Source organism: Myotis myotis, unplaced genomic scaffold (genome assembly GCF_014108235.1).
Source record: "Myotis myotis isolate mMyoMyo1 unplaced genomic scaffold, mMyoMyo1.p scaffold_m19_p_2, whole genome shotgun sequence".
Lineage (NCBI taxonomy): Eukaryota > Metazoa > Chordata > Mammalia > Chiroptera > Vespertilionidae > Myotis > Myotis myotis.
The window spans coordinates 62256624-62317571 of NW_023416324.1; the positions used below are offsets into that span (position 1 = coordinate 62256624).

The window sequence follows — 60948 nt, forward strand, 5'->3', positions numbered from 1 at the left end:
GTCCCCCAATGGATCTCCAAAGACTTTGCTCTTCCTGGGACCTTGGAGGTGTTAATTGAATCAAAGGGTTAATCAGCTAATGCCAAGCTATACGTTACTTGGTTCTATCCAAATTTAATTGTGCTTCGAAGGTTTCACAGCCCATGTTTAAAGGCTTCTGTGAGACATCACTAAAGTCGACAATGGTAGTTTATGGAATCTGACTAAGATCTATTGGTGGCTGAAACCGAATATCTGCAAACTCCTAACAAAATGGAAGTGCTTTAAGAGGCTCCGTGGCTCTGTGGGGCTCTGGCTGACTCCCTGGCTCAAACATTTCCTGGCATTTTGCCTTGTGTTTTCCTGCCTGATGAGGCCCATTGCTTGGTGTTGACAGAGCGCAATGGACTCTATACAGACGTTGAATTATAGCGTTGCACACCTGAAACTTATACAATGTCATAAACAAGCGTTACCTCAATAAAAGGGGAAAAAAGTTTCTTTGGCCAGTCGTGGGAGGCCATGTGCACATGTGCACACACAGATGGAGAACTGGGACTATTTAGTGGCCCTCCAGAAAGACATATTTTTTTCAAAAAATGTTTACCGTTAGCACAAAAATGTATTCTGCTTCCACTAAACTGATGGCATGAATGCACATATTCACGGCCCCTGGAGGAGATCTACGTTTAAATTGAGAGCGCTCTCCTCAATTCTGAGAAAGGTTGGAGTTGCCATGCAGGTGGGGTGCCTATACGCAGGCACATCCGCCCCTGGAGCCTCTGAGGAAGAAACACCTACCAGGGCTGGCAGCATGCTGAACTGAGAGAAGGGTTCACAAAGCGACGTTTCCCTTCCCATGCAATGCACCTGCATGATTCCCATTCTATTCTACTCCAGTTTTTAAAATGCTGGCCACATCCACTCTATTGATTACCTGACTCACTAATGAACTGTGATGTTCAGTTGGAAAAATACTGCAGTAGAAAGATCAAGAGTGTCCCCAAACTAAAGACTCCAACTGGCAGCCACAAAGACTGCTCGGGAAAGTTGTGGCCCAGAACAGCCATCCTCAGAACATACTCGTCAGCAGTGGCTGCTGGTCTGGGCACAAGGCTGTCTGCGTGCACTGGGCAGCAGCACCCCGTGCTTGGCTGGGGGGAGGGGGTGTGGCGGGTATGGATAGGGCAGGCTGTACATCCTTCCTCCTTCCACACAGCGTGTTCAGGAACAAGCCACCACTCCTTGCTCTTAGCAGAGGCCCACAGAGCTCTGTCACCCCAGAAGGACACCTCTCCTCCTCTGAGAGTAAACTCAAGTGGCATGTTCATGAAAGCTTCCTTTAACTAGTACAGGTGAAAGTCCTCTTTCCCTCTTCTCAACACGCACAGCCCTTAACCCACACCTCACTCTGTGCACATAACACTTTCTAAACTGTGGACTGGTCATGATTAGGTCTTCTCTCCTTTACCAGCTGTAAGTAGCTTGAGGACTGTTACAATATCTTACTCATTTTGTGCCCCGATTGAGCACAGTGCCTCCACACACAGAGGGTGTTCAACTGATATTTGGTACAAACACAAGGATGCCAGGGAAATGCTTTTCTTATATCTGCAGGTTGAAAATGATTTATATTTGAGAGAGTGCACTAAAATTCTGCCTAAGACTCACTTATCTAGCACCCATCCATTCATTTCATCCATTCACCCATTCATTCATTCATTCATTCATTCATCCATCCATTCTTCCACCCATCTATCATTCATTCACCCCTCTGTCCATCCATCCAACACTTTCTGAGAGTCCACTGTGCTCCTGAGCTAATGATTGTGGTTACTAAGATGGATAAGACAGTCCTTGCCTCTGAGTCTAGTGGTGCAGAAGACCGGGTTGAAAGCAGTGACAATAGAGTGTGAGAAGTGCTGTGAGGTGGGGCAGTTAACCTAATGTCCTGACTCATCATTCTCCAGTGCTGTCTCACCAATAGTCTGTCTGCTTCTCTCCAGCTCCGTAAACTCTGCCCCACCAGCGAAGATTTTATTAAGCTTTAGATCCTATAGTTTGTATTATGAAAACCCATATATGTGTAGGAATGTAAAATTGTTACAATACTGAATGTTTTCTCAAAGTGTTTACACATATCTAAAGGGAAGATGATAAAATGGGAATTACAACACAACATGAAAAACAAACTAAGTCAAATAACCTCACTTGACTGCTAAAACTCTTCAAAGGCTTCCCTTCCCCCTAAAAATAAACCTGTGCTGGTTCTTACCATCACTAAAGGTTTCTGCATGATCTGGCCTCTACGGGCTCATCCCCTCCACACTCTTTTCCCACTGTGCCCTAGCCAAGGTGGCCCCCGACTGTCCCTCTGCTTGGCACACTCTCCCTCCATCCCTTGGTGGTGGTGGTGACTGGAGGGTGTGGGGTGCACTGCTTAAAAATCATCAGGAAGGTCTTCTCTGGCCACCCCATACAAAGGCAGTTGTCCACCATTATTTCCTATTAGAGGAGCCTGATCTTTTCCTTCACAGACCTGTCATAGCACGTATTATTTCATTTGACTACTTGTTTCTCTTGCTAGATTATGAGGTCCACAAAATGTTCTGTTGTTCAGCAGCCTGTCCCCAGAGACCCACGTGGTTTCCGGTTCCTTGTAGATACATTGTAAATATATTTTGAACAAATGCATGTTGCGGCGGTTCACAGAAAGAGCACCTACTCACAAAAGGGAGGCTGTCTTTTTGGGAACAGAAAGGGAAAGGCCTCTGCAGAACCAGAAGTGGTGCAACAGCGCCACCAAGCGATCTGTCTCATTACCCACGGCACCTGTTTCCAGAAATCTCGGCATTTAGAACATTGTTCCAGGTATATAAAAGAGAATCATAATCCACTAAGCTTGTTTCTTTCTTTATTTAAAAAATTACAAATTGCCCTCAAACCTCTCCCCCTTCTCCCCCTTCACAGAGCAGGATATTTGAAGGCCTGTGGAGGCCAGCTAGCTAAGAGGACTTTGGGAGTTGCTATGGTAACTTTTCCTTTCCTTTTTTTTTTTTTTTAACTAATAATTTGGAAACCTTACATTTTCAAATCTGCACGCTTTGAAAAGGCCTGCTTGCTTCTACTTTTTTTTTTAAGCTCTGCTTTGATTTACCGTATTTAATATGCCTCACCTTCTGATTTGTTAAATGACATGTTATTAAAACCCCCGAAGGAGTCAGCAGGAGTCTGCTGCAGCAGAGACAAAACTGCATTCTGGAGGCGTCAGTGATTGCCATCTGAGCACCCCTTACACGGTTTTCAAAGCCCATTAGGGTGTTATTGCTTGGCCGCTGTGGCCAGAGTGAGCGTTGGCCTGGCTGATGCTGGAAAAGCCGGCCTTATCTCTTCATTTCCTGCCCTCTGCACCGTGTTCTCTGCTGCTGCTGGTCCTGAAGCGAGAAGAGTGACCCTGATTACACCTGCTTGCTTCCTCTCATTAGCCATCCCTACAAGACAGGAAACCAGAACGTTCTGTGCTCAAATAGAATGACGCTAACATGCGCCGCTGAGGTCTGTCCCATCTCAGATACGAAATGAATGTAAGCAGCAGAACAGGCCACCCGCGGTAATGAGCGGGGCTGTCCCCGACGGGCTCAGGGCGGTGGGGAATAGGGTAATTCAGGGAGGCTGCACAACGCAGGACTGCTTCCTGGCGGTCGGCCCATGGAAGTGTTAAGTAAAGGTTGCAAAAAACCTGCTCTTGTTGCTAGTGGTACCAGAGCTTCCAGGAGGAAGGCCAGGGTAAAACTGTTTTGCATTGTGAGAAAAATAGATGCCAGCACCCTCTCAACATTACCAAACAGCTTTAGGCCCCATCTTGTCCTTTATGTAGATGGGAGGCAATGTCTGCTACAAACATTGGTGTCCTTTCTGTTAAGTGATATGTGCTTCTACCCCTTCCCTATTGTATTTTTCAATGGTAAAAATGTGTTATTGTTTTACCTGAATGCATGTCCCATATAAGAGGGGGTAGCGTCAAATAACACAAAAACTACATAGAGAAAAACCCAAAGTCCCCTTATCTTAGCCCCTTTCTACTTACCTCACTGGTGCACGAATTCATGCATGGGTGGGGTTCCTTGGCCTGGCTGGCAATTGGGGCTTATCGGGGCCAGAGAGGGGGTGGGGGTGGGCACAGCTGCTAGAGGTTGACTGTGGGAGCACACTGACCACCAGGGGGCAGCTCCTGCATTGAGCGTCTGCCCCCTGGTGGTCAGTGTGCATCATAGCTACCAGCTGGTCGTCTGGTCATCTGGTCGTCTGGTCATTTAGTGGTAATGGTCACTTAGGTATATATATGTGTGTGTGTGTGTGTGTGTGTGTGTGTACAATTTAGGAGTACAATTAAACTTTAGAGCTCAGTGCTCTTGTTGGGATATTTTTATTGAGTGCAGTTTTTATTGTTGCTTAATTTTGGCCCAGTTTGTGTCTCATACGCAGGCCTCCTTGGTCTCCTGACTCCTCCCCCCTTGGTGCTGGACTCTCTACACACCAGGCGCCACTCCTTGCGGGGTGGCTCTGTTTGTCCTGGGCATGTAGTCTGAGTTTTGTTCATGCCCTTCTGCCTCCTTCGGGTTTTCTTCAAAAGCCCAGCTCCCAGGCTGACCACCATGCTTCCAGAGTCACTTCACCTGAGTAAAGCCCACCCCTCCTTTAGCTCCAGGGCTTGAGTTGCCCAGCGCTTCCATGCTGTCTGCTTGTCTCTGGGCGTGACACAGAATTCCAGTGTCTTCCCTAGGGTGTCTGATGGACCCGACACTCACCCGAGGTCTCTTTTCACCAACTTGTTATCTTGCTGCCTTAACATCAGGCTTGCCTCTTTCAACCCTAGGGTTTCCCAGATTCAGATCAATGGAGGGCACTTCCATCCCACATAAAATCTATCTGGTTGGCATTTTGCATAATGACAGCCATTTTTGCTTAAGAATTCTTGGGAATCCCGGCTGGTATGGTCATGGTTAGATTCCCCATCAGGCCATCAGGGCACATGCCCTGGTTATGGGCTCAATCCCCAGTAGGGATTGTGCAGGAGGCAGCTGATCAATGATTCTCATCATTGATGCTTCTATCTCTCTTTTCCCTCCCTTCCTCTCTGGAATTAATAAACTATATTTAAATAAATAAATAAAAATTGTGGGGGAGTAATGTACCTTCAAGGTACATTCAGGTGGTCTGATAATTAAATCTACATGAGACAGATTAACAAGAGAAAATAACCAAACTTAATTACGTAGGTGTATGGGAACCCCACATAGATAATAGAGTCAGAGACCCCACATACATGAGAGGTTCAGGGACAGAAATTAAAATGAAGTGTCTATGCCATTCTGAGATAAGGGTGAGGTAGGTTAATGCCGGTGGTCTTAATCCAGCATCTAGAAGGGTTAAGGAATCTGGAGAAGCGCTGTATGTAAATTAATCAAGAGTCCAGAGACGAAACATAATTTTGGAAGGCATTTTGGGGGCCAGTGAAGACTTAGCTAAAGGAACTAAGTTCTCCTTTGTCTCAGGATCCCTTGTTTTTTATTAACACAAATTGTCCTAATACAAAGTAGATATACATCAAAGGCCAGGGTTTAGTATACAGAATCCATTGTCAGATTGGAAGAATTGCCTACAGCTGCTCAGGTGTTTGGCCAGCAGGAGGCAATAGCATGTAGATTGAAATGCCCTCAGCTGTCTGGCGGCAAACAATCCTTTATGCATGCTTTTCAGGTTTGGGGAAATGCCCTCAGCCATCTCCAGATGATTCAGCCCTGCTGTCAGGCTGGAATTGGCTGCTGGCAGTAGGTGCCTTAGGGCTTCAGAGGAGGGGAAGGGGATTGCAGGACAGTTAGGACAGCAGGTATTCAGTATTTGGTAGTTTGCCCTGTCATGTAGATAATGTCAAAAAGGTTATCTCTAAAAATCTCCTATTCTTGTCGAGGACTCTAATTTAAATTCTTCTAGGTAAATAAGGAGTGGGAAGGCAAAAATTTCTTTTGACCCCAAAGGGTCTCAGTTGCCTTTACCTCAAAATAACCCTCACACCACAGAAGCACGTCTTGGTCGGTTACTCCGTTGGTTGGAGCGTCCTCCTGATGCGCTGGGGTTTGGGTTCAATCCCTGGTGAGGGCGCATGCAAGAGCCCAGCGATGAATGCATTGATGGGTGGAACAAGTTGGTGTTTTCTCTCTCTCTCTCTCTCTCTCTCTCTCTCTCTCTCTCTCTCGTCAATAATACATTTAAGAAAATTTTAATAAAAGAAGAAAAAATGTGTCCTTATGGTAAAGCTTGTCACAGTTACTCCACAATAAAATCATGTTGCATTTTGCTGCTAAGTGGAATTGTGATATCTATTGGCTGGGAGAATCTACCTCCTTTCAGATTCTTTATTTTCACCTATAATTTATTTGACATCGACCAAGAAAGTAGCTATTCAGGGCGTCACCCTGTGCTAGGCACTGCCAGGGATATATAAAAGCCATGGGACCAACTCTTTTACAAAGGTGTTAATTGGGCTTTCCCCATTTAAAACCCCCCATAGCATTTTATTTCCTAATTCTGCTTCTCACAGTCAACTTCATTTCTCTGTTTAATGCAATTTGCTCCTCGTGATAAGATTCTATTAAGTGATTATTAAGACATTCTGAGTTACTTCAGCCAAGCACGTCTATAATCATTGCCTACCTCCTGGGGGTGATGTGAGGTGTAATTACCTCCCAGCATCCGGAACTGCAAACAGAGGTGCTTCTTCACAGCCAGTCTGCCAGCCTGAGCTCGCTCCCCCAGCAGGACCCATGCCACATGCACGCGTGCACACGCTTCCCACACTCGTGTTTGATGACAGCCAGTGTCAGACCCATGCAAACAGACAGCGTGCTGGAAGCTGGCGGTCTCTGTTACCGGAGAATTGAATTTCTCTGCTGCTGGTGGGAGTGGGGTTCTTGGGGCACCGCTGGAATAAGCATTTCCAGAGGCTCCCATGGAAGGATGCGATGTGGTAAAAGGCTTTATCCCGAGTTCCAAAGTCCCATTTCCCTTAACCCAGTCCTGAAAAGGGTGCAGCTGGGGCTTTAGCAGAGCTAGAAGCAAAGCCCACGTCCAGAGTTTTCGTTCCCATTCCATGGTGGAGTTGGGTCAGATGAAGCATCGGCTAGTTAAAGTCCAGTTCCTCATGTTGTGGTGACCCCCAACCATAAAATTATTTTTGTTGCTACTTCATAACTGTAATTTTGCTACTGTCATGAATCGTAATGTAAATATCTGATATGCAGGATGTATTTTCATTGTTACAAATTGAAGATAATTAAAGCATAGTGATTAATCACAAAACAATATGTAATTATATATGTGTTTTCCGATGGTCTTAGGTGACCCCTGGAAAAGGGTCGATCGGACCCCCAAAGGGGTCTCGACCCACAGGTTGAGAACCGCTGCTTTAGTCCTTTCCTGTTAATAATCACCAGGTTATTCATGGTATCATCTGCCTTGATATCAAATTCTGTTCCTAAGGGTTGACTTTTTTGTTTGTTTCTAAACCATATTATATATGGCTCCAATCTTGCTGTTCATAAAGCGAACAGTGGAACCTCCCACTAAAAACGGAACGAGGTTGAAGCGAACCCACCCAGCGCTACCCTCCACCTGTGTTCTCACTGGGAAGCCCTGCCCGACCTCTCACTGAACACCGACCCCTGGGCTGGGCCCGAAGGCGGTGATGCTGCTGAGGAAGTCCCTGCCCTCCAGGAAGTTTCCATCCGCCACCGACAAATGGTGGGAATGATTTTTGGCAAACGTTTACATTTGCTGGCACACCAACCGACCTGGTAATAAAGGAGGGTGGGTGGCTGGGAGGGAGATGAGAAAGAAACAGCCTCTTAAATACTTAAATACTTCACGGATTAAAGAACGTGAGTCAAGTACCGGAGGCCCGGGGGCTAGAGTTCAGGCCGCTGCAAGATCAGACGCCTTTAATTAGAAGAGGGGCCAAGCGCCTCCGCAGGCGGACACCGTGAGGAGAGACAGGCGTGACATCCCCGTAGGAAGAGACCAGGCCGAAAAGCTGAAAAGAGAAGCAGGACTTGGTGGACTCTGAGGGTCCGGAAAATCCAGCCCCGCCCCCCCTCCAGCCCCGCCCCGCTGCTCTGCACCCCAGCACAACGCACTCTGCTCGTTTCCACCACTAACACACCAAGAGAAGGTGGCGCCCAAAGGGTTCCTAGAACTTTAAGTCTGTTCTTAAGTGATTCCTCAGGAATGAAATGCAAAAGGCAAATTCTGGTTCAGTACAGGGCAGTGCTTCTGGCCATGTGACTGGGAGCTGCCCTCGGTGGGGTGGCTACGCGGAGAGGTGGTGAGCGCGCTGGGCTTAGAGGCAGTTAAGCCGAGTCTCAGCAGACACCTTGGAGCGGCTGCCGAGGGGGGTGACTACCCACCTGCCACGCATTCTGTCCAGGCCGAGAACTGCGGATGCGCTTACAGTTGTCAATGTGGATGGTAAAACCCCAAGGTCTGTGGGCTTTGCAGTGAGAACCGGGAGCCCATCTCACCTCTGGCCCCGGCAAGTGTCAAGTGTCTCCTGTCTGGTCCTTTACAGGAAACGGGCCGCCTCCTGGTCTCGGGGGCTGTCGTTTCCCCGACTCCGAGGTGCGGGGTCTGAAGCTCGGCGTCTCCTGACCAGCCTCGGCCTCGGAGCAAGAGGCGCTATAGCAAAGGTGCTGCACGTGGAGCAGAGACGTGGGCCGTCCCCAGAAACAAACCGGGTCGACTTCCAGGGAATGCCTGTGAGGCCATGCAAACGCTGCAGCCCTCCTCCCCTCTTTCTTGCAACTTACATTTTATGCTTTCGGATTTTATGCGCCGACTAGGGATTTCATTCCCAGGCAAACAGCAAGAACAGGGCGTGTGTCAGTCGCCCAGACCTCCTCTCACATCAGTGCCAGTGGGACATTCCCTGGGGCACCCGCAAATAAAGCCCACAGTCCCTGGGCCATCCTAGGGGTCCTTCCAGGGAGGTGGTAGCGGCAAGGGGCAGGGACCACCGTGTTATTTTTACCCGAGAAAAGAAACACCCTTAAGAAAACGAAAGGGTACAGATTTCTCTAAACTTGTTTAACTTTTATTTATGTTATTTTGTTGTTGACAGTATTACAGATGTCTCCCATTTTCTCCCTTTTCGCCCTTCTCCACCTTCCACCCCCACCCCATGCTGTAGTCTTTGTCCATGGGTTATGCATATATGTTCTTTGGTTAATATCTTCCTAACTGCCCCCTCCCCCCCCCCCCCCCCCACACACACTGAGATTTGTTATTCCATGCATTCATACCTTTGGTCCTGCTTTGTTCCTCACTTTATTTTGTTCATTAGATTCCATAAATGAAATCTCATGCTACTTGTCTTTCTCTAACTGGCTTATTTTGCTTAGCATAATAGTCTCCAGGTCCACCCATGCTGTGTGAAAGGGTAGGAGCCCCTTCTTTTTTACAGCTGTATAGTATTCCATGGCGTAAATGTATCACAGCTTTATTACCCACTCATCTAATGATAGGCTGTTTCCAGATCTCAGCTATTCTATATAATAAAGAGGTAGTATGCAAATTGACATCACACCCTCACACAAGATGGCTGCCCCCATGTGGTCAAAGATGGCCTGCAGGGGAGGGCAGTTGGGGGTGACCAGGCCTGCAGGGGAGGGCAGTTGGGGGAAATTGTGCCAGCAGGGGAGCAGTTAGGCATCGATCAGGCTGGCAGGGGAATGGTTAGGGGGTGATCAGGCTGCCAGGCAGAAGCGGTTAGGGGCAATCAGGCAGGCAAGCGATTGATAGCCAGCAGTCCAGGATTGCGAGGGGGATGTCTGACTGCCTATAGGGATCAGGCCTAAACCGGCAGTCGGACATCCCCTGAGGGGTCCCAGATTGGAGAGGGTGCAGGCTGGGCTGAGGGACACCCCTCCCCCGTGCACAAATTTTGTGCACTGGGCCTCTAGTTGTAAATAATGCTGCTATGAAAGGGGTGCATATATTCTTTCTGATTGTTGTTTCGGGATTCTTAGGATACATCCCCAGAAGTGGGATCGCTGGGTCAAATGGCAATTCCATTTTTAATATTTTGAGGAACCTCCATACTGCTTTTCACAGTGGCTGCACCAATATGCATTCCCACCAATAGTGCACACGTGTTCCTTTTTCTCCGTATCCTCACCAGCAGTTGTTTATTGATTTTTTTGATGATAGCCATTCTGACAAGGTGTGAAGTGATATCTCATTGAGGTTTTAATTTGCATTTCTCTGATGGTTAGTGACATTGGGCATCTTTTCATATGTTTATTGGCCATCTGTATGTCCTCTTTGGAGAGTTGTCTATTGAGGTCCTTTGTCCATATATATATATGGACATATATATAATATATATATATATATATATATATATATATATATATTTTATTGACTTCAGAGTGGAAGGGAGAGGGAGAGAGAAATAGAAACAACAGTGATGAGAGAGAATTATTGATTGGCTGCCTTCTGCAGGCCTCCTACTGGGGATTGAACCTGCAACCTGGGTATATGCCCTGACAAGGAATGGAACCGTGACCTCCTGGTTCATAGGTCGACGTTCAAACACTGAGCCACACGGGCCAGGTTGCCCATTTTTTAATTGGATTGTTTGTCTTCCTGGTGTTACGTGTATGAGTTCTTTGTATATTTTGGAAATTAAACCCTTATCAGATGTATTATTGGCGAATATGTTTTCCCATGCAGTAGGTTCCCTTTTCATTTTGTTGATGGTTTATTTTTGTTTTTGCTGTGCAGAAGCTTTTTAGTTTGATGTAGTCCCATTTGTTAATTTTTTCCTTTGTTTCCCTTGCCCTAGTGAAAATTCTGCTATGTGAGATGTCTGAGATTTTACTGCCTATGCCATTATTTCTAAAAGAGAAATACCCTTAAGAAAATGAAAGTGTAGACATTTCTCTAATACGTTTTGTATTGTTTTTCTCCCAGTCTGGGGGGAAATAATCTTAGCTTAGAGACATGCCACCTCTGCCTGCCCTGCCTTTGCTGAGGGATTGGCAGCCCCGGAAAGGCTCTGGTCCCCGGGCAGCTGCGGGCAGGAAGAGGGGGGGTCCTCTGTGACCACCACAGGTGTGAGGCGGTGGTCTCAGTAAGGAGGCATCCCTGAGGTGGAACAAAGGCAGAGAAACCCTGGCAGTGCCCATCTTCACGGGAGGTAGCAGATGCCACCGCTCAGAGTGTGCGCCAAGGAACAACAGTCTTCAGGGGATTTCATAATCTCCAAGGTCATGTTTGATTTTGTAAATGTGCATTTACACGTTTCTTAGCACAAGTCACTCTGAGCACGACAACGTGCCGTGTGTGGCATTAAAAACCACACAGTCTAAGTATTTGTAATTGTTTCCAGGGCTCTTTCTGTCTCTCTCTCTCTCACACACACACCAGCTCCGGTTCTGACTTCGCTCCGCTGTATGTCATCATGAATCCACGTCTTTCATTGTATTATGTTCATGTCACAGGTTTCTACACATTAATTTCATGACCCACGTGCATCCCTCAGAACACAGTGTTCGCCCACGGTGGTTGCTTTCTCTGCGGCTGTTTGCATAAGCATCTGTGAGAGAGGCTATGACGGGGCCAAAGTTCTGCCATGGGAAGCTGCTTTGGGGGATATTGATTTTAAGCTGTTTATTAAGAAACAAAAGGCTCAGAAAGAACCTTTGACCGCCCCCTCCCCCTTTCCTACCCAAGAGATTCAGACAGAGAAACTTGCTTGAGGAAGTAGACCTTCAGATGCTCCAGTGGCCTAATTTGAATTGTGTGGTACACAGAAGGCTTCAGGCGGGTGCCTGGTAGCTACACACTCCCCGTGCCTCACTGTTTCTGAGTCTCCCAACAGGGATTTTCCTACCAAGTGTGTTCAGCTGTTCCTGGGCTCCCTGTAAATTGCCCATTTTCACCTCTGAAATCTGATACCCTGCACCCCACTCTCTCCTTTGTCCAAAATGTCTTGTATACTCAATGTTGCCTCACTGTCTTTGGACTTTTCATGCATTTATCATCTCTATGTGAACTTCCCAGGCTCATGTATTAAACTGATTTTCTCCTGTTAATCCATCTCTGTTAATTTGCTTATTGGCCCAGCTGGAAGAACTTAGACGGTGGGAGGAAACGTATTAATACATTTTAGTCCGCACAACTAGAACTATCACAATTCCTTTTAGAGTTAAATTATGGTCAGGAAGCTACAAGTAGCCTCACTTTGTGTGTCTAAGCTTCCGGTCCCTGCTCAGCCTTCCTCCTTCTCTTTACACCCCTGCCCTTCACCTTCCTTCTTCCTCACACACATAATCTCACACTCCCCCTGGAGAATGGACTTGGGTCACGGGTTCAATGAGTGGCAGCCTGGATGGGCATGTATCCTCCATCACGAAACGGGCACATGCCCCCTCTCCTCCCTGAGGCCCCGTTTCCCAGGGAGAATTCAGCTGGGAGTGAAGAGATGGCTGCAGACCGCACCTACAAGCACACTGAGCGCCCAGCCCACGCCTCCGCAGAAAGCTCTGGAGCACTGCGTGGGAGCTGCTAACGTTGCCCACAGAAGGGAAGGTTTGTTCTTTGTTGAGTTTGTTTTGAATGAAGAACATAAACAATACACACCCACCACTCCTTCCTGGCAACTGTGCGGAGCTTGCTGGCAGTCATGGTGGAAGTTTGGAGTACCCACATTTTTCCTGAACACGGCTGGGTCCAAGTGCTGGCTGTGGCCACCCAATGGATTAAGTCTGGTTGATTGCCAGCAGCAAATAGTACTCCTATGGCTTTGCTCATAGTTAATCAGTGAATGAGAGTGTTTGTTTGTTTTAGCTGAGACAGTTGTGTTTCCCTATTAAAAATTAAGATCTTTGTTTTCACAAAACCCCCCAAATCTCACAAAGTTATTGGAGCCATGGGTGTCCCACCACCTTGGCCAATGTGTGTGCTGGGGAGGGGAGGGATGCAGGAAGGAGTGCATACGGGGAGGAGGGGCAGGGACATCCCTACCCTCAGGTTCCTGAGAAAAGAATTTGCCATGAAGAAGCCGCAGGCCAGCTCTGCCTCCTGCCAGCCAGGGTTGTGTCTCCCCATGCTTCACAGACTCACTCCTTTCAAGCTGTGCAAGCACCTGAGAGCTCTGGGAGGCGGCACGGCTTTGCTCAAGGTCTTATCCAGTCCCAGGCACGGCAAGTTCTCCATCACTTTTACTTGCTAAGTGAGTGAGTGGTTAAATGAATGACTGCTTTCTGGGTTAAATAAATTTTTGATAGCTTCAAATGTGTTTTGGAAACACATTTAGTGTGTGTGTGTGTGTGTGCTTGTATGTATGGGCACATGTATCCAAAAGGAGCTAAAATAATCTAGCTAGCATATTAAATATGTTAAATATTATTTATTGTTGGTCTGTATTTTATGTTTTTCATGTATTACTTCTGTTAACTGAAGAAAATTAGCTTCATTTTGAAAAGGAAACAAAACATGTAACTCTAAATAAACCAAAACAGCATCAATCATCATCACTAGAGCAATTGCAGGGTAAAAGGAAACTCCGAGTGGGTGCTGTGTGGCAGACTTCTGAGTCTTAGGTGCGTTGCCTCATGTCATTCTCATGAGCGCACTATCAAGTAGGAAATGTTGTTAACCTCTTTTATAGAAAGGAAATTCATTACTGCACATGATTTACGTCCTCTAGCAGTGTGCATATTGCAAAGATAAACAAAGGAACACAGCGTGCAATTTACAACCCATTTCTGGCAGTGGTGTGTAACCGACAGCCGGCACTGCTGAAGGTCACCTGAAGGACAACTGCCGGCCTCCTTGGGTTTGAGAGAAATAGAGAGATATCTAAGTGAGATGTCAAAGTTTCTGGCACTGTGCCTGGCTCATTGACATCATTAATAAATGATAGTTCTCCCCTTCCACCCTTAGCCCAGTCCTCCCATGTCATTTCCTCCTCTTCCCCCGCCCCCCAGCTTTCTCAGAGACCCTTCAGGGGTGAGTGGTAACGTCTCAGGCCTGAACTGCAGCATCTGGAAACACAGATAAGCAGTTTGTGACCCAAGAACAGGTCTGCACTAGGTGTTCTATAAACATTACATCATTCAGTCAGTCAGCCCACTGACTGCCCCTCCAGTGACAACCGTATCGACCCCATTTGCCAACACCGGGGCTTTAATCAGTTTCCCTAGTGCACTTTTCCTGGCTTACTCGCCTGTCTCAACAGGAAGGGGTGGCAGCACGCACATTATTTTGCCGTTGTTTCACTAGAAGCTTCCAAAGGGCACATGCGTTCATTGTTGTTGTGAGTGTAATATAGTCTTGGATGTTGATGAGTTTTTGTAATACAATAATATATTTTGGTGTTCTGAGCCAGTTTTTCAGCTGTCCATTGTCCTTCCAATTAACTTCACATTGGACCCATACCGAGCTTGCACTTGTATAAAAGTTCCTATTATTCATAGCTCTGGCTAGATAATGAGAAAAAAAAAAAGTTCTTAAAAACAAAAATGCAGCTGGATTTTTGGAATTATTGAAGCATTATTATGATGTGTAAGCTTAGTTCTCAGTATCTGAGCCTCAAATGCTGATGATTTTCTGCACAACTAATCCTGCCTAATGCTGTCTTCTACATTCAATTAGTACCGTGTTCTGGACGCTTCACAGTGAAGCACAGTCTGATTTTCATCCAGCCATTTGGGAAGCAGATGCTCTTGTAAAAGACCAACTATACCTCTTCCCGTCCTTAATGGATCGGGTGCCCGCCTGCAGCGGGGAAATTTGCAGACGTCTGAAGCGCACACAGGTCCCCTGTCTTTGTTCAGACGTCCCTAATGAGGCTTCTCACCCGAGGGGGCAGTCCACTCCGCGTCTTGTGATCACAGTCAACTCCGGGGAAAACAAGGAAGCCTCCTGAGTTACTGCTAAAAGCAGGTTTTATACTCTCTGGGTGTTTTTTCCAAGTTCTTTATAGCTTTTAAAGGTGATTATCTTTTTCATCAGGGAAGAACCACTGCAAAGGAATGCAATCCTTGTGATGCCCAAGGCCACAGGGTTTCTCTGGCTGGAAGGAAAGTACGGCTCACAAGGCAGAGAGGCAGCCTGGGATTCTTGCTGCCAGGGACAGGGAGGGAAGGAGAACGGAGCCAGGGCTCCAGCGCTGCCCTCAGGGAGGCGGCCGCCATTTGAACTGACGCTTCTGCAGGTCCCCTGCCGGGAAGGAGCAGGAAGTGCTAATGGATGTAATGAACCGAGACTCCCAAGGAAGCCTGATTGAGCAAGCAGTACCACTGCCCAGTCATTTAAAACAGAACAAGGAAAACACTTGGGAAGAGAAACACATTGGGGTCATTTGGGGCCCAGGAGATGGGCTGCAGCCCCTGAAATCAAGGGCTAGTCATCAGCCCTTTGCCCGGAAAGAAGTTGTTTTGTGTATGTCTAGCGCGGAGACTAGATGTGGGCGATGAGCTCCAAACAGGAGTCTTGCACCGGCTTTCGGGAGGGGCCTGGGGTGGTGAGAATAGCTAACAGATGTAGCCTGTAATGGAGGGGAGCACAGAGAGCCTGGGCTGCTGGACGTGTCCTCCCACCTGTGTCCTCCCACCTGGACCACCTCATCCTTGTCTGCACTCACCTGGGCGCCCACGTCCACCACTGTGTATTAGAGTCCTATGGCTGCTGCCCCAGACTGAGGGGCTTCAAACAAAACACATTTATTCTCTGACAGTTCTGGACGTAATGAGTCCAAAACGCGTCTTATTTGGCTAAAATCAGGGCGTCGTCAGGGCTGGGTCCCTTCTGCAGACCGAGGGAGAATCCAGTTCCTTGTGTTTCAGCTGCAAAAAGCTGCCTCCAGACCTGGGCCCATGCTCCTTCCTCCGTCTTCAAAGTCAGCATTAGAGCATCTTCAAACCTGTCTCGGCCCTTGCTGCCCCTGCCTTTTCCCATAAGGACCCTGGTAATTGCATTGGACCCATCAGAGTAACCCAGGACAAGCTCCCCATTTAAAAATCCTTAACCTCGGCCTGGCTGGGTAGCTTTGTTGGTTGTGGGTTTGTTCTCTGGTCAGGGCACATATAAGAAGAAACCAATCCTATATAATAAAGAAGTAATATGCAAGTTAACCCTCACAAGATGGCTGCCTACAACCAGTCCGGCAGAGGGGTTAGTGAGGAACGACCAAATGACTGAACAAACAGGCCAGCTGAGGGGGCAGTTGGGAGCGACCAGGCCGGCAGGGGGAAAGTTAGGGGCGACCAGGCAGGCAGGTAGATGAGCGATTAGGAGCCAGCAGTCCAGGATTGTGAGAGGGATGTCCGACTGCCGGTTTAGGCCCGATCCCAGGGATCAGGCCTAAATCGGCAGTCAGACATCCCTCAAGGGGTCCTGGATTAGAGAGGGTGCAGGCTGGGCTGAGGGGACACCGTCCCCCCCCTCACCCTGTGCACAAATTTCGTGCACCAGGCCTCTAGTGAATATATAAATGAGTGGGACAACAAATTGATGTTTCTCTCTCTCAAACCAATAAAAATAAAAATTTAAAAATAAATAATAGCCTTAATCTCATCTGCCAAGTCCTTTTGCCATGTAAGGCAACATATTTACAGGTTCCTGGGGTTAGGACTGGGTGTTTAAGGAGAGCCATCATTCTGCCTACCACATCCCCTACAGTCTAATCTCAGCATCCAGCGGGGCAGAAATGCCAGGCTGCCTCAGGAGCAAACAGCTCAGGAGTCAGGGTGACGTTGAGCCAGGGCACTGGGAGCTGGCGGTGCTCTTTACCAGTTAGATTGAGTAGCATTTCTTTACTCCACTACTTTATCCCCTGGTCTCATCTGGCTAACTGTCTCCCTGGTTCCTGAGCTGCAGCTCTGGGACAGCCTGGCCCTCTGGGTAGACACATTCACCTGGAGCTTGGACCCTCTCTGCCCACACCCATGAGTCCAGGTCCCCCGAGGCATAATTCTTCTCTGTTATACCTCAAGCTTGGCTCCCTACCTGGGGCTCCACACATGTAGAGTTAAAAAATTATTTCCCCCACCCACGCTTCCTCACTCACTTGCTAGAAGAAGCCCTTGAATCACCATGACAACGAGGAGCATTTGAGTCCTAGCATAACCTGTCAGAAATTAAAATCCATTTTTCAATGAGAACAGCATTTAAAATCATGGAGAGAAATCACTGAAATTGCACCATGCTCAAGGTACATTACAGGTCTGTTGGATGACTGAGAACTGACCTTTCCCTTGAACTTTATTTCCATGGCAAAAATGCTACTGAACAGCAAGCATTCATCAGCCGTCCCTGTCTGACTGATAGCGTTCCAGCTACTCTGCTGAACATTTCACTGCATTGCCTAGTCCACACAAATGCCTCCATCACCACTCCTCCCTAGGAGTTCTATTATCTCAATGGTAGCTTCAGTTCTCTTGCTATGCTGGGCAGACTCTGCACGTGCCTCTTTGCCTGATGGAAAGAATTTACAATATTGAATCTCAATGGAAGGTTAATGGGAAGAGCCAGGAAATACAACGAATGGGCAAGCTGTTAAACTTGATGCAGTCTGTACAGCAGGTGAGGGAGGCATCCAGAGGTGTGTGGAATCTGGGCTCAAGATCAGACCTTCCTGAATTTTTATCTGAATTCTGTCATTTCCAACTGTGTGACTTGGGCAAGTATAACTTTAACCTCCTCACATCTAGCTTCCTTGTCTTTAAGTGGGAGATAAAAATAGTACATTTCCAACCCCATCTTCCTGGCCTGCCTGAAACTAGAAGTTGAGTTTACCAGACACGTGCTTTCCCATTCTCCTTTGCAGATAGAAATGAAGTCTGCCGGGGAAGTTGGGAATGTAATTTCCTCGATCATAAAAGGCATGGGAGGAGCCCTGGCCACTGTGGCTCAGTTGGTTGGATCTTCGTTAGTCCCATGCACCAAAAGGTTGCTGGTTGATTCTTGGTCAGGGCACATGCCCAGGTTGTGGGCTTGATCTCTGGTAGGGGGCGTGCTGGAGACAGCCGATCCATGTTCCACTCTCACATCAATGCTTCTCTTTTTCTCTCCCTTCCACTGTCTCTAAAAATCAATTTTAGAAAAGGCAGAGGATGAGATTCCTCTTTCCGCTTTGGGTGTTGCCATGTGAGAATGCGATGTTTGGGACTGCCATAACCATGTCACCATGACAGGAAGGCCAGAAGAAGGTGGAGGTGCTCCCTGACACCCTGCATCGCTGACTGCCCAACTAACTCTGGGACTGCTCGCCTCTCTGCTGGGTATGTCGAATGAACTCAAAGAGTCTGGCGACCTTGGCTAGAAGTCAATGATAAAGATTTATTTGAGGTTCTTAGAGTTTGCAAACTGGAAACACATCTAGGCAATATCCAGAGTGTTCTGAAGAAGAAAGACAAGCTAAGAGTTCTTGGAGTAAAAAGTACATCCTTGAGAAGAATCAGTCCTGCATTCGTAGCTTCTGGATTGTTCTGAGGTCATCTCTAGATGACTGGTGGTCTGAATACATGAGCATCCTTTCCTCCGTCTTTCAGTGGCTAATCAGAGGGTTGTCTGGAGGTCTGATGTATATGCAGGCATTGATGCAGGCCTGGAAGAGTCAAAGGTTAAGTTCCCAGGCTAGTTAAAACAAGAATAGAATTCTTTCCAATTCTGGGTATTTATCTTGAAGAAATCCAAAATACTAATTTGAAAAGACATATACACCCCTATGTTCATTGCAGCATTATTTACAAGATATGGAAGTAGCCTCAGTTTCCATTGATAGATGAATAGATACAGAAGAAATGGATGATGGGAAACCATAAAAATCTTAGAAAAATCCATAGTCAGCAAAATATCACACATATCTCGTAGTAATATGTTTACCAATGCATCTCCTAGCACAATGGAAACTAAGGAGAAAATAAACAATGGGAATACATCAAAATAAAAAGCTTCCGTACAGCAAAAGAAACCATCAACATAATAACAAGAAAGCCACTGCATGGGAGAAAATGTTTGTCAATGTTACTTATGATAAGGATTTAATTTCCAAAATCTATAGGGAACTCATACAACTTAACAAAAGGAAGATAAACAATCCAATCAAAAAATGGGCTAAGGACCTAAATAGACACTTCTCAAAAGTGGACACACAGAAGGCCAAGAGGCATATGAAAAAATGCTCAAAGTCACTAATCATCCGAGAGATGCAAATCAAAACGACAATGAGATATCACTTCACACCTGTCAGAATGGCTATCATCAGCAAATCAATAAACGACAAGTGTTGGCAAAAATGTGGAGAAAAGGGAACTCTTGGGCACTGCTGGTGGGAATGCAGACTGGTGCAGCCTTTGTGGAAAATAGTATGGAGTTTCCTCAAAAAATTAAAAATGATCCTAACTGGTTTGGCTCAGTGGATAGAGTGTCGGCCTGTGGACTGAAGGGTCCCAGGTTCGATTCTGGTCAAGGGCATGTACCTTGGTTGTGGGCACATCCCTAGTAATGGGTATGCAGGAGGCAGCTGATCAATGTTTTCCTCTCATTGATGTTTTTAACTTTCTATCCCTCTCCCTTCATCTCTGTAAAAAAATCAATAAAATATATATATTTTTTAAATTAAAAATGGAACTCCCATTTGACCCAGTGATTCCACTTTTAGGAATATAGTCCAATAAATCTGAAACACTAATTAGAAATAATATATGCACACCTATGTTCATAGCAGCACAATTTACAATAGCTAAGAAACGGCCTAAGTGCCTATCAGTAGATGAGTGGATTAAAAAACTGTGGCACATCTACACAGTGGAATACTACACTGCTATGAAAAAGAAAGAACTCTAACCATTTGCAACAGCATGGACGGACCTGGGGAGCATTATGCTAAGTGAAATAAGCCAGTCAGAGAAAGATAAGTATCACATGATCTCACTCATTTGTGTAACATAATGAACAATATAAACTGATGAACAAAAATAGATTCAGAGACATAGAAGCATTAAACAGACCATCAAACCCCAGAAGGAAGGCAGGGGAGGTTGGGTGTGTGTGTGTGTGTGTGTGTGGGGGGGGGTGTAAAAGATCAACCAAAGAATTTGTATGCATATAAGCAGAACCAATGGACAGAGACAACAGGGGTGGGAAGGCCAGGCCTAGGATGTGGGGGTGGGCTAGCAGAGGTCAATGGGGGAAAAAAGGGAACATATGTAATACTTTCAACAATAAAGAATTTTTAAAAAATAAATTAATTAATTTAAAAGAAAAAGAAGTGAATGAAATCTTGCCATTTGTGACAAAATGAATTGTTGCTAAATGAAATAAGTCAGGGTATTATGCTAAATGAAATAAGTCAGATGGACATAGACAAATACTGTGTCATTTCACTTATAAGTGGAATCTAAAACATAAAATAAATGAAACAGGAACAAACTAATAGATACAGAGAACAAATAGATGGTTGTCAGATGGAGGGGGAGTTAGGGGGATGGATAAAAAAGGTGAAAGGAATTAAGAAGTACAAAAAAGGTGAAAGGGGTTAAGAAGTACAAATTAGCAGTTATAAAAAGTAGTCATGGAGATGTGAAGTACAGCATAGTCAATAACCTACACCAGCTGTGGGCAAACTACGGCCCGCGGGCCGGATCCGGCCTGTTTGAAATGAATAAAACTAAAAAAAAAAAAGACCGTACCCTTTTATGTAATGATGTTTACTTTGAATTTATATTAGTTCACACAAACACTCCATCCATGCTTTTGTTCCGGCTCTCCGGTCCAGTTTAAGAACCCATTGTGGCCCTCGAGTCAAAGAATTTGCCCACCCCTGACTACACTAATAAAAGAGAAAAATGCAAATTGACTGTACCTTCATGACGCCCACCAGCCAATCAGAAGTGAGTATGTAAATTAACCAAACAAATATGGTGGGTTAATTTGCATGCACAGGCACCGAGCAGCCGGGGGTGGGGCGGAGCGGGATGCTTGTGTCATCACCATGGTGACGACATAGGCGTTCTACACTACCCCAGCTGCTCTGGGCCTCTGGGAAGTGTGGGAAGGTGGAAAGGCAGCTTCGAGCATGAACGAAGACAGAAAGGTGGCTCCAGCCGGAGCGAAGGCAGTGCCAGCAGCCAGGTGAAAGAAGGCCCATTCTTGCACAAATCTTCGTGCATCAGGCCTCTAGAATTGTAATAACCTTGTATGGTGCCAGGCAGTATTAGATTTATTAGTGGGATCACTTCGTGAGGTATATAAATGTCCAATCACTATGTTACACACTTGAAACTAATATAATATTGTATATCAGCTGTAATTGAAAACAATTTTTTTTAAAAATTAGAAGCATCCCTCATGCCTCAACCTATTTCATTTTTTTAAGTAATTTAGCAACTTGACCATTGTGATCTCATTCTATTTTTTCACTCTATTCCTCAGGTCAGATGATTCAGTGACTCTGTGGTTTAGGCTATTGTCAGCTGAGTAATTAGATTTTTGCAACTTAAAGCATTCTAAAACTGATACAGTCTTCTGTCTTGAGCTTAGCCCTTTGCCAACCTGCAGTATGGAAGCTGGAGGGGTAGTAGAAAGGTCCACCATCGGCTGGGTCCTCAGTTTCGGTGCTGCCTCTTTCCCATTGTGGCACATGCAAGAGTTATAATATTTGTACAACATGGAGGCTGGGCCAGTCTCCTTCTGGCACATCTCCCACTGCCCCCTGGGCAAGTGACACTAATGCTCATTCTTGTTCCAGGCTCCAGCCCAGGATCCCACATTCCACTTAGTGGTCCTGTCTCTTTGGTCTCCTTCAATCTGTGACAGCTCCTGTCTTTACACGTCTTTCATGACCTTGACACTTCAGTAAGTACTGTTCAGTTATTTTTGTAGGATATTTCACAGATTGGGTTTGTTGGATGTTTTCTTATGGCTAGATTGACATGATGCATTTTTATCAAGAATGTGAAGAATGCCATGTGCCCATATCAGTCTATCATATGTGGGGGTACGTGATGTTAGTATGCCTTATCACTGGTGATGTTGACCTTGATCATTTGTTAGAGTGGTGGCTGCTGGGTTTTCCCACTGTAAAGTGATTATTTGTCCCCTTGGCAATTGATAAGCGTCTTGGTAGAGATTGACACTAACCTCCTTCAAATAACCTGTTCAAACTTCTGCCCACTAATTTTAGCGCCCACTTGTGGATCTTAGCTATGGTGTTCTAAAGATGAATTGTATCCTCATTCCCTCATTTATTAATTGTAATTCTTCTGTAAAGAATATCTGCCCCTTCTCCCCTATTACTGCTATTTATATCAGTATTGACTTAAGGATATTTCTTTTATTCTTTGAATTATAATTCAATACTATCATTATTTTGCTGCTCAAATCATTCCAGCTCTGGCCATTGGGGACCCTTTCAGGTTAGCTCATTTGACACACCAAAAGCTCCAGATTTATCCTGGATTTGTCTTGCTTTGATCCTATAATCATCCACTTTTCCAAAAGGGCCCTAGTCCCTCTTATTGGAGAAGGGTATTTAGGAAGCAAGTTCTTCATGCTAGGTGGCCTTCTATGTCATTGTAAGATAGTTGAGAATCAAAGTGTGATTCCAATTCAGAGATGAGAAGTATAGAAATTAGTGAGGTTATAGGATTGCCCAACGTTACCCAGGTCACAAGTGGCAGAAAAAGTTCAAACCAGGGCACAGCCTGCACTCTGGACCTTCCACTAGTGTGAATGCCTCATTTATTATAAACTAGTGACCTGGTGTATGGATTCATGCACATTGAAAGGAAATTAATTAGAAGGTGGCCGTCAGGGTGGGACTGGGCAAGAGGGGCTGAACACGCCCTGGAGCCAACCTCCTATGGTCTGCAGAGCGAGCTGGGTCCCTCTGGCAGGTGGGATCCCTCGGCCTGGCCTGTGGGGATTAGGCAAAACTGGCTCTCCAACATTCCCCGAGGGCTCCCGGAGTGCAAGAGAGCACTCTGCAAAGTTGCTGTCGTACAGAGTGTGGAACACAAATGAAAGTGTGCCCCAGCAACAATATAACCCATGGCTGAAGGTGGAATCTTGTGGCCCTTGAGGAATTGGGCTCCCTCCTCTCTGATTTCTGGGTGTGTCACCCAAGAACCTCCACTGCCAAGTCACTGCAACTCTGCAGCTCCTGCATTGAGCATCTGCCTGCTGGTAGTCAGTGTGTGTCATAGCGACCAGTTGGATGGTTGGACACTTAGCATATTGGCCTTTTATATAGAATGACAGGAATCATTACTTCGCAGAAAAAATGCAGATGCCAAATAAATGTGACTTCTGGTTGATAGAATGTCAAATAAAATAGAATCATATATCAAAACAAACTTGGCATCTAATAAATACTTTTGGATCTATTTTGTTCAGTGAATCATCATTACCATTAAATAGTTCTTGATCTCTATCTCTAGTAATAAACTATCCCTACTGTTCAGTTGTACTTTCCTTTCCTTCTGGAACATGGTAGAACATATGTGAAAAAAAAAAATGTGAAAAACAGAAAAATAGAAACAATGGCAGGTTCATTTTCTGGGTCCCAGTGGTCTTGGCTGGAAAACTTGATGGCAGAAATTGACCCTCCCTTTGCCATGTTGCTTTAGTAAGCCAGGAAACCAAGGCTTGGGGATGTGAGCGGCTCACATTGGTGAGTGGTGAGCAGAGCAGAGTTTGCATTAAGATCCCCACCTGCCTTTGACCCTTATGATCTGGCCAATTACAGTTCCACGTAGGACGACGTACCCTAGAGGCACAGCCTGGGCAGGATCACAGGAGACTTCTCTGTACCTTGTGGTATTCTCTGACATTTGGTCATCGGTGAGGACCAATCCACACGGCTGGGTGTTAGGTCTGATCAAATAATTGAATGGATACCCTCTTCCCTGGGAACGGACCTTTAGTCTACTTCACCACCAACCTTCCCTTTCGCTTAGAACACCTTCCATTTGCTAAGACTATTACCTCTCCCCTCCGGACTTGTCCAGGATCCCGCCCAGAGAATTCCCCGCCGAAAAAGTCTGCCTAGAGCCCTTTAAAATCTCTGACTCCCCATCCCTGTGTGCTGGCACCATTTTGGGGCCCAGCCCATCTGGTGTGTAGGTAACCTAATAAATGTATAGGTCATCTTATCACTTCTGGCCTCGTGCGTTCCTCCTTCAGCGAACCTAACACTGGGGAGGAGACCTAACAATTCCACTCCCTTCCTGTTTTTCTGGGTCTAATCCTCAACACCAGAGCTGCCTCCTGCTTCAGGAGTGGCCAAGAATCGGGGACACACATAACTAGAGAGAGAAAACCATGGTGGCTGGGCTGAGTGAGATGGATCCAGAGGTAGGGGACCTGGTTTCCATGCCCAGTTTTGCATTAACAAGTTATTTACACCAGGCAACATCTTTCCTCTCTCTGAGCATCACTTACCTGGCCTTGAGATGATAGGTTTGGACTAGGTGACCTCTAAGACCCTATCCTGCTTCGAAATTCTTGGAAGCTTCAAATTTCCTCTCAGAGTTTCCCTACCAGGGCCTTGGGCCAGCCGGAGTCTCATTGGTAGAACTCTTGCGCCACCTAGTGGCCAACACAGAGGCCTCTTTCTTCCCTAGAATGACTTCCCACAGATCTGGGCTCCACTGAAGCAAGAGAACAAAGCCGGTTCAGCCTTTCCTTTGCTGGAGTGCGGCAAACTGCCAGACCTGGGAGAAGCACATGTTTCACTCACGTCCTAGAAAGATATTTTCTGTGAACACACTGCCACGTGCTATGGCAAAGGCCTGGTGTGGTGGGCATATGGCTACAAAGCTAGGCTCCCAATGTCAGGTACACCCAGTGAGGTGCCCAGGTGAATGCAATCAGGAGGAGGTGTGTTTGGGCTACTCCCTGCGTGCTAATCGGCTACCTGTTGGTCCTTAATGCTTTAAGCTGCTCCCCAGTTAACACTCATTAAGCATTGCTTGCTGGGCCATCCCCTGCTGTCAGACCCTCCTCCAGGCGTCTGAAGCGGAAAGAGAAGGAGGGACCCCTTGGGCCTCCTGCTGACCCTGGCGCAGTCCTTCATCGTTTGGAAGGTCCTCCTGGGTTTTCCTTTCCTTGAAATTCCCATTTCAACAAAGACCACTTCTGAGGCCTGCCTGACCCCCGTGTGAATCCCTGTGTCACCCCGGAGCCGTGGTACATTTTCCTACGCATCCTGGCATTTGCCAGGTGTTGCCACTGATCCCAGAATGGCAGCCCCTACCTGCTTGCTTATCACCTGCTCATGATGACTGCTGTTTTCCTGGGGCAGGAAGTTCCCTGACTGTGCTTTTATTTTCTCTATCCTGGGGAGGCAAGTACAGACAGCATTATTGGAGCCCATTGTACAGGCATGAAAAACAAGGTCAAAAACGGGTGAGGTGACTCTCCCCAGCTATCCAAACAGGGAGAGGCTGAGTTACAATAGAATGAAGGAGTTCTGAATCCCATTTCTCACTCCCTGGGGTGTTTCAGAATTTATTTTTTTATGATCTCAGTTAGGGGCCATTGGATAGTTACTTTTCACCACAGACACTATTGAAAACTATCAATTGCCTGTGCCTTAAATAGCTGTCTTTTTTTTTCTTTTTTTTTTCCGTGCCAAGCAAGACAATAGAGTCAGAGGGTGGAGAGCATGGGGCTGGGAAGCGGACAGCATGGGTTCTTTTGCGAAATGGCCACCACCACGGTGAGGCTTCAGGAAATTCCAACCACTGAGGCTTCCATTTCCTCGTCTGTGAAAGGAAGGGACTGTTAAATGTTCCTTGCCTTCCAACACTCCTTGTGTGTAAGGAAAGGGCATTTCTGATTTGTGAGTTTCAATACTGGTAACCACGATCTACCCAAATAAAACGATTCAGTGAGGATATCTTTGCTTAGTAATTATGTATCATTTACCTGGCCAGTCAGATCATTTAGGGGGGTTTATTACTTTATTGGTTTTTAACCTTTCTTTCTTTTCTCTCTTCCTTCCTTCCTTCCTTTTCTTTCTTTTCCTTCCTTCCTCGCTCCCTCCCTCCCTCTCTCCTTTTCTTTTTTCTTTTCTTTTCTTTTCTTTTCTTTTCTTTTCTTTTCTTTTCTTTTCTTTTCTTTTCTTTTCTTCCCTCTCCTCTCCTCTCCTCTCCTCTCCTCTCCTCTCCTCTCCTCTCCTCTCCTCTCCTCTCCTCTCCTCTCCTCTCCTCTCCTCTCCTCTCCTCTCCTCTCCTTTCCTTTCCTTTCTTTTCTTTTCTTTATTCTTTCTCTGAGTGACCTGGCTGGTCCTTTGGCACAGAACTTCATTCTCAGGTTAAAATTCCTTTAGGGCATGATGACAGGTAGGTTTCACCTTGAGTGCCCTTCAAACCAGTGAGCATTGGCTGTCAGGAGCTCGGTGTTAACGGTGTTCTAAGGCTCCACAGGAGTGATCGATGAGCCTTGTCTGCCGTGGGCATGGGCTGGGTACATGTGGAAGGGCAGGGTGGTATCTATGACTCAGCGAAGCATTAGCGAGGGGCCAGGGAAACCCTGCCATGCTTAAGGCACAGGGCGACTTACAGGCAGAGAGGAGGTGGGAATCCAGGCCTCCTCCCTTCGAGCTCAGCTGCCTCCCACCCAAGTCTTCCTCTTGTTGGGTGTCACAGCAATCGGGTGCTTAGAAGGGACTTTTTGATGATGGCGTTGATAAGATTAATGGCACGGAGGCACCAGGCTCTCTGCTGTGCACAACCCACAGATGTGTTTCTTGCTTCCTGTGGGACAGAAAGCCTCAACACTCGACAGGAGCTTGTCTGGGAGACTTTAATGAAGGCTCTAAAGCAGCGGTTCTCAACCTGTGGGTCGCGACCCCTTTGGCGGTCCAACCACCCTTTCACAGGGGTTGCCTAAGACCATCGGAAAACACATATATAATTACATATTGTTTTTGTGATTAATCACTATGCTTTAATTATGTTCAATTTGTAACAATGAAATTGGGGGTCACCACAACATGAGGAACTGTATTAAAGGGTCGTGGCATTAGGAAGGTGGAGAACCACTGCTCTAAAGACTCATGTCCCCACTAAAAGGGGCCTTTCTCCTCCCGGCCAGTTCCAAGAGAGACTTCTAACAGTTATGGCCGCACCACTGGCCCGCAGCAGCGGCAGAAGAGCCCCAGGCTGCAGTGGGAGGCCCACGAGAGGGGAGGGCAGGGGCCAAGGCCAGCCTGCTCGTCTCCACGGAGGAGCGTCTGCATGGACAGCGGGCCTTCTGCGTGGCTAAGGCACCGCCCGAGAGCTGCGTGGAGGCCCCGCCCAGGTGGGCTCGCTGTTCTGTGAAGGAACGTTCCGCGCTCCCCGGCTGGCAGCGAGTGCCGGCCCATCAGCCGCCCCTGACTGCACACCCAGGGCCCTGGCGGCTTTCTCACGGCGCCCCGGAGCTTCTGCCCCGAGCAGATGCCTGGGCTGCGCGTTCCCACCGAGCGGGCGTGCCTGCGGGGCTCCATCGGTCTCCCTCTCCTTCATCTGCAGGCAGCGCAGCCGCCCAGGGTGCGCAGGGCGCCCTTCCCCAGGCCCAGGAGGGAGAGCGCGGCTGGTGGAGCAGGCAGCCTGGGCCCTGGGCTGGCAGACCTGGCACCCACCCATGGCCCTGGAGCCTGAATGCCCCTCTGTCCTCAATGAAATAAAATCTACTCTTTCAAAAACCATCCGCGTTGCCAAAATCCTGGTGAAAGGAGTGCAGTTGACACGCTGCTAGGAAGGAATTCCTCAAGCTCCGTGGGCCGTGACCCCTCTCCAGGTAGGCCTGGCCTGGCTGAGCGTGAGGGGTTTCCCCAACACACTCGCCTCCCTCCGCAGGGGCGTGGCTCCTGGGACTACCCTCCTGTCCCCAAGGGTTCCACCACACCCTGCAGAAGAGGAGGGAACACGCACTCCATTGCTCAGGCTAAGCTGAGTCCCCTCTAGTTGAGCCATCCTTGCCCTGGGGACGGGATCAGGACATTTGTGTCAGCATTCCTGACCCAAGGCATCTTTCCAGGTTTCTGTGTCCACTGTCCCCATTTCGTGTTCAGATCCACATGCACTTCTCTGCATTTTATTATAGGAAGAGGCTGCTCCCTATCCTTAGACAAATCAGTGAGCAAACATGTAGTGAGTATCCAGTCTGTTCCAGGCACTGTGCCAGGCTCAGGGCCCCCATGGGTCCCCAAGAGGCTTTCATACCTGCAAACCCGCCGCCACAACACAGTACAAAAGGCTGTGCCACGTGAAAGGACGTATTGGGTTCAGGGGAGGGGCACAAAGTAGGAACCATTATTTCCCCCGAGGGGAGGCGCTGAAGGAGGCAGGGGAGCATCCCACCGCCTGGAGTTGCTTGGGGAATAGAAGTGGCAACACGGAGCTCCTCCACACGCCCTGAGATCCGCTTGCCAGGTCTCGGTCCTGGTGGTCACGGGCTGTCTGACTGCCCGGTCTGGTGGGGACCAGTGTCTGGGGAATGGATCCAGTTCTCCAAGCCCCCAGGGCATGGTCAGGACAACAGGACCCTAATTTCCCACAGTGGGAGCTCGTTTATCCATCAGAGAGTATAGCCGTCCAGAGAGAGGCCACAACCTTGCCCAGGAAATCCCTAACAGAGTTTTTTTTTCATTAAGAGTTATGTTTATCTAAGAAACACTCCAAGTTGGGGCAGAAAATCTATACTAATAAAAGGGTAATATGCTAATTAGACCCGGAGATCTTCCGGGAGACTGGACGTCCTTCTGGACAAAGCCATGGTGGCAGGGCTGAGACAGAGGTGGTTAGGGGTGAGCAGGCCAGCGGGGGCTGGGGGGAGTGGCAGTTGGGGGTGAGCAGGCTGGCAGGGGGGGATTGGGGGTGAGCAGGCGGGTGGGGGGGGCAGTGGGGGTGAGCAGGCCAGCGGGGGGTAGGGGCAGTTAGGGGCGATCAGGCCGGCAAGGGGGGGCATTTGGGGGCAAGCAGGTTGGCAGGGGTTGGGGCACTTGGGGGCGATCAGGCTGGCAGGCAGGTGAGCAATTAGGAGCCAGCGGTCCTGGATTGTGAGAGGGATGTCGGACTGCCCGTTTAGGCCCGATCCCCCTGTTGGCAGTCGGACATTCCCTGAGGGGTCCCAGATTGGAGAGGGTGCAGGCCAGGCTGAGGGACACCCCCTACCCCATGCACAAAGTTCGTGCACCAGACCACTAGTAAGTAAATAAAAGAAACAGAAGAAACATCTCACCCACGACCAGAGACCTGAACATTGCCCAGGGAATTGGGATAGTGAGCCACAAACTTGTGATATCTGGGGGGCGGCTCAGGACACTTCCAGTGCATACTTTCGGCCCACCCCACCGCATCATCATGACAGTTTGGGTTCTCCCAGCACCCATCTTCATCTTCAGGGTATTATAGCTCTTACTGATTGCACCGCCTATCCAGTAGAATCACAGTCATGGTTACATTATGTAGCATGTACATTACCATGGAAATGCTGTCTACATCATAGACCAGGGGTGGGCAAACTTTTTGACTCGAGGGCCACAATGGGTTCTTAAACTGGACCGGAGGGCCGGAACAAAAGCATGGATGGAGTGTTTGTGTGAACTAATATAAATTCAAAGTAAACATCATTACATAAAAGGGTACATAGTTTGCCCACGGCTGTCATAGACAATACCTTTCCGCTAAGATCCAAAGGCAGCTCCTTCCTTACCTTGCCAAGGTCACTGCTCAGGGTGGATACAGAGAAACCAAATTCTAATGTGAAATATGCCAATTGCTAGAGTTCAAGGAGCATGCTCCCCCTTTGCCACTTGTCATTTTGTTTCATTTACTTTTTCTCTTGCTGCATTTCTCTGCTCTCTGCAGGCTTTGGGAAGCCACACGTCTCTTAGTACCGGCTCTAACAGCGCTTAGAATTTACAAGCTTTGCACTTTGGAGAAACTTCATGCCCATTGGAGGCGCCTCTAAGTCAGTCTCTGCTGACGGCTCTCAGGTGCATTACTGTGCCCAGCTGACCCTCTCTTGGGGTCCCAGGAGCCCCAGCAAGGAGCTGCCAGCATGTTTACTGCTCCGAGCCCCGGTTCCTCTGGCCTTCCCCAGGCAGCAGCCGGAAGGAGGCAGCGCTTTGTCCACGATGCCCCATGCTGATCCCCCACCAGGTGCCATCTGCAGGGCATGACAAGAGGAACACAGGTGGTTGCACCTGAGTGGCAGCCAGGTAGAGCCAGGAGCAAACCTCCCTTTTGCTTTTACTGACTGAAAACCATGCTCCTGGCTGTGGGCTGCCATTAAGAGACAATTCCTGGGTTTAAAGCAGTTGCCTACCCATTGCCACAGGCTACTTTTAAGACATGCTTTTAGTTCTCAAGGAAGTTGCACTCACTAACCAATAACAATCCTGGAGGGAGAGTAGAAGGGAGGACTAAGGGCCGGAAACACTCATTCTGGGGAGGGGAGCTTCTGCAAAGTTGCAGCATCGCTTCCGGCTGTAATTTTCCGAACAAATGAAACAGTGAGCAGGTGGGATCCCCTCCCCTGGCGCAGGGATTGCTTTGCACTTTGGGGCTGTAGGGCTTCCTGGACCGCAGCTCAGAGCCTCCGTAGGTCAGGCCTTCTCGGGCACTCTACTGGCAGCTCTGGAACCCAAGGCTTCCCCCAGATGTCCAATAGCTCCTGTGCCCAAAGTCCAGCTTTAGGCTGTGTCACTGTATGGATCATAAACTACTCAGAAGAGTGGCCTTGTACCCACATGCCTTCAATAGGCAGCTACTTGGTACCCTCTCCCAACCCCTAGGGCAGACCAGCTCTAGGCACAAAAAATCCAACACAGTTGCTGTCATCACGGGGCTAATGTCCTTTGGAATGAGACAGACGATAAACAAAGAAGCACAGGAACACATAGGATAGCACCTGGTACCGGTGGTGCCATGAACAGCGTAAAGCAGGTGGGTGGACCCGAGCTGCTGTGGTTGGGGGTGGGGAGGTGGGTTCAGGAAAGGTCTCGAATGGGTTGCCATTGAGTAGGATCCTGACGGGAGAGCATTCAGAGGGAGCAGCAGGCGCTTAGAGGGACGAAGCCGGCCAAGAGCACGGTGGACACGGAGCACAGCTGCTATTGTGAAGTGCTTCCTGCATATGCAGCGGGGAGGCTGTGTACACTGTGTGGTCCGTGCACACAGAGTCTTCTTTCATTGTCACGGCAGCCCTGTGACACAGGCGCAGTTATTCCCCCATTTTATAGATGATGAAACAGAGGCTGAAGGCTGACCCAGTTGTTCCCACTGAGGCTGAGCCTGCGCCCAGTCTGATTCCAAACCGCCGAGCCCCTGATTCTAAGATCAGGTGCGCCGTGCTTCCCTCTCTGAGAGCGCCTGGGCCAGGCTTTGCGCAGAGGGCAGACGTGTCCAGGCTGCCGGATGCCCGGGAGGTGCGTGCTCACCATGCAGATTGCTTTCTTTGACATTGTTTTCTCTTTCTTACTTGGAAACGCTGTCCCACCAGACAAAGCAGCTTCCCAGGTGGCTTCCCCAGTCGGTGCTGCTTCACTGTGTTGTGAAGTCCCTGTGGTCACTGCCAGGATGCCCACGGATGCCACTCTGGCACTCAGTTTTATTGCGGGCTTCCTGCTGGTGCCAAAACGTTGCCCAGCTCTTCCAAGGACCTAGGATCTGGGACTCACCGTGGATGGGTCTCTCCATTCATATGTTGGCCATGAGATCAGAAATGACTCGCAAAGGAACCCCGTCTTGGGGAATGCCTCGCCCAGCAGAACAACATGGATGCAGTGCTGTGCGGCAGAAGGAACAGCCGTTGGGAATCCGTAAGTTTGCAGTTTTGCAGAGTCAGATAGAAAGAACAACAACAAAAAAGTCTGCGTGATCCTGAGCGAATAAGCCAAGAATCCTCCCTGAGCCTGAGTCCTCATCTGAAAAACGGAATAACCATGCCAACGCCTCTCCACCTTGTCAGCAGTGGTGACCGTCTACCTTCTCCCCCGGGAGGGCACAGATGAAGCACCTAGTCCGGAGCCCAGGTCCTGCCCCAGATGGTCACTATTCGTGTTCAAACAGGAGCTGTGGGTGCTGTGGGCTCTTCTCTGTCTTCCGGGGGGAGAGCAGGGTCACGCAGGTGTCATTTTAGGCAGAAGCAGCCTGGAAAGTACCCTGAGTCAAGATGAGGAGGAAATTATCTCAGTGAACACATTTCGGATTTAGAAAATCCCCAATGACCTAAAATACAGATATATGTGTGGGTGGCTGTGGGTGTGATGTGTGGCTAAGGTATAGATGTTGAGCCAATGCTTTTGAGATCAGACTGTGGCTCTGCCACTTACTTGCTGTGTTACCTTAAGGGACTTAATTGACCTCTCTGTACCTTTATTTCACCCTTTGGATAATAATAGCACTTACCCCAGGGTTACTGTGAGATTTAACAAGTAAATGTGCACACACACACACACACACACACCCCACAAACAGCAACGTGTAAGTGTGGGCTATTATTATAAGGAAAGGGCCAGGTAAGTGTTGCTGCTTGATACTGGTGTCTAAAAACAAATGAAAGAGAAGAGGAAAACAAAACAAAACAAAACAAGACAAACTCAAGGGTCTTCCAGCTGAAACCACTGGGCTGACGGGAAAACAGTCCCCGGCCATGAGAAACGGGATCCTGCTGGAAAAGCAACCCTACATGTGCCCAGGAGACGTGGCGCCGTGGCCGAGACACGCTGGATGGACGCCTGGCCCACGCGGAGGAGCCGCTGGCCTCTCTAGTCACCAGGAGCGGGAGGAGCGCGAAGGGCAGGCGGCATCGTCCTTCATTAATTCCCCGAGGGCCGCAGTGACCAGGGGGCTGCTGATGTGTGCATCCCGCCTTTCACTTGGAGAATGAGTGGTGAATGGGAATGCAGTGCACTGGAAACCGTGAAGAGCATTCCGGCTGCAGCGGGAGGCGAGAGGCTGGGATGCCTCTAAGGAAGGGAACACCCAGGAGGCTCCTTTCATCACGGAGAGAGGAGCGATCCTAACTCAACAGCAGCAGGGCTCCCTGTGGCTTTTCAAAATATTATCCTTTGGATCTGGTTGTCGCTCTGCTCGTACCCTGCTGAACAATGCCAGGTTTCATCCATATTTATATTCCTCCCAGCAGGGAGTGCGGTCCTGCCAGGCAGAGTCCAGGGGCCGGATCGGCGGGTGTCCCTGAGCTCACTGAGATGTGCAGCAGGAAGGGCTGCCCAGAGGAGGCCCCGAAGGTCCCCCACCAGGGCCAGGCTCGGGGCCCAGGCCAGTGGCTTCTCTAATTCTTCGAGGCTGACCTCGGGGTGACACACACTCTCCTTTGCTCTGCCTTGGACCCCCCTGAGGAGGAGCTTGAAACCGAGCCCGACCGTCTTCTCTGCAAGGTCAGCGTGTTTCAGAGGACCTTGCACAGACCTGGACCCACCCTTTTTCCCAGCTGGTCCTGCCAGATGGAAATGTAAAGGGCCTGGAACAATGCCTCACTGACAGAAAGCCTGCCAGGAGGGTGTACTGTTCTCCTCGCTGACCACCGGCAGACAGAGGCCACAGGACTTGGGGGACTCTGTCCCTTTGTGTTCCACACTGGACTACCTGAAAGCCATCGCTATACAAGTCCTCACACGAGGAGCCGAGGAGCCGTAGCATCTTGGATTGTGACTCACACCTCCATCCTTCCTATATCCCCATCTTCATCTTTGACCCACGTAGGTGGGTAACACCTCCTCCCGTTCTTACCCTCCCCCAGTGTGAGGAGGGGGCTGGGCCTAGACCTCTGGGGGGAATGAAGGTTACCCATAGGGCAGTGATGGCGAACCTTTTGAGCTTGGCGTGTCAGCATTTTGAAAAACCCTAACTTAACTCTGCTGCCGTGTCACATATAGAAATTTTTTGATATTTGCAACCATAGTAAAACAAAGATTTATATTTTTGATATTTATTTTATATATTTAAATGCCATTTAACAAAGAAAAATCAACCAAAAAAATGAGTTCGCGTGTCACCTCTGACATGCGTGATGAAAGGTTCGCCATCACTGCCATAGGCAGTATTAGTACTAGAGCAGTGGTTCTCAACCTTCCTAATGCCGCGGCCCTTTAATACAGCTCCTCATGCTGTGGTGACCCCCAATTTCATTGTTACAAATTGAACATAATTAAAGCATACTGATTAATCACAAAAACAATATATAATTATATATGTGTTTTCCAATGGTCATAGGCGACCCCTGTGAAAGGGTGGTTGGACCGCCAAAGGGGTCGTGACCCACAGGTTGAGAACCGCTGTACTAGATGATCAAGGCATATATCTAGACGGACTAGCTGCATCCAATGCTTTACAAATGAATATTAAAGCATTAATCACCACTGTACTCAGCAAGTGATGACCTGCTCCACAGTCCTTTTCTTTGCCACTATTTCTCGCCTCAGGGAAATGTGCAGGATGAGGGTCTTGGGGTAAGATAACCAACCCCAAACACTGCAAAGGCTGCCCGCTGACCTGTCACCCCAGTTAATCACCGTGACCTCAAGGGAACCAGTCACACAGCTCAGGCTCCCCAGGCTGTTTATTGTGCCGAGGTAGGTGCAAGTGACTTCTTCAAAGTGGAGGGAGGCCCTGCAGAAGCGGCCTCCTTCCCAGGTCAACATCCGCAGCAAGTTGGGGCACACTGGGCTGGCTCCATTCTCCCTTCCAAATAATAGGCCATTCAGTCCTGGGGAGAGGAGTGAGTCAGCCTCCTCAGGGCCATTCCGCAGCCCAGCCGCTGCCAGCCGGGCGGCCCACTTCAAACAGCCAATTAGTAGGAGCACCACAAGCCGACTTGAGCAAACCCAGGCCCCTCGGTCCGTGCGGGCACGAGAAGGGCACGTATGTCTGCATGAAAATGAAGCGGTCTCTCCTCCCAGGCGTTGTCCCACTCAGAGGAACGAGCTTGATGTCCCTCCAACCGTGGCCCCCCTCCACTTGCCCGATGAAGAATGATGTGAAGGCACGGGGCCCGTCTGCTGAGGGGGATGAGCCCGAGCTGCGTGAAAGACGTGGTGCTGCTTTTGCAAAGCACATCCGTCAACCTGTCTCCTAAGCAAAATGGAATTTTGCGCCCAGGCAAAGCCAGTAATTATTTCAAGTGACAATTGTATTAGATGCAGGAGGTAATGAGGAATGAAGATGCTGGGCCCACATATGCTTCCTGTTCTGGTGATGGTGGCACAGAAACGCATCGTGAAGCAGCCGGGGGATGGCAGCGGCCCCCCTCCACCCGCCACGGACTGGAGCAGAATTCGTCACAGCCCTGAGCCTCCCAGATGTGACAGGCCAGAGGGCCCAGTGCACCCTGGGTCCAGTCCTGCCCCGGGTGCTCAGTGACCCTTGCAGAAAATGGAAAACTACGAGGTTGTATGGTAGTTAGTGAAACGATAATTTAGAGGTAGTTTTTGGCTCTATTGCTGAAATGAAATAAGGAAACTCCAGGGACCTGGAGTATTTTTACTCAACATCTTCATTTTCTTATTTTAAATATATGTCTTTCTGCCCTGCTGGCGTGGCTCAGTGGTTGGGCGTCGACCTATGAACCAGAAGGTAACAGTTCGGTTCCTGGTCAGAGCACAGGTCTGGGTTGCAGGCTCGATCCCCAGTGGGGGGCATGCAGGAGGCAGCCGATCAATGATTCTCATCATTGATGTTTCTATCTCTCTCTCCCTCTCCCTTCCTCTATGAAATCAATTTAAAAAAATCATGTGTTTCTGGAATGGGAGGAAAGAAAATAGAGGGGTGGGAGACAGGGCGAGAGCAAGGACCACCTTGTCCTGGGAGGACTTTGACCAAACTGGGTTAGTGTGACCGAAAAGGTGGAGGCAGCCAATAGTGCTTTTGCACATACAGCACATTTGAGGTTTCTGCTTTGGTTGATGCCTCTCTTGTTGCCTGAAAAGTCTATCCCTAAAGCAAAAACTGACTTCAGGGAGTAATTGACAAATTCGTCATCAGAGTGGGAGATTTAGCACATTTTTCTTAGTAATTGATAGATCAAACAGCCATAATATTCAGCAAAGTTATAAAGGTTTTGAACAACATGATTAACAAGTTTGATGCACAGGACTTACATAGAACACTGCACTCAACCACTGGTGAATACACCGTTTCCGAAAATCACATTACACTTATGAAAACTGATGATACATTAGGTATGGCGCAAAGCAAATAAACATCTCAACAAATGTCAGACATCTGTATCATAAGACTGCATACAATTAAGTTAGAAATCAGTGAAAAGGATAAGTTAGAACCTCCATACATTCTGAAATTTAAAAGCATGTCACTTGAAAATCCAGAGACAGAAAGCTCGCAGTTGCCAGAGGCGGGGAGGAGAGAGGGCTGTGGAGTGACTGCGTAAGGGGCAGGGGTTTCCTTTTGGGGTGATGAAAATGTGCTGGAACTAGATAGAGGTGGTGGTTGCGCAATAAATTATACACTTCAATATGCTTACCTTTGTGTACGTGCACGTCACTCAATTTAAAAAGGCGTTCCTATCTCTGTGTATAAATCCTAATCTGTGGATACATGGGTATGTGGTTTGTGAAACTTTTTCAAGCTATACACTATGACCTAGGCCAGTGATGGCGAACCTATGACACGCATGTCAGAGGTGACACGCGAACTCATTTTTTTGGTTGATTTTTCTTTGTTAAATGGCATTTAAATATATAAAATAAATATCAAAAATATAAGTCTTTGTTTTACTATGGTTGCAAATATCAAAAAATTTCTATATGTGACACGGCAGCAGAGTTAAGTTAGGGTTTTTCAAAATGCTGACACGCCGAGTTCAAAAGGTTCGCCATCACTGGCCTAGGCACATTTCTATATCATATATGTGTATGTGCTTTCTATATTATGCCTCAATAAAGAGTTTAAATTAAAACACACACATACTTAACTCATAGGTCAACAAGAAAAGTCATACTGTAAGGTATAAAAAACAAGAACTACATGACACTACACTCAAAATTTATGATGTGCAGTGAATTCATTCAGATATCAGCCATGATAGAGGATGACGAGCTGTCCAAGGTGCACGTGAAAGTAAATGTACAGCTTTAAATGTTTATTTGGGGCGAGGGGGGTGGGGAGGAGGCTCAAAACTAATAAGCCAAGATTGAAACATAAGAAGGTAGAAATAAAATAGAATATCTTCAAATAAAGTAAAAAGGAGAAAATAATCTTAAAATAATGAAACAGATAATAGATACAATAAAGATGATCAACAAAATTAAAAGTTGTTTTTTTGAAGAGACTAATCCCTGGAAAGATTGAATAAGGAAATGATATATATACTAGAGGCCCGGTGCACAAAAATTTGTGCACTGGCGGGGGGTGGGGGGGTGTCCCTCAGCCCCACTTGTGCCCTCTCGCAGTCTGGGACCCCTCGGGAGATAATGAACTGCTGGCTTAGGCCCGCTCCCGGGTGGCAGAGGGCAGGCGCAATCCCTAGGTGCAGCCCCTGGTCGGGCTCAGAGCAGGGCTGATTGGGGAGTTGGGGCGCCGCTCTCTGTCATGCACAGAGCAGGGCGGATTGGGAGGTTGCGATGCCACCCTCAGTCACGCTTAGGATAGGGCCGATTGGGGGGTTGGGGCACCGCCCCCTGTCACACTCAAGGCAGGGTCGATGGGGAGGTTGCAGCACCACCCCCGTCACGCACAGAGCAGGGCCGATCAGGGGGTTAGGGCGCTGCCCCCTGTCACGCACAGAGCAGGGCCCATTACGGGGGTTGGGGCTCCGTACCCTGTCACACACAGAGCAGGGCCAATCAGGGGGTTGGGGAGCTCCCCCTGTCACGCACAGAGCAGGGCTGATAGGGGAGTTGGGGAACCACCCTCTGTCACACTCAGGGTAGGGCCAATGGGAAGGTTGCGGCTCCACCCCATCACACACAGAGCAGGGCCCATGGGGGGGGGGGGTTGGGGCACTCCTCCCTGTCACACTCAGGGCAGGGCTTATGGGTAGGTTGTGGCTCCACCCCGTCACACACAGAGTAGGGCCCATGGGGGGGGGGGGTGGGTTGGGGCGCCACACCCTATCACACACAGAGCAGGGTCGATCAGGGGGTTGGGGCACTTTCCCCTGTCATGAACAGAGCAGGGTGGATAGGGAGGTTGTGGCCCCGCTCCCTATCACACACAGAGCCGCAGGGTGATCAGGGGGTTTGGGCGCTGCCCCCTGTCACGCTGCTCCAGGGGCCAGGAGGCCTCATGACTCCGCTGATCCCAGTGCTGGGAGGCCTCACAGCTCCGCTGATCCCAGTGCTGGGAGGCATATTACCCTTTTACTCTATAGGATAGAGGCCTGGTGCACGGGTGGGGGCCAGCTGGTTTGCCCTGAAGGGTGTCCTGGATCAGGGTAGGGGTCCCGCTTGGGTGCCTGGCCAGCCTGGATGAGGGGATGATGGCTGTTTGCAGCTGGTCACATCCCCTTCAGGGTGGGGGTCTCCACTGGGGTGCCTGGCCAGTCTGGGTGAGGGGCTGAGGGCCGTTTTCAGGCTGGCGGGTGACTGAAGCTCCCAACTTCTCCTTTTTTCCTTTTTTCTTTTGTATTCTGGGATTTATTTACCTTCTATGGCTGTCACTAGAGCTGAGAGCCAGCTTTAGCTCTGAGGCTTGGCTCCAGCTCTGAGACCTCGGTTTATTTGGCTTCTATAATTGAAACACTGTTGCAACTCCAGCTGGGCCGGCTGGCTGAAAGCGTGGGGTTTATTTAGCTTCTATATTTGCAACATAGTTGCTTAGACTGCAACTCAGAGGCTGGCAGCGGCAGATGGGGAACCTTGGCTTCCTCCTTCACTGGAGCAAGCAAGCCTCCTGTTTGCTTCAGCTGCCTGGCTTCCGGCCGCCATCTTGATTGGCAGTTAATTTGCATATCCTGCTGATTAGCCAATGGGAAGCATTCGGGGTATGGTCAATTTGCATGTTTCTCTTTTATTAGATAGGATATATATATATATATATATATATATATATATATATATAATTTTCCTGGCCAGTGTGGCTCAGTGGTTGAGCATCAGCCCTTGCACCGAAGGGTCGTGGGTTTGATTCCCAGTCAAGGGCACAGTCCTGGGTTGCAGGCTCATTCCCCAGCCCCAATCAGGGCATGTAGGGGAGGCATCCAATCGATGTGTCTCTCTCACATCAATGTTTCCTCTCTCTCCCCTCCCCCTCCCTTCTACTCTCTCTCTAAAAATCAATGGAAAAGATATCCTTTGGTGAGGAGTAACAAAAAAATTAAAAACAAATCAGTAAATAACACACACACACACACACACACACACACACACATATATATATATATAGAGAGAGAGAGAGAGAAGGTGTAAATAGTATTAAGAACAAAGGAGAAAAATATACAAATAGCAAAAAGATAATAGACCTATAAGATGCAAAACCTATGTTGGTAAATTTGAAAATGTGCATTTTAAATGGAAATATTCCTAGAAAAATATAAATTACCAAAAATTGACTAAAAAAGAAATAGAACATAATCAGCATAAAAAAAAATCTTCCCACAAAAGACATCCAAGGCTTTGAGACATTTTAATTATAGCTGCAGATTCTAACCAGTGCATTAAATAAGCAGAATTTATGGATATACTACATTTCTGTCTCCTGCTGTCCCTTTAAGTCTCCTCAGTAAAGGTAACCCCTACCTTGGCACTGGATGAAAACTCAGGCAAGTCCTTGACTTTATGGTTATTACTGAGTAATAAAAATGCCTATATTTACTTTTAGACATAAACCCTGACTCAAATTAGTAACTTAAAATGATAAGCGAGGCTTTCAAGGTAAAAGTTGAGACCTCTCCACCTTCTCTTCCCCCAACCAGGGCTGTGCAGCTGGCCACCCCTTTGGGGGGAAAGAAGGTCACTGTCTTCTCTTTTCCTCTCCCACCTTCTCAATCACCCTTCTCCCGCCCTCCCTCTATCAATCAGGGTCCAAGTGGGAGGCAGAAGACACACCAGTTACCCGAGGACAAATTTAATTTAAAGAATATTAACTAAATGCCAAGTTACTAACCAGGGAACTGAGGAGGCAGGAAAAGAATTCTAAAGTTTCATCAATGTAGCAATTTCAAGAAGCAGCTACCACCCCCAGGGCCCGAGGGAATAAAAGAACGAGGTTTAAGTTTTTAACACTATAGAGCTGAGACCAGGGATCCTGTCACCAGGAGGAAGGGGGGCCCGGCTGGTGCTGGTGTCTCTGAGCTCAGAGAATTGAGCCTGGGAGGTGGGGCCCACACTCTGGAAAGGGGGTGCTGGCCGGCAGGCAGTGCCGCCTCAGGATGCAGGCGTGGATGCCAGGAGCCTGGGCCTGCACGTTTTTTGTAGAAACTGCACGTGGGATTGGCTGCTGCTCTGGAAGGAGCTGCCACTGACGGGGTGAAGAAATGATGCTGCAGCAGCCCACACAGGGACCGCCAGCAGACAAGCTGTCCAGGGAGAGACGCAGGGAGGAGTACCTCCTGATAGATCCTCCCGCCTCCCAGCCCCCCTTCAGCATCCTGATCAGCAGCGGCCAACGGGGAACAGGCGTCAGAGCAGAAATGCGGCCTGCAGGGTTGTGGCCCAGCATCACAGACAGAGAATAAAAGGGCAGGTTTGGGCTGAAAGACAGTAACTTTGTGGCTGGCACAGCCCCATTCGCTCGCAGTTGTTTCTGCTCCAGGTCTGGGGGATGGGGAAGGGAGGAAGACAGAAAGCCCTTACTGAACTGCTGCTGTTTATTTTTAGGGTGCCTTGCTCTCTCAGGACCTGCTGGCTGTGGAAGCTGACTCTCCCTCTCAGGAGTGCTTTCGTGCGATCTATGTTCCTACCCATCGCTGCTGACTTCCTCTGACCTGAATGAATGCACTGCATTCTGGAAGTTGCTTATTAACCCCCATTTAGAATCAAAAGAGCAGCCTCCACCCCCAGCTTCCCTGTAATGAAAGCTGTTCACCTCTCCACTGACCCGACTCTATGGGATGCGATCTGAGATGACCCCGTGCCAGCTCTTTTGTGTGTTTCTGGCTGCAGAGGAGCCAAGGAAACACTCATGCATTCTTTGCCCAGACAAATTCGGGGCAGCAAGCTGATTCAAGCCCAGCAGCGCCCTTCTTTCTCTCCATCACCTAAGGAGCCAGCCAGCCTGTTCTTGCCTTCTGTGTGCTAGATGAGAGCCAGACACAAGTCCCCTGGACAGCCTAGCAGCAGAGAATACATACGGGGCTCTCCGAGAGGAAGTACTGAATCCCATCTTGCTCAGTTCACATGAGCCAGTAACACTTCCCCCCAAATCTTGAAAAATCTCCATCAACTGCTCTCAAGACATTACATTACACGAGGAGTTGACAATGTTCAGGAATGAATTCCTGGGTATTTCCATCGAAAAGGCTCTCTTGGCCTACCATTCCACTTTGGAAGTTCATATCTCTTAAATCTTAGTGCTTCAAATGAAACTTAATTGAACATCTTCTTGCACCAATCTTAAATTCTTCCAATTCAACCTATGAGATTAGTGTAACATTGGTCTTAAAATTAAATTTAAAAGACTAGGAAGGAAAGTTTTAGGCCAATTTTTTTCATAACCAAAGTTGCAAAAACAAACTATTATCAACCAAATCCAGGAGAATATGAAAAAGATCATCAATCATACTAAATTGGGTTTATCCCAGGAATGAAAAAATGGTTTAACATTATACAGGCCATTAATGTAATTCCTTACATTAACAGATTAGAGAAGGCAGACCATTTGGCTATCTCAATAGATGCAGAAAAAGCATTTGAGAAAAGCAAACTCATTTGTGACAGAAACTCTGAAAATAAAAATTAGGAATGTAACTTCTTTAACAGGATAAAAGTCCAAAACAAAAGCTTATGACAGACACTAATATTATTAATGGTAAAGCTTACAAGTATTCCCTTTAAAATCAGGAACAAGTTGAAGATGCCCAATATCATCATTCTATTCAACATTATTCTCATTAGTAAAATTTTAAAAGATCCTATATAATAAAAGGGTAATATGCAAATTGACCCTAACAGCAGAATGACTGGGAATGACTGGTCACCATGACACACACTGACCACCAGGGGGCAGACGCTCAATGCAGGAGCTGCCCCCTGGTGGTCAGTGCGCTCCCACAGGGGGAGCTCTGCTCAGCCACAAGCCAGGCTGATGGCTGCCAGTATAGTGGTGGTGGTGGGAGCCTCTCCCGCCTCCTCAGCAGCGCTAAGGATGTCTGACTGCAGCTTAGGACTGCTCCCTGCTGGCAAGTGGACATCCCCCGAGGGCTCCTGGGCTGCCAGAGGGATGTCTGACTGCCAGTTTAGGCCCAATACCCTGGGGAGCAGGCCTAAGCCAGCAGGTGGTCATCCCCCGAGGGGTCCCAGACTGCGAGAGGGCACAGGCCGGGCTGAGGGACCCCCCGAGTGCACAAATTTTTGTGCACTGGGCCTCTAGTAAATAAATAAAAGTCATACAAATTGGAAAGGAAGGAATTAAACTATCATTATTAGCAGATGACATAATCGCTTATAGAAAATATACAAAAGAATCTGTAGTCAAATTATTAGGATTAAGAAAATAATTTAGAAAAGTGCCTTTTCACACAGCAGTCATAAAAATTATAGCAATATAATTTTTAAAAGATATTATTATAATAAAAAACTATAAATAAGGGCAATATCTTAAATGGAGAGAAACTTTATTGAAAATGTTAAAACTAAGAGATATACTGTGTCCATAGGTAGAAAGACTCAATGTCATAAATATGTCAACTCTCCCCAAATTCAATGCAATTTCAACCAGTATCTCAATAGTTTATCATAGACCTTAATAATCTGATTCCAAAATTTACATAGGAGAGCAAAGGCCCACAAATAGTTCTTATTCTTGAGGTGTAATGGGGTGGAGGGGGGTTGCCCTGACAAATAGCAAGATTGATATATCTATGTATGTAAGACAATATAGTATTGAAACAGGGATGGAAAAATAGACCAAAGGAAAAAATAGTGAGCAGTGTGTGTGTGTGTGTGTGTGTGTGTGTGTGGTGCATGTGTGAGATACAGGGGATGACAAGGAATGAATTGTTCAATAGATAGTGTGGGAACAAGAGTTTATCCATATTGGGAAAATGATATTGTATTCCTTCCTCACATTATATAGAAAATAAAGTTGGGGTGAAATAAAAACTTAAACATGAAAGGGAAAACTTTAAAAATTGCATATGTCAATATAGGGAATATTTTATGATTTGGGGTAAGGAGTATTTTCTAAACAAGACCCAGAAAATATAAACCATAAAGGAAAAGATTGGAAACTTAATATATTTTTATTATTATTATTATTATTATTATTATTATTATTATTTTGCTAAAGCTGGCAACTTTACTCACAGGGAGCTCTGGTGATACTTAGAACGTTCTATTTCAGCCCTGGCCATGCGGCTCAGTTGGTTAGAGCATTGTCCCAGTCAGGGCACATACAAGAATCAACCAGTGAATGCATACATAAGTGGGACAACAAATTGATGTTTCTCTCTCTCTCTCTCTCTCTCTCTCTCTCTCTCTCTCTCTTTCTCTCTTTCAAAATCAATTATTAAAAGTTTTTTTTAAAAGAACATTCTATTTCTTAATTTGGGTGGTAGGCGCATGGCTGTTCATTTTATTGTTTTATTTAAAAAACAAACCAACAAACATTAAAGCAAGTCTGTCATTGTTTATAATTCTTCTTGGTGGATCCAAAGCTTTTGCCAAGAAATCAGCAGTAGCTGTAGGCTAGGACTGGGGTGTCAGGTGCTGCTCCTCCCTGGCCACCTGGGGATGCGTCAAATTGCTTGTGGTGGGGCTTTCTCCTTGTTGCTCTCTTTGTGCTTCTGTTGGTGATTACTTCTTCTACCCCACAACTAAACAGCAGCTGTTGGAATCAGTTAGATAGGCTATCCCACCATCCTCCTTTTACAGTGTCTGGAAGTGTGAGGTGGTATGCAATGCAAGATACACTCTAAGGTCATGTTCCAAGCCATAAAAGATTTTTTAACTATCAAAGGGCCCTGGTATCTCCCCAGTTCCTCAGAAAGAAACACATCAGAAAAGAGATCACAAAGAACATCCAGATTAAAGAGCTATTACTTGCAAAATCACTTGCCTAGTTCCATGGGAAGGAGATTACTGGAGGGAGAAAAGCCTTCCATACATTTCATTGATGAAGACTCAATATCTAAAGCCTCTTCTTGAAGCAAGTGCATAAGAAGAGGGTAAAGACTTTGCACAGAATACTGAGAACCCCAAAACAAGAGTAGGGAATTCTAGCATAGCACTAATAGCAAGGGGTGGGGTGTGGGGGCTTCTCAGAACATAAGAGGAGATTCCCACCAGATAGGCCATTAACAAGCCCTGGGATTGTGAGCAGCTCATGCTGTATTTATTCCCTGTGCTTAATCCAGTGACTGGCATAGACTTGTCCTCAGTAAATGTTTGTGGGTGGAATGGACGAATGCATCGTGGATGAAAGAAATACTAAAGGGATTGTAAAGGTTATTACCAGATCCTTAGAAAAGAGGCATTAAAGAGTCACATCAGATTCTGTTGATTGTCTCCTTCATGTCCAGAGAGGGCAAAACCAAAGAAGCAGCTATTCCTAATGGATATTCCTAACAGGTACCACCTTATCTAGGCCTGCTTTCTGCCTGGGTTTGCTTAGTCACTCCTGCACGCTGTTTTATACATCGTTGGTTCCTTCTGGTTTCTTTTTCCATAAGGTGCTGATACACTGGCCTTCTCCATCAAGTCTTGCATTTAGGTAATCATTCATCCAATAAGTATGTATAAGGCATGTGCCAGGTACTGTGCTAAGCCCTAAAGAGGTAGAAGTAGTTTTTAATGAGCACTTACTAAATCAGGCATAATTTGCAGCCTGCAGCAGCAGGTACTAGTATTATCCTATTTTACAGATGAAGAAACTCAGAGGCGAATAAGACAACAGCTTCAAGAGGGAAGACGAACATTTGCAATACACTGTTCTGAGGATTTTCCAAAGTGCCATGGGAACATAGGGTATATGTGACCTGAGATGCTGTCCCTTACCACCTATACTAGATAGCTACTGATGCACAACAATATTAGCATCCAACGAGCACCCGAAAACAACACACACTTATTTTCTCACAATATCGGTGCAATTAGGGGTCCAGGTTTAGCTGAATTCTCTGCTTCAAGGTTTCTCACAATCAAGGTCTCAGCCAAGGCTGGGTTTTCATCTGAATGCTTGACTGGGGAAGGAGATGCTTCCAAGCTCCTGTGGTTGTTGACAGCATTTAGTTCCTCCTGGGCTGTCAGACTGAGGGCCTGTTTCTTGCTGGCTGTCAGCTGTCGGCTGCCCTCACTCAATTCCTTGCCACGTTGCCCTCTCCATAGGGAAGCCAATGGCAGCCTGCTTCTCCAAAGCCAGCGAAAGAGCAGGTCTCCTAACAAGCGGGGCATTAAAGTCTTATGGAACACAATCTAGAAGGGACATCCTATCACCGTTTCCATATTATATTGGTCAAAATGAAGTCACAGGTCTGGCCACACTCAAGGATGTGAATATAGAAGTTGGGAAGCAGTTTAGAGCCTGTCCACCTACCACCCTTTGCTCTTCCTTGTGTGCCCAGGTTAGCGGCCCCTCCCATCTGCCTCCAGAGCCACTAAGGCTGCCACAGGTGGCTGTGCAAGCACCTGACTGCTATGTGAAAGGCCCCTGCCCCACCTGGAGTTGTGTAGTGCACCACTTGCTTATATAACCACACCCAGCAGCCCTGCACTTCCACCAGTGTTCAAAATAATACATTGTGATTATGTTTACTTTTCCCTCTCTTCACTCTACTGAAAGCTCCTTGAAGTCAGAGACTAAAACATTTATTTATTTACTTATTTATTTATTGTAAGCATTGTTTTTAATTTTATTCTTAAATTACAGTTTACATTCCATGTTATTTTGCATTAGATTCAGGTGGACAGCATATGGTTAGACCAGTGGTCGGCAAACTCATTAGTCAACAGAGCCAAATATCAACAGTACGATTGAAATTTCTTTTGAGAGCCAAATTTTTTAAACTTAAACTATATAGGTAGGTACATTGTTATTAACTTAATTAGGGTACTCCTAAGGCTTAGGAAGAGCCACACTCAAGGGGCCAAAGAGCGGCATGTGGCTCGCGAGCCGCAGTTTGCCGACCACGGGGTTAGACAAACAAACACTTCACAAAGCGCTCCCCCCTGTATTTCCAGCACCCACCTGGCACCCTACCCAGTTATTACAATACTACTGACTGCATTCCCTGTGCCGTGCTTACACCCCCGTGACTATTTGTAACTACCGATCTCTACTTCTTAATCCCTTCACTTTTTAACCAGTCCCCCAACTCCCCTCCCCTCTGGCAGCCACCAGAGACGGAAGCTCTTATTTTTATAGCTCAGCACAGCAGGTGCCAAGCAAGTGTTTGTCAGACAAATGGGAGACGTTGCAGCCAGCTCACCTGGAGTAGCCGGGAGGACGTGTGGGGACAGCGTCACAGAGGAGGCACCTTATGCTCTTCCTTGTCACTCAGCTCTAACTGGACACTGAACGTCCTCAACGGGACTTAGGGAACAATTTCCAACAACATATAATAGCAATAAAAGGAATAATTTCCAATGACATATACTAAAAGGAACAATTTCCAATGAGATGTAATACAAATCTTGGTTTATTGTGCTTTGGTTTCTACTGAATAATCTCCATGGAGATAAAAACAAAAACACCTGGTTGATTCAATCCAGTTAAAATCAGTGTCCTTGTTCTCTGAATGTGGTCATGGGGGGCAGTAAGTGGGGTGTTTCCTAGTTTTCTGGAACTGGCAGGTTGCACCCAGAGCAGAGAAAGGGCACTAAGCTTCCTGCAGTCTGAGTTGGGATGGCATCCAGCCCTGGGTGCACGTTCTTCAGGGCTTGCTGAGGGATGGATGCCATCCCACAGCGCCATCCACAGCACCATCCACAGTGCCATCCACAGTGCCATCCACAGCGCCATCCACAGCGCCCTCCCACAGCGCCATCCACAGCGCCATCCACAGCACCATCCCACAGCGCCATCCACAGCGCCATCCCAGAGTGCCATCCACAGCGCCATCCACAGCACCATCCCACAGCGCCATCCACAGCGCCATCCCAGAGTGCCATCCACAGCGCCATCCACAGCACCATCCACAGCGCCATCCACAGTGCCATCCACAGCGCCATCCACAGCGCCATCCACAGCGCCCTCCCACAGCGCCATCCACAGCGCCATACACAGCACCATCCCACAGCGCCATCCACAGCGCCATCCCAGAGTGCCATCCACAGCGCCATCCACAGCGCCATCCACAGCGCCATCCACAGCGCCATCTCACAGCCTATCCCACAGCGCCATCCACAGCGCCATCCACACTGCCATCCACAGCACCATCCCACAGCACCATCCACAGCGCCATCCACAGTGCCATCCCACAGCGCCATCCACAGTGCCATCCACAGTGCCATCCCACAGCGCCATCCACAGCGCCATCCACAGCGCCATCCCACAGCGCCATCCACAGCGCCATCCACAGCGCCCTCCCACAGCGCCCTCCCACAGCGCCATCACACAGCGCCATCCACACTGCCATCCACAGCACCCTCCCACAGCGCCATCCACAGCGCCATCCACAGTGCCATCCCACAGCCTATTCCACAGTGCCATCCCACAGCCTATCCCACAGCGCCATCCACACTGCCATCCACAGCGCCATCCACACTGCCATCCACAGCACCATCCCACAGCGCCATCCACAGCGCCATCCCACAGCGCCATCCACAGCGCCATCAACACTGCCATCCACAGCACCCTCCCACAGCGCCATCCACATCGCCATCCACAGTGCCATCCCAGAGCCTATTCCACAGTGCCATCCCACAGCCTATCCCACAGTGCCATCCCACAGCCTATCCCACAGCGCCATCCACACTGCCATCCACAGCACCATCCCACAGCGCCATCCACAGCGCCATCCCACAGCCTATTCCACAGTGCCATCCCACAGCCTATCCCACAGCGCCATCCACAGCACCATCCCACAGCGCCATCCACAGTGCCATCCCACAGCCTATCCCACAGTGCCATCCCACAGCCTATCCTACAGCGCCATCCACACTGCCATCCACAGCACCATCCCACAGCGCCATCCACAGTGCCATCCCACAGCCTATTCCACAGTGCCATCCCACAGCCTATCCCACAGCGCCATCCACAGCGCCATCCACAGCGCCATCCCACAGCGCCATCCACAGCGCCATCCCACAGCGCCATCCCACAGCGCCATCCACAGCGCCATCCACAGCGCCATCCCACAGCGCCATCCACAGCGCCATCCACAGCGCCATCCCACAGCGCCATCCACAGCACCATCCCACAGCGCCATCCACAGTGCCATCCCACAGCCTATTCCACAGCGCCATCCCACAGCCTATCCCACAGCGCCATCCACAGCGCCATCCCACAGCGCCATCCACACTGCCATCCACAGCACCATCCCACAGCGCCATCCACAGTGCCATCCCACAGCCTATTCCACAGTGCCATCCCACAGCCTATCCCACAGCGCCATCCACAGCGCCATCCCACAGCGCCATCCACAGCGCCATCCCACAGTGCCATCCACAGCGCCATCCCACAGCGCCATCCACAGCGCCATCCCACAGCGCCATCCACAGCGCCATCCACAGCGCCATCCCACAGCGCCATCCACAGCGCCATCCCACAGTGCCATCCACAGCGCCATCCCACAGTGCCATCCACAGCGCCATCCCACAGCGCCAGCGACGTGCTCCTCCCGCCTCCTGGCTTCTCTCACTGCCCCGCTGTTAGCCCCTGGAGTGCCCTGGGAGCTCTGAAGTGAATATGAGATGGAAGTGGACAGAATTAAGAACAGTATTAAAACTGGTTACACAGGGTGGGGCAAAAGTAGGTTTTTAGTTGTGAGTACACGAAACTTTACTCTTGTGTTATTATTAATTAATTAGTATTATTTTCCTTACAGACAACTGAAAACCTACTTTTGTCCCACCCTCTATATTTCCAAATCATTGTCAAGTCTCTTTTTAGGTTTTTCTTCTTTCATATAAAATCATTTTTGTTTCTTTATGGTTCACACATTACAGGCCTTAAGCCATTTGCTGTGATTCTTCTGAGGCCTGATAACAGCAACATTAAGTCCAAGGCTATGTAATGCCAGGTCAGGACAGCAGCTGCCAGGGCTGTCTCACCTGGACCTGACCGATGGGCCAGTGGGGAGCAGAGGGAAACTTCGGGACCAGCAGCCACACATGAAGAAACCAATGGTGCCTGCAGCAATGCATGGGAAAGAACGCACTAAAACCCGAAATGGCTGCCATTTCAAAATGACTCTTCTGTGGGGACAGAGTTGGTGCCTCAAATTAAGCTAATAAAGAAACAGAAAGTCAAATGCTTTCCTGAATGCCTCACTTAGGGCAACGTCTTGGGGAGGAAAGACAGGGATGGCAGAGTAGAGCTTTGATGGCACTCAAAATGCTGTCTGTTCAGTCACTAGAGGCCTTTGGACCTGATGGTCCTCCTGTGACAAGGAACACTCTGGCTCAGAGAAGCAGCACCCACCAGCGAAGCTCATGGCCCTCTGCTGCCCACAACAGCACAGGCCACTGTCACACTGTCTGCCTCCCCTGGCCCTGGCCTGAAGTTAGAAAGTTTCTTTTATGTTGCTTCTATTAAATGTGAGCTTTTTAGTGCCCTTGGGTGGTTTTGAGGCAGTAAAAACCATTCAGAGCTTAATGCTGCTTTTAAAAATTAATATTTAATTTATTAAAGTTACAGATTAAAAAACTATTTTTCCTGAAGCTTTAAGTTCTGCCTCAAATATTATTGTTCTTTGTATATTAGATACAGCCTGTTGTACACTTTTTAAAGCTATGTTAAAGGCCTTTGACTAGTATGTGATCCTATTTCTAAACTTAACTAAGTTAATGATTTCAAGCTTTATAAATTGACTAGAGGCCTGGTGCATGAAGATTTGTGCAAGAATGGGCCTTCCTTCCCCTGGCTGCTGGCACTGCCTTCGCTCCAGCCCAGAGCCACTTTTCCACCTTCCCACACTGCCCAGAGGGGCGGAGTGGCTGGGGCAGTGTGGAACACCTGTGTCCTCCCCCGCCCCCGGCCACTCTGCACCTGTGTATGCAAATTAACCTGCCAGCTTTTGTTGGGTTAATTTGCATACTCACTCCTGATTGGCTGGTGAGTGTCATGAAGGTACGGTCAATTTGAATCTTTCTCTTTTATTAGTGTAGATGTCTTCTATTTCTTTCTTTCTTTTTTTATTATTTCAGTGTTTTGATTGAACTAACATAACTTCCTGAGTACTCAACACATACCTAGGTTTTGAATTTGATGCCTGGTTGGGACAAGTATGGGAAGCAACCAATCTCTCTCTCTCTCTCTCTCTCTCTCTCTCTCTCTCTCTCTCTTCCTCTCTCTAAAAAATCAATAAAAACATATCCTCAGGTGAGAATTAAAAACACAAATGTTAATTTTAATATTAGGCCAAATTGTCTTAAACATTACAGGCCCGCCCTAGCCGGCTTGGCTCAGTGGATAGAGCGTCAGCCTGCGGACCGATGGGTCCCAGGTTCGATTCCGGCCAAGGGCACATGCCTGGGTTGTGGGCTCAATCCCCAGTAGGGGGTGTGCAGGAGGCAGCCGATCAATGATTCTCTCTCATCATTGATGTTTCTATCTCTCTCACCTTCTCCCTTCCTCTCTGAAATCAATAAAGAAATATATTTAAAAAACAAAAACAAAAAAACATTACAGGCCCATAAAATACCAAATATGTGCTTTTCCTTTGCACAAATATTAATATACAACAGGTTGGTTTCCTTAAACACCACAAAACTTAAATCTAAACAAGCCTGGGGTTAAGTGATGCTTAACCACTGTATTGGTTTCTTAGGGCTGCTGTAACAAATTACTACAAACTGGTTGGCTTCCAACAACAGAACTTTATTCTTTCACAGTTCTGGAGGCTGGGAGTCTACATCAAGGTGTCAGCAGGGCCCTGCCCCTCTGAAGGTTTGAGAGGAGACTCCCTACTCTCTTCCCGCTGTGGTAGCTGTCGGATTTCCTTGGCTTGTGGCCACATCACTCCAATCTCTGCCTCCAGCTACACATCACCCTCTCTGTGTGTTTCTTCTTCTGCCTCTCATAAGTACAATTGTCATTGGATTTAGGCCCACTTGGGTAATCCAGACAGGATAATCTTGAAGTCCTAATTTTATTACATTTGCAAAGATCTTTTTTCCAAATAAGGTAACAAGTACAGGTTCTAGGGATTTGGATATGGACATATCTTTATTATTTTGGGGGGGGGGGGTACCATTCAACCTACTCCAAAGTGCCAAAAGTGGGGTAGGTTGCAGTTTAGATGGGATGGTTAAGGCAGATCAAATGGATAAGGAGACTTTTTTTAAGATTAAATATTTTTTTACTGAATATATTGGGGTTACATTGGTTAATTAAATAGGTTTCAAGTGTACAATCCTATAATACTTGAACTATATATTGTATTGTGTGTTCACCACCCATAATCTAGTCTCCTTCTGTCATCATTTATTCCCCCTTTATCTTCTTCTACCTCCCCCCATGCCTTCCTCCCCTCTGGTAATCACCATACGAGTGTCTTGTGCCTGAGGGTGTGTGTGTGTGTGTGTGTGTGTGTGTGTGTGTGTGTGCTTAATCCCTTCACCTATTTCATCCAGTTCCCCAACCTCCCCAACACTGACAACTGTCAGTCTGTTTTCTGGATCTATGAGTCTTTTTCTATTTTGTTTATTTTATTCATTAGATTCCACATATAAGTGAAATCATATGGTATTTGTCTTTCTCTGATTGGCTTATTTCATTTAGCATAATACCCTCTAGGTTCATCTATGTTGTCTCCCAAGGTAAGATTTTCTTCTTTCTTAGAGAATGAGACTTCAAGGAGGTGAGGGAGTGAGCTATATGTAGATATATGAGGAGACAGTAATTCAGGCAAAGGAACCAACAGTGCAAAGGCCTTGAGGTAGGAGTGTCCCTGACATGTACAAGAACAAGCAAGAGGATGACGTGGCTGGAGTGGTGTGAGTGAGGGGGAGACAGGGGGAAGGAGGCAGGGAGGTGACAGTGTGGACACGGAGGTCATTGGCATCACTTTAATAAGATGGAAGGGCATTGCAAGGTTAAGGGCAGAGGGATGACATGATTTGACTTGAATTTAAAAGGCGCACTTTGACTACAGTGTGGAGAATAGATGTAGGAGGGGAAGGGTGGGAGCAGGGAGACCAATCGAATGGTATGTAGGAATCCGAGCGGGAGATGAAGGTAGCTCAGACCAGGAGGCACGGCTGAAGCTGGTGGTTAGATTCTGCTTTTATGTTGAAAAGAGCTAAGGCAGTCTGTTGGCTGACTGCATGTGGGGTGTGAGGAAAAGACATGGAGGGAAGGCACCAACACTGTGACCTAAGCAAACTGGAGGATTGCGTTACCATCAACTGAGATGGGCAGGGCTATGAGTAGGGTGGGTTTGAGGTGGGAAGGAATAAATACTAGATATTCAAGGGGAATTTTCTTTTTAAAAACAAACATATTTGTATTAATTAAAGAGAGGAAGGAAGAGGGAGAGAGGGATAGAAACACCAATGATGAGAGAGAATCATTGATTGGCTGCCTCAAGCCCACAACCCGGGCATGTGCCCTTGACCAGAATTGAAGTCCACAGGCCAATGCTCTACCCACTGAGAAAACCAGCCAGGATGGGAATTTTCTATATGAGTTTAGAGTTTGAGAGCAAGAGAGAGGTCTTGGCCATAGGTAGGAATTTTGGAGTTGTCAGCAGATAGATGGTATTCAGAGCCATGTGACTTGATGAGGTGACCAAGAGAGTGAAGGTAGATGGAAGAGAGAACTGGGCCAGTGGCAGAACCCTCCAGCCGCTGTAGCCAGGGAGAACAAAACCAGCAAAAGAGGCTGAGAAGTGGCAACCAAGAGAACGTGGTGTCCGGAAGCCATGGAGCTGTACCCTTTGCGGTGCTGGAGTCTGTATTTAACTTTGGAATGCCCTCCGTGGGACGACAGCACGCCCCTTAGCAGTCCAGGTGGCACCTGCCCTCGCCCTCCCAGTTCCCCTAACTCTTCCTCTCCAGCAGAACATCTTTTGCCTTTCTGCATAGACTTCTGCCGGGGAATCAAGTGGATTTTAATAATTAAAAAAATAATAAAGGAAATAAAAATCAAGAAATGCACCTAGAATAGCAATAATAATTTTTTAAATGTAGGCCTATAATGAATTCACATAATCTCCGTAAACTATGCACTTCAAGATGCAAATACCCTTGTGGTCATTAGTTCTTAGGAAAATTCCAGTTGGTCCCGTAGCAGTAGTAAATTTTACACCAGACCCTGCAAATTGTACAAAGGCGACCCAAACGGCACTTCTGGGCAGTCATAAATCTGGCCATGCATTTGGGCAGTGTGGGCAACCCCTGGATATTAGCTTCTTTCTTGCCCCATGAATATCTACTGCAAGAGCCCTAGTTACTAGTGAAAAGTCTTTTTGAGCTCAAGGTCTGTCTTACTTTCCTTGGTCTTATTTTCAGTGCCCAGCACACCGTCTGACTCAGGGTAGACACTCTATAAAAGTTTGCTCAGTGAATGAATGAGTAGGGCCGGCTGCATTAATGAACTACTTGAACTAAAAAAGACTTTCACGGTCAGAAATGGAAACTCAGACAAGTATAACAATCATACTTGAAAGCTACCTTTTATGTTGAATTTATTGCGTACCTTTTGACCGGATGATTTATACTCTTTTCCCTATAAATAAAAACTCACCAGTGTAGGCTTTCTACTACAGGACAGGCAGGCTACTTTCCCACCTTATTTGGACCACATCTATTTCCCAAAGGAATAACGAGGCAGCTCGCTAATCAGCACTGCTGTTGAGGACAGGTGCTAGTTTAGTTTTCGTAAACCTCTTGTTTTGCTACTGTTTCAGGAATTATGGTTTTCCCTCTTCTTAAAGTAAAAACAAAGCAAAAATATCTCTGTGAGAAGGCAATCAAGCTGATATTATCGCTGTGTTCATCCCACAGGTGGGTCTGAGCAGCCAAAGAGGCATAAAGCAGAGTTACTTGCAAACCAATCAAAAGGGCCATTTCAGGAGCAGCCGCCTTATTAGATGCATAATCAACAGTCTACTTAGGGCCTCTTCCCATGGGGGAAGCGGGGAGATAGAGATTCATTTTGTCATGTTTTCATATCATTCTTTGCTGTCTCCAGAATGTTTTGTGTGTTTTTTCAGCACTCAAACAGACGGCTATAAAATTGATTGGCTTGAAAGCCAAATAAAATAAAACACAGTAGCCCACTTTATCACTTACTACTGGCTATGCATTCTGAGCAGTGCTGTGTTGGGATATCGACCCCTAGATTAAAGCTAGAGAAATATAGATGCTAAGATTCTGTGGACACATAAAGCTCCTCGGCCGTGGTGACTGATGATAATGAGATTATGCTCAGGGGCCATCTTTTATCTCAATGGAGCCCAAGAGCTATCATTTCTGAAAAATAAGGAATTATACAAACAATATAGGGGGCATTTGCTTAGCAGTTTGGCAATGCAGCTTCCTCAGGCCCCACGTATATTGGCAGGCAGCCCTGCTCTCTGGCTACTGAAGACAGACACCATCCCAATTCATTTATGTGTTGGTGGGTGGGTTGAATCATTTGTTCCTTCATTTACTTCATCCCACCTGGCCACGAGGGGCATCCTTCCCCCCGAATATTCCTTGCATTCATCTTGTTCTTTCTCGCCCCCCAGGCCTTTCTTCTCAGAGCATCCCTCGCCCTCCAAAGCCCTCTTGAATCTCCAAAATCACAACCCCACTGCTCCTTTAACACACAGCTCAAGTCCCACATCTTTCACAAAATTGTAAGAATAAATTGGTTCTGGATCTAAATCCTGGCTTTGCTCCTGGTTAGTGGTGGAGCTGAGGGCAACTCACATTGCCTGTCTGGGTCTCAGCTTATTTACTCTAAAGTAGAGGTTACAATTCTTATTTTATTCGGGGCTGAGTATATAACATTCACAGCACAATGCTAGTTTCTCGTCTTGGGCTCCTTTGCTCGGTTAAATTGGCAGCCCCCGTTTAGATAATTTAATAGACACTGAATTTTTCACAGCAGGAGTCCTGGATCTCAGGCTCCTCTTCGAACCCTCCCTTCACCTTTAGCTTTATTTAATCCATGGCTCTGAACCCCGGCTGCATGCGCCGAGCACTTCGGATATGCCCACTGGGGGATGGGCCCTGGAGATTCTTATTTAATTGGTTGGGAAGGAGCCGAGACACTGTTTGACAAACAATTCCACTTTGTCTGCACCTCGACTGCAGCCAGGCAGCAAGACAGGCTGCAGAGAAACATGAATTTTCGGAATTGTCCCAGGTCGGTGCTCACCGGCCCCCAGGATAGGCTTTGGTCTGGCAGCCCCACTAAGCTCCCTGGTCCAGCAGCTGTCCCAGGCCCCCTGATTCTTCACCTCCTTCTCTCTCCTCAAACCTCCAGCTCCTCTGCCTTATCAGTTAAGAATCTGAAGCACTCAGTCAGGAATGAGATAGGAGAAAACAGTAAACACACCCCATCAGCACATCTTCCAGCGCCCTGCGTGCATGCCCCGCCTTCCTTCCTCTTGCTGTGGATGTGATGGTCTCTGCTGTCGAAGCCCCACTCCTTCCAGGACTGATCCCTGTGGCTCCTGCATCAGTACTTACTCCCTTTCTACAGGATCATTCCCACCAGCTGCTAATACGCTGGGGTGATTCTGATCTTGAAATAAATCCCGCCCAGCTGGTGTGGCTCCATGGTTGAGCATCAACCTATGAACCAAGACGTCACCGGTTCTCTGTCAGGCACATGCCTTGGTTCCTGGTTGGAGGCTTGATCCCTGGTGTGGGGCGTGCAGGAGGCAGCCGATCAATGATTCTCTCATCATTGATGTTTCTTTCTCTCTATCCCTCTCCCTTCCTCTCTCTCTCTAAAAAATCAATGAAAACATCTATTTTTAAAAGAAATAAATCCCACCCCTCCCCATTGGCCTCATATGCCCCTCCGTCTACTACCCCATTTCTCTGGGCCCTTTTTAGGAAAATAAAACAATTTAAAAATAGCTAGTCCTCACAGTCTCCAAGTCTCTCCTCCCGGTCTCACGTGAAGCCCTTCCAATCAGGCTTTCATCTCCACCACCGCACTGAGACAGCTTTGTCAACCTCACCGAAAACCTCCCCGCCAAGTCAGCTGTCAATTCTCAAGCCTCAAGTTGCGGCATTTGACACAGCTGATCACTCCAGTCTCCTCTGACCCTTGGTTCTCTTCTTACACCACAGGCTGCTCCTTCTGTCTCCTCATTTCTCTACCTCCAACATTACAAATGCTCGGGGCCAGTTCTCAGATGTATCATTATCTCTACGCGGACTGTCCACGGGACTTAGGCTAGCCTTGTGACTTTAAATACCATTCCCATCCTGCTGACTCCAAGTTAAATGCCTCTGCCTGCCCCTCTCCCCTGAGCTGCAGATTTGTTTATCCAGCTGCCTCTGGACATCTCCACCTGGCCCTGTCTCTGCAACAGCAAATGGCACCCTGAAACAGAAGGCCTTCTCTCCCTTCCTCCTTCCTCCTTTCCCTCCCTCTCTCTCTCTCAATCTGCCACGTGAAGACGTAGCAAGAAGTTGGCCTCTGCAAGCCAAGAAGAGAGCCCTCACCAGAAAACCAACCTTGTAGGCACTCTGATCTCAGACTTCCAGGCTCCAGAACTCTGAGAAATGAGTTTCTGTTGTTGAAGCCAACCCCCCTTCCCCACCCAGAATGCCTGGCTCCCATCCCCCACCTCAGATCTGCCCGGCTTTCCACCTTCTCTATCTCAGTAAAAAGCAATTTCACTTTTCTAGTAGTTTGGACCAAAACCCTGGGAGTGACTGTAAGACACCTCTCTTGCTACCATATCCAATCCATCAGCAAATTGATTTGTACGTCATATAGGTTTTTCGATATTATTAGATTATCCATGCCCATAATTTTAAATTGCATCCTGTCAATAACAATAACGACACACACACAGCGCCCGGCACTGTTTTAAGGGCTCGGCATACATCACTTACTCGCCACAACAACCCAACGAGAGGGGCAGAGTTCTATCCCCATTTTACAGGCGCAAAGCTAAGGCTCAGAGGACCTTGCTGGCATCGCACAACCAGTGAGGGAGAGAGCTGAGGTCTGAATCAAGGCAGCTTGACCCCAGGGTCATGGGTTTGACAGTGCTTTGCATTTATTGGGCACGTGAATGTCTACGTTGTTTAGAAGTTTCCAATGTTATGAATCATGTTGTTTTGACCACCTTCCTGACCACCTTTGCCTAATTTAGAACACTACATTAGCATATGTTCTCAGAAGTCTAATTGTTCAAAGAGCACAAAATTCTTAATCCCAAAACCTATTATTAGTAAACATTGACTTTTTGAAATCTTAAGTTATGAAAAGTTATTAGGGAACTTTCTCATGATAAAGAAGAAGCTACCTAAGTATGATCTTTGATTTAGTCACATACTAGGAAATACTCATTCAATATTATGGACTTCAGTTTCCTCGACTGCAAAATTAAGATAATCCCTACATTACAAGGATAGTTACATCAGGCCCTTATTTCTTCTACTTTTTAAAAAATTACTTTTCTTTCTTTTTTAAAAAATATATTTTTATTGATTTCAGAGAGGAAGGGAGAGGGAGAGAGAGATAGCAACATCAATGACGAGTGAGAATCATTGATTGGCTACCTCCTGCACCCCCATTACTGGGGCTCGAGGATGCAATCCAGGCATGTGCCCTTGACTAGAATCGAACCTGGGACTTTTCAGTCTGTAGGCCGATGCTCTATCCACTGAGCCAAACCAGGGGCTCTTCTACTTTTTCTTTTATTCTTTATTGATTAAAATATTACATATGTCTCCTTTTTCCCCCATTGACCTCTTCCTGGCCACTCCCACCCCAGCACATGCCCTCACCTCGCTAGTGTCTGTACCCATTGGTTATGCTTATATGCATGCATACAAATCCTTTGGTTGATCTCATATCCCCCTGCCTCCCCTGCTTTCCCTCTGAGGTTTGACCGTCTGTTGCATCTATCTCTGGATCTATTTTTGTTCATCAATTTATGTTGCTCATTATATTTCACAAATGAGTGAGATCATGTGATATTTATCTTTCTCTGACTGGCTTATTTCGCTTAGCAGAACGCTCTCCATGTCCATCCATGCTGTAGTGAATGGTAAGAGTTCCTTCTTTTTTATAACAGGTTAGTATTCTATTGTGTAGATGTACCACAGTTTTCTAATCCACTCACCTGCTGATGGGCACTTAGGCTGTTTCCAGATCTTAGCTATGGTAAATTGTGCTGCTATGAACATAGGGGTGCATATATCCTTTCTGATTGGTGTTTCTGATTTCTTGGGATATATTCCTAGAAGTGGGATTACTGGGTCAAATGGGAATTCCATTTTTAATTTGCTGAGGAAACTCCATACTGTTTTTCACAGTGGCTGCACCAGTCTACATTCTCACCATCAGTGCACGAGGGTTCCTTTTCTCCACATCCTCTCCAGCACTTGTCATTTGTTGATTTGTAGATGATAGCCATTCTGACAGGTGTGAGATGGTACCTCATTGTCATTTTGATTTTGCATCTCTCAGATGATTAGTGACTTTGAACATGTTTTCATATGTGTCTTGGCCTTCTGTATGTCCTCTTTCCCAAAGTGTCTATTTTAGGTCCTTGGCCCATTTTCTGATTGGATTGTTTATCCTTCTTTTGTTAAGTTGTATGAGTTCCCGGTAAATTTTGGAGATTAGGCCCTTATCAGAGATAACATTGGCAAATATGTTTTCCCACGCAGTGGGTTTTCTTGTTGTTTTGTTGATGGTTTTTTTGCTGTGCAGGAGCTTTTTATTTTTATGTAGTTCCATTTGTTTATTTTATCCTTAGTTTCTATTGTCCTAGAAGCTGTATCAGTAAAGATATTGCTACGACATATGTCTGATATTTTGCTGTCTGTGGATTCCTCTAAGATTTTTATGGTTTCCCGTCTTATGTTTAAGTCCTTTATCCATTTTGAGTTTATTTTTGTGCATGGTGTAAGTTGGTGGTCTAGTTTCATTTTTTTGCATGTATCTGTCTAATTTTCCCAACACCATTTATTGAAGAGAATGTATGCCTTTGCCTCCTTTGTCAAATATTAATTGAGCATAATGGGTTAGGTCAATTTCTGGGATCTCTTTTCTGTTCCATTGGTCTATATGTCTGTTCTTGTGCCAGTACCAGGCAATTTTGAGAACCATGGCTTTGTAATATAGCTTGATATCTGGTATTGTGATCCCTCTAACTTTGTTCTTTTTTCTCAGGATTGCTGCAGCTATGCAGGGTCTTTTTTATTCCATATGAATTTTTGGAGAGTTTGTTCTAGGTCTTTGAAGTATACCATTGGTATTTTATTGGGGACCGCTTTAAATCTATAAGTTGCTTTGGGTAGTATGGACATTTTAATAATATTGATTCTATCAATCTATGAACACAGTATATTTTTCCATTTGTTTATGTCTTCCTCTATCTCTTTTTTCAATGTCCTGTAGGTTTCTGAATACACGTCTTTTACCGCCTTATTTAAGTTTATTCCTAGGTATCTTAATTTTTTTGGTGAAATGTTAAATGGGATTGTTTTGTTTTTCTTTTTCTTTCTGTGCGTTCATTATTGGTGTATTAAAAAGCCATAGATTTCTGGGTGTTAATTTTGTATCCTGCTACATTGCCAAATTCATTTATTAAGCCTAGTAGTTCTTTGATGGAGTCTTTAGGGTTTTCTATGTATAATATCATGTCATCTGCGAATAATGGCAATTTTACTTCTTCTTTTCCAATTTGGATGCCTTTTATTTCTTCTTCTTGTCTGATTGATATGGCTAGCATTCCAGGACTATGTCGAACAGGAGTGGTGAGAGTGGGCATCCCTGTCTTGTTCCTGTTCTTAGGGGAAATGGTTTTAGTTTTTGCCCATGAGTATGATGTTGGCTGTAGGTTTGTCATATAGGGCTTTTATTATGTTGAGGTATGATCCTCCTATTCCCACTTTGCTGAGAGTTTTTATCAGGAAAGGGTGTTGAATTTTGTCAAATCCATTTTCTGCATCAATTGATATGATTATGTGATTTTTATCTCTCAATTTGTTTATGTGATGTATCACATTTATTGATTTGTGGATATTGTACCATCCTTGCATCTCCAGAATAAATCCCACTTGGTCATGTTGTATGATCTTTCTAATGTAATGTTGGATCCAATATGCTAGGATTTTGTTGAGGATTTTAGCATCTATGTTCATCAGGGATATTGGCCTGTAATTCTCTTTGTAGTGCCTTTATCTGGTTTTGGGATTAGGGTAATGGTGGCTTCATAGAAAGAGTTTTCAAGTGTTCCTTCCTCTTAAATTTTCTGGAATAGGCTGAGGAGGATAGGTTTTAGTTTTTCTTTGAATGTTTGGTAAAACTCCCCTGTGAAGCCATCTGGCCCAGGGCTTTTGTTTGCTAGAATTTTTTTAATTTTTATTATTGCTTCAATTTCCTCCTTAGTTATTGGCCTATTCAGATTTTTTTTTTTTATTCTTCCTTATTGAGGTTGTATTTTTCTTGGAATATGTCCATTTCTTTTAGGTTGACCAGTTTG

General features: G+C 47.1%; 1 long non-coding RNA gene across 3 annotated transcripts; it reads left to right on the forward strand.

Annotated features, from left to right (window-relative positions):
• Positions 1-13172: 13172 nt before the first annotated feature.
• Positions 13173-42172, forward strand: LOC118676952. Of its 3 annotated transcripts, none has more exons than XR_004974266.1 (3): positions 13173-13267; positions 21791-21897; positions 40832-42172. It is a non-coding gene; the product is annotated as an uncharacterized LOC118676952 (long non-coding RNA). The 3 variants fall into 3 exon arrangements; XR_004974268.1 differs by lacking the exon at positions 13173-13267 and adding an exon at positions 18146-18320; XR_004974267.1 differs by lacking the exon at positions 13173-13267 and adding an exon at positions 20879-20933.
• Positions 42173-60948: the final 18776 nt, after the last annotated feature.